At 34.9% G+C, this 60,948-nt stretch overlaps 5 protein-coding genes across 14 annotated transcripts; 3 read left to right on the top strand and 2 right to left on the bottom strand.

Moving 5' to 3' along the window:
* The first annotated feature begins 240 nt into the window (after positions 1 to 240).
* On the top strand, positions 241 to 3,465 carry LOC132299008 (rop guanine nucleotide exchange factor 3-like). The gene is made up of 7 exons (XM_059795428.1): positions 241 to 775; positions 873 to 989; positions 1,384 to 1,538; positions 1,780 to 1,854; positions 1,947 to 2,243; positions 2,436 to 2,780; positions 2,939 to 3,465. Exons 1-7 carry the CDS (start codon positions 334 to 336, stop codon positions 3,059 to 3,061), a joined length of 1,554 nt encoding a protein of 517 aa, XP_059651411.1. The 5' UTR covers positions 241 to 333; the 3' UTR covers positions 3,062 to 3,465.
* A 1,693-nt stretch (positions 3,466 to 5,158) lies between these two features.
* LOC132299006 (uncharacterized) lies at positions 5,159 to 13,947 on the top strand. Of its 5 annotated transcripts, none has more exons than XM_059795424.1 (8): positions 5,160 to 5,678; positions 6,876 to 6,974; positions 7,195 to 7,356; positions 7,465 to 7,525; positions 8,010 to 8,134; positions 9,687 to 9,808; positions 9,970 to 10,021; positions 13,606 to 13,947. In XM_059795424.1, exons 1-6 carry the CDS (start codon positions 5,313 to 5,315, stop codon positions 9,771 to 9,773), a joined length of 900 nt encoding a protein of 299 aa, XP_059651407.1. In that variant the 5' UTR covers positions 5,160 to 5,312; the 3' UTR covers positions 9,774 to 9,808; positions 9,970 to 10,021; positions 13,606 to 13,947. The 5 variants fall into 5 exon arrangements, with proteins under 5 accessions (XP_059651409.1, XP_059651410.1, XP_059651407.1 ...); XM_059795425.1 differs by having other exon boundaries at positions 9,929 to 10,021; XM_059795423.1 differs by having other exon boundaries at positions 9,687 to 9,895.
* A 1,225-nt stretch (positions 13,948 to 15,172) lies between these two features.
* LOC132299005 (mediator of RNA polymerase II transcription subunit 12) lies at positions 15,173 to 32,715 on the bottom strand. 2 transcript variants are annotated; one of them, XM_059795421.1, is made up of 14 exons: positions 32,327 to 32,715; positions 30,799 to 30,891; positions 30,464 to 30,658; positions 29,106 to 29,165; positions 28,759 to 28,864; positions 27,670 to 27,738; positions 27,452 to 27,505; positions 27,123 to 27,230; positions 24,611 to 24,760; positions 24,165 to 24,512; positions 21,522 to 23,938; positions 17,739 to 20,255; positions 17,039 to 17,372; positions 15,173 to 16,177 (listed from the first exon to the last, which is right to left on the bottom strand). In XM_059795421.1, the coding sequence occupies exons 3-14, from the start codon at positions 30,589 to 30,591 to the stop codon at positions 15,722 to 15,724; spliced, it is 6,747 nt and encodes a 2,248-aa protein (XP_059651404.1). In that variant the 5' UTR covers positions 30,592 to 30,658; positions 30,799 to 30,891; positions 32,327 to 32,715; the 3' UTR covers positions 15,173 to 15,721. The 2 variants fall into 2 exon arrangements, with proteins under 2 accessions (XP_059651404.1, XP_059651405.1); XM_059795422.1 differs by lacking the exon at positions 30,799 to 30,891.
* Positions 32,716 to 45,814: 13,099 nt separating this feature from the next.
* On the top strand, positions 45,815 to 51,976 carry LOC132299004 (uncharacterized). 3 transcript variants are annotated; one of them, XM_059795419.1, is made up of 5 exons: positions 45,833 to 45,940; positions 46,693 to 46,717; positions 50,174 to 50,250; positions 51,284 to 51,360; positions 51,437 to 51,976. In XM_059795419.1, the coding sequence occupies exons 3-5, from the start codon at positions 50,179 to 50,181 to the stop codon at positions 51,699 to 51,701; spliced, it is 414 nt and encodes a 137-aa protein (XP_059651402.1). In that variant the 5' UTR covers positions 45,833 to 45,940; positions 46,693 to 46,717; positions 50,174 to 50,178; the 3' UTR covers positions 51,702 to 51,976. The 3 variants fall into 3 exon arrangements, with proteins under 3 accessions (XP_059651401.1, XP_059651402.1, XP_059651403.1); XM_059795418.1 differs by lacking the exon at positions 46,693 to 46,717 and having other exon boundaries at positions 45,815 to 45,940; XM_059795420.1 differs by lacking the exons at positions 45,833 to 45,940; positions 46,693 to 46,717 and adding an exon at positions 45,998 to 46,137.
* A 1,289-nt stretch (positions 51,977 to 53,265) lies between these two features.
* LOC132299003 (uncharacterized) lies at positions 53,266 to 60,307 on the bottom strand. Of its 3 annotated transcripts, XM_059795415.1 has the most exons (8): positions 59,744 to 60,307; positions 58,987 to 59,044; positions 57,843 to 58,068; positions 57,338 to 57,408; positions 55,496 to 57,125; positions 55,199 to 55,350; positions 54,665 to 54,848; positions 53,266 to 54,559 (listed from the first exon to the last, which is right to left on the bottom strand). In XM_059795415.1, exons 3-8 carry the CDS (start codon positions 57,991 to 57,993, stop codon positions 53,913 to 53,915), a joined length of 2,835 nt encoding a protein of 944 aa, XP_059651398.1. In that variant the 5' UTR covers positions 57,994 to 58,068; positions 58,987 to 59,044; positions 59,744 to 60,307; the 3' UTR covers positions 53,266 to 53,912. The 3 variants fall into 3 exon arrangements, with proteins under 3 accessions (XP_059651398.1, XP_059651399.1, XP_059651400.1); XM_059795416.1 differs by lacking the exon at positions 58,987 to 59,044; XM_059795417.1 differs by lacking the exons at positions 57,843 to 58,068; positions 58,987 to 59,044; positions 59,744 to 60,307 and adding an exon at positions 57,493 to 57,577.
* Between the last annotated feature and the right edge of the window lie 641 nt (positions 60,308 to 60,948).

Raw genomic sequence — 60,948 nt, 5'->3', positions numbered from 1 at the left:
AAAGGTTTGTGAAGAAAAAAAAGATTAGTAGGAGGGAACTGTTTCAAACGGTCCTGATGCCTTCAAACCGCTCAAATTAAAGGTAACATGAAGAATATTTTTTTACCGTTGCTTTTTCTTAAAAAGAAACCGTTGGCCTTAAATTTTCAAATTTCTGTTTTGCTCACCTATCTAATTTTATCTTCCAAAGATTGCTTTATAGTGATACTTTGCTGCAAAAATTCAGTGAATTATTCAAAATTCAGATATAATAGACCTCTTTTGCTTTTTGTGATACTGATATATCATGCTTTTTTTCATATATGAATCTTACAATTGAAGCTGAATTTGACTATGAATTGCCATGAATTCCCCCCAATTTTGTTTGTGAAATCATTTTTGAAATCTTGTGTAACATTTCATGATTTATGCAGATTTGAGCATATGAACCTAAACAGTGCTCAGATGGAAAATGTATCAAATGCAGATGAGAATGATGATGTGGGTTATCATCCTTCACCTTCTTCAGTGGATCAAAATGATCAATCATCTACAGAAACTCCCGGGTGTTCGACGCTGAGCGGCGATTCTTTCACATACTGCAGAACTTATTCAGAGACCTCTGGCTTCTCAGAGCCCACTGATGATCAGAACAGCTGTTCTGACACAGCCTCTCCTTCGTGTTGGCCGGTCCCGAAATCTCCCCATCAGTCTGTTCTCTCAAGGTTTGGAATGAGGAACATGCACAAGCTTGAAGGGGACAAGAAGCCTGATGATCAAGAGGCACTAGATATAGGTGAGTCATATGGTTTCTGATTTCTATATGTAAAGATGAGCTACAAAATCAATATGGGGTACAGATTTGCTAAAGTGGTGTGTGAAAATTTTGGCAGAGCTTGAAATGATGAAGGAAAGATTTTCAAAGCTTTTGTTGGGTGAAGACATGTCTGGAAGTGGGAAAGGTGTATGCACAGCAGTTACAATCTCTAATTCCATAACCAATCTCTATGGTATGTTTTTCAAACAGATTACCAAACTTGAACTGTGTGTGTTTTCTCCCTATTTCTATGCCATTGCTCATGACATAAGTTGTTTCATGCAGCTTCTTGAAGCGTGTGTGTGTGTGTGTTTCCCTATTTCTATGCCATTGCTCATGATATAAGTTGTTTTATGCAGCTTCTTAAAGTGTGGGTGTGTGTGTTTCTCTATTTCTATGCCATTGCTTCATGATAAAAGTTTTTTTCTGCAGCTTCTTGAAGTGTGTGTGTGTGTGTGTGTGTGTGTGTGTTTTCCCCATTTCTATGGCATTGCTCATGATATATGTTGCTTTATGCAGCTTCTTGAAGCGTGTGTGTGTGTCCCTATTTCTATGCCATTGCTCATGATATATGTTGCTTTATGCAGCTTCTGTGTTTGGCCAACACCTGAGGTTAGAACCTCTTCATCCTGAGAAGAAGTTAATGTGGAAGAGAGAAATGAATTGTCTCCTATCTGTGTGTGATTACATTGTTGAATTCTTCCCAGCCTCACAAAATTTAAAAGATGGGACAGCTCTTGAGGTAAAATCTTCTTTCAACTATTGATGAGTTTCATATTTCATATTTGAATTCGTGTCCTCACACCAATCCTTGCAAGCCTGTTTAGGTCAGGGTTCGAGGTCTGGTAACTTACTTGACGAAAAATTTGTGTCCTCACACTTATCAGCTCAAGTTTTAATTTGAAATGTTTGCTTATGTTCACACTTATCAGCTCAAGTTTTAATTTGAAATGTTTGCTTATGTTGACACCATTGGTTTTCAGGTGATGACAAGCAGGCCCAGATCAGATATTTATATGAACCTTCCGGCATTGAGAAAGCTTGACGCAATGCTCCTTGTAAGATAATTTATCTATCCCAACGCTAACCATTTTTTTTTCTTGTCCAGAACCAAAGGGTTGCTAAGAAAGGCCTGAATTATCTTTGACAGGAAATATTAGAGACCTTTCAGGACACAGAGTTTTGGTATGTGGAGCAGGGAAGCATGTCAGGTAATTCAACACGATCTGGCTCATTTAGGCGGATTCCTCAGCCCCAGCGTAAAGAGGAGAAATGGTGGTTGCCTGATCCGCGTGTTCCTCCTGCCGGCCTCTCTGAGAAGTCAAGGAAGCACTTGCGCCACAAACGTGACCTCGCCAATCAAATTCACAAAGCAGCAATGGCCATCAATAGTAGCATTCTTTCTGAGATGGAAATCCCAGACTCATACATGGCATCACTTCCTAAGGTTTGTTCTTTATGCTGATCCTACAGTTTCAATTATCTGAAAATAGTTCTAAGAAATTCTGAAAACAGAAACTATTAGGGAATGCAATATAATTAGGAACTTTTTTTATCTCAGTTTTTAGAAAACTAAACCACACATGGTCATGATTTTAGAACTTTTGATTAAAGGGGATAAAACATTTTTGTGTTTCAGTGTGGAAAAGCAAGTGTAGGCGATTCAATTTATCGCTACATGTGTAGCGCGGACAAGTTTTCCCCTGATTATCTGATGGACTGCCTCAATATAAGTTCTGAGCATGAAGCACTCGAACTTGCAGACCGGGTTGAAGCTTCAATGTATATATGGAGACGTAAAGCGTGCATTAGCCATTCGAAACCATCATGGAGCATGGTAAAGGATCTCATGGCTGAAACTGACAGGAGTGACAAAAATCACTTCTTAGCAGAGAGAGCTGAGAGTTTGTTGTTCTGCTTGAAGCAGAGGTACCCTGAACTTTCACAGACAAGCTTGGACATTTGCAAGATCCAATACAATAAGGTAAAAACAAAATATGTAGTTGATCTACATTCTATTCTATATATCATTGTCAAATTTTGAAACTCAGTAAACCGTATCTATGTGTGAATTATACACGAAAAGGACTAATCGTGGATCGTTTATGGAAAGAAACTCAATGAAATTTTACTTTTTTGCAGGACTTGGGGCAAGCAATCCTAGAGAGCTACTCAAGAGTGCTGGAAGGTTTGGCATTCAACACTGTTGCTTGGATTGAAGACGTTCTATATGTAGATAGATCCACAAGAAGTCAAGTAGTTTAGAAACCACAAAAAAATTCAAGTTCTTTTATGTATGTCTCTATTTATATAGAACAGAAGCCAAATTGAAGAGCCTAAGAAATAGGTTTATTTCTGTGCATCTGAAGCCTATCCAATGTAATTTAAGAAGCATCTAACCTAGTATTCCAGTTCTTGATACTCTAGTTTCAGCCTTCACATCTTTATGAGCATCTCATTTTTGCACTACATAAATTCAACCATTGAGAAGCAAAGTATATATGAAGATGTGTACTAAACAAGACACAAACAGCACTTTTCTTTTTTCATAGAATGTGTATAAGTAGGTGTTGGACATTCAGTCGAAATTTCAACATAGATTCCATGTTTGTTTAGACAGAAAATTTTTCCAGGGAAATATATGTATCAATCTTTTTGGGAAGAAAGTAGAAATAACATCTGAAGTCTGACTATTTCCCAAGTGTTGTTACACAATGACCAAACTTCATTTATTTTGCAATCATGTACAAGTCAAGACTCAACAGCATAGCCGCTAATGGTCTAATAAAATACACTACAATACTCAAGAACAAACTTGGGTTACAAAATAAAATAAAATAAAAACTAGGGTTACAGAAAATAGCTCAATTTAAAGAAGAAATTAACACAACCATGTTGTTTATGTCACTATACATCAGTCAATGAACCACTTTTAAGCTTCAAAGGTGTAATTGGTTTGTTTGTTGAAGAAGAGAAGTTGAATGCTTCAATCACTGATTTGCACTTGGTGTTGTTCCCTTTGTTTTCCTCCAAACACTTCTTCAAAGCTTCATCAACAGATGAGTCTGTCTTTTCTGTGTTGCCAACAGCACCATCTATCTCTCCCTTCTTATCATCATCCATTGTCTACCCGCCCTAATTTTCTCTCAAACCTGCAAGAGTGTGTCTATATATATACACATACATATATATATATATATATAGAGAGAGAGAGAGAGAGATGCAGTTGACTGTGAAGTCGTGTAGGAAGTGTCCGGCTACCACCAGGGAAGTTTCAATGAATCCGACGTCTTATTTTTGTCCCCTTTGGGGTTGAAAAGGACAATCCCAAATTTTTTATTTTTTTATTACATATATTTTCTTTTATCCCAAGTTTGTTTTTACATTCATTACAAAAGGTGGAATAATATGTGTAATGTGTATGTGTGTCCTCTGCACCTTCTATGGACTAGTATAATTTTTGGTCAGTTTCATGAACTGTCCCTGGTCAGGGGACTCGTATTAAAAGTCTTCTTTAAAATATGAACTTTAATGTAGAGAGCACAGTTATAGAGGTCAATAAAAAGTTTTTGATTTTGTTGGTAAGACTTAGCTTACACTTGATTGTGCACAAAAGTATATTGCAAAGCATTCTTAGCAAAACCTAATAATTTGGGGAGACCTTTCACAATTTACACCAAGTGTATCACCACAAAATAATATATTGTACATAAATCCTCTTTAAAAATATATATAACACTACAAAATATCTTTTTATTGATGTTAGGTGCAGTATAAGAAATTTATTTACCTTAGATTAAACGAATTAGTCAAATTTTTATATATTTTTTCTTTTTCTTTTTCTTTTGACATCATTTGAGCAAAATAAATTATGGAGTATCATTTTGACTATAATTTTATTTTACAATATATCACTTTAATATTTACTGTTGTACATGAAAAAAAAAATAATTGATCTAGGGAGAAAAGAGAAAAAAATGAAAAAAGTAGTGTTAATTTGTATGGTTGATTTATGAGGAAATAAATGAAATTTTAATTTTAAAACTTTAATCAAAACCATTTCAATAAATTTATCACTATATTCTTTCACATTGAGAAGACGCAAATATAAAGATTGTGTCATCTAATTTTTATTTTAAAAAAAAAAAAAGTTATAGCAGCAAAATATTAAATTTTTATATAAATAACACAAAAATAATTACAGAAACCCTCCCACCATTGGATAAGTTTAAATTAAAATTACAAATTACGAAGACTTAACATTATGAATTCTTACATATTTAAATTAAATATACAATTTTTTTTTTTTTTTTTTTTTTTAAGATGTTAGTATTAACGAGACTACTTCATTGAATAAGTTTATTTCATTCGGCATCTGAATTGGGTTTATTACACATTGAACCGAGTCTTAAACCTCCACCCCACGACAAAAACCAGCCCTTCCACAATCCGATCCATAGAAAAAGGTCTGCAATTCGTCAATTCAATCGGAAAATCAGATACCCAGTTGCATTAGATGGCGGAAGACGATTTATCGGGGTCAGAGAGCCACGAAAGTGACTCGGATTGGAGTTCAGAAAAGCTTGAAACAGCAGGAAAGGGAGGAAGACAAGGCATGTCAGAGTACGAGAAACAGAGGATGAAGAGAATTGAAGAGGATAGAGCGAGAATGGAGGCCATGGGTTTGCCTAAAATAGCTTCTTCGTTGATAGGTTCGGTTCAGAATAAGAAGAAGAAGAAGAGCGACCGAAAGGGTAAAAGGAAAATGGTTGAGGAGGACGATGAAGAGTATAAGCCGCCCGAGGAAGAACGGGGACATAGTTCCTCTAGTGATGATGATGATAATGAGAAACTTGTGGGTTCTGGGTCTCCAATTGGAAAGGTAGTTTCTCTCTCTAGGCCTCCCTCCCCCTCACTCTCTCTTTCTCCTGTTTTTGTCTGTAAAATTACATGAAAGCTTTCTATTTTTCCTAGTTGTATTATTTTGGCATTTCTGTGTGTCTCTGTGTGAGAAATGTATGTCTATGCCAATATGAAAGCTTTCTATTTTTCCTAGTTGCTTGAATAACTTAACTTTTCTCCTTTATACGTACAATGTAAAGTTTTTGTTGGGATCAATATGAACATGAATCCTTAGAATATACTATGGTTTGATTGAGGATATTTTCAGAGAGAGCCTAATAAATATAGGGTTAAAGCAACCAATCCATAGTAGTTGGAAAAAAAAAAAAAAACAAACAAACAAACAAACAAATATTGATTTTGTTGAGTTGAATAGCTTCGCCAGTCGCCACTGTCTGTATTTTTCTTCCTTCTTCATTATTTACCAGTTCAACAACGTTTTCTTCCCCTTTTCTACACTAGAATTTTTTGAAATATCCCAGTACGTATGACTTATCCCTTTTTAGTGTACCTTACTTCCATTTGTAGTTGGTAGTATCTTGCTAACTTATCTTGATGGGGCTACTCCTAAAATGTTTTAATTATTATCTTTCCATTTTCATGAGCAATAATTTGATGTTACATCAAATAAATCGGAAGAGTTGAGGAACCTTGCAAAATTTCTATTTCTATAAAATAAAATCTTATTGTTTGAGCAACTTTAAAATTCAAATATTTATAATTTTCTGATTACTGTGCAATAATCACCAATGTTGGATGGTTATTATGACCCTTTCAGTTTGTTTTAAAAGCAGTACTATAGTATGTCTTGCCATTGGAAGTTATTTTATTTAACCCTCTTGTTTGAGAAGACAATCTGCATTACTCAAGTTTCAAACCTAGACAAGCTCCTATGTCTCTATTTCTATAGGGAGAAAGTAAACCCTTATAAAAGATATGCAATCTAAATGCAGGATATATTTGTATGTCAGCCCTTAAGGAATCTTATCATTCACTTTGTTTAATTTGGAGTTTATCTGCCAGGTTTTTCCAATGTGTCCTTGTGCACATTGCTATTGTCTCATGCATTTGCTTATCTAGTTATCTTATGCTCTTATGTATGGAAAATGATACAAATTATCTTAAAATGACATGTTTTGATGTGTGAATTCTCTTATCAATTGTTCTTGTTGACCAGGTAAAGAAAAAGACATCAAATCCTAAGCAGAAGGTTTCCATTCAAAAGCTCTCAAGCAATCCTGATTTTATTGATGACAATGATGATGACTTGATGAAGGTACTTAGTAGGCTCTTGAACAATAGCCTCTTTTTCTTCTTCTTCTTTCTTTTTCATTTTGCTTTTTATTTATCCTCTTTCGAATGTTTCTTTCTTTTTCTTTTGGCTGTTTTGGTTGAATAAGTGAGCTAAAAATGAATTATGAACTGACCATTGTTGCTTTTGTGTTCTAAATGATTGTCAAGAAGAAATTTGCTGATTTGGCAGCATATTTATGCAGGCAATTGCTCTTTCGCTAAACGATTGCACAGGATTTTTATATGTGGGACATAGTGGGCCTTCTAAAAGCTCTGAGGCACATGTAATAGATGGTATGCATAGTGAAACAAAGGGAAATGCCAACATTCAGGAAGATACAGGAAAGAGGAAGAGGAAAAAATCGGTTTGCTTTGGGCTTGGCTTAGTGTTTTCTTTTATAATGAGATGGTTTTCTTGCTTTTGTTTGCCTAACGCTTATTTGGCTTATTGGTGGTCTCCTTCTGCACTGCAGATAGCCAGTCGGGTGCAAATGACTGAGGATGAACTGGTTGTACACTTCTTTCAGTTTGATGGTAATCTCACGTTAATGGTATCTATATGCAATATAATTTTTAATCTTCTTCCAAGAGCCCCTTGGAGTCTCTCTCTTTTCACCTAGGTGCATAGACAGAGAATAAGTTCCTCCATGTGAAGTTTTAATTTTTTAACCAAAAAGGTGCACGGTCCAGAAAATATTGTCTTTACCCACATGTTTGTGCACCTGTTATTTTCAAGACTAGCTCTGTTCTTTGTTTCCTTTCATTATAATTTATAAATTTTGAACAACTCTCAGTGATACTCAACTTCAACTCCATAGACATACACTTGACACTTTTGGAAAGAGTTGAACCGTTCCGATAAAAGTGGTAATAAGAGCTAAAAACCACCCAAGAAATTTGAGGATTGATTAAATGAGAAATCTTTTTTCAACTCTGTAAATGTCACTGCAATCTATTTAGCTGTACTACTTCAGTTTCCATATTTAAGTGAGTGATGAGGTGAAATGTTGCTTCACAGAAGCAGGGAAAGGAAGCATAACAATGAGAGATTTACGGCGAGTAGCAGCTGCTCATGATTTTACATGGACGGACAAGGAGATGGCTGATATGATCTATTGCTTTGACAATGATGGAGATGGGAAGGTCATTACTTGCTCTTCTTCATTTTAATTTATATCAATATATATTGTTGGATGAATATTCAAAAAAAAAACAAAAAAACAAAGAAAGAAAGAATGAAAAATACCTACCAAACAAAAAATATTTTAAATTTTTGAAAAGTAAATGCAATGTAAAAAGGAGGATGAAGGATGAACTTGCAATGCAAATCAATCACTCTCTCTGAAATCATGAACTGGTTCTGTGCTTTTCTGAAATTTTTTTTTTTTTGGGTGAAATTGCAAATGGCCTTCTGATCTCTTTTGCCATCGGTAAATAGTTAGCTGATGGTACCCAAAATTAAAGAGTTTGAAATTTTTTTAAGCAATGGTAAAATGACGCCTTAGAATTTCTAACAAATGTTAGTTCATTATCAAAACTGGAAAAACTTAGGAAAAAGTAATGACTCTAATCAGAAATTCTTCTTGGCTTCATTATTCTTTCCATATCCTCTACTTTTTGGCTGTGGCTATACTGTCTGGAATCTATAGAAATAATGATGCACAATAGTTGGCACGGGTTTCGTGAGATGACAATATGATATATTGTTTGAAATATGCAGTCTTTGCCTCTTTCTCCTTCCCTCCTCTCTCTTTATTTTCATTTTCTTCCCTCTCTCTCTCTCTCTTTATATGTGTGTGTGTGTGTGTGTGTGTGTGTGTGTCTATAGGTATATTATATATACATATCTTTTCTCTCATTTGAGAAACATGAAGTCAAAGTTTTTTGTGCCTGTCACTCTTTTCTCTTGTGTTCTCTCTTTTCTTCACTGTTTTCTTTCGTGAACAAGAGGCTTAGAAGATTTGTTTTGCAGTTTCCACCCTCTTATCTCCAATCTTCTTTCTGCTATCTAATTTCCCTTCCCTCCATTTCTTTCGCATCATATCAACCTTTTGAAGTAAAAGAGAATTAGCACTTATCAAAAAAAAAAAAAGTAAAAGAGAATTAGCATCCTTCAGTACCCACTACCAGTTTGAAAAAATTCTTGTGAAAGCCATGTTACATCAGATAACCTTAAAACCTTGATTCAATTTAATGACATGAGTTAATGTAAATTGGAAAATATCTTTTTGCATCAGATGGCTTTTGATGCAGACAAATCAATAAAGTTAGAGTGTATCTGAAACTAATCTGAAACTAATCAAGTTTCAATTTTATATGTCAATGCATTAACTTTTGACGCATGTTCAACACCAACCCCATGTTTTTTGAAGTAAAAACAACTCTACTCCCTACGCTTTACAAGAAAGTATATGCTTCCTAAACATGTTTTATTTTGTCATATGGCCCAGTTGCTTACTGCCTGTAACAAGCATAATTGAAGGCCAAAATAATTATCAAATTCAGGGTTACAGTCTGTTTGGGAATCCCAAGAATCTCATGAGTGATTTAGGGAGTCTCTGCATAAGAGCGTTCCTTTTAGGGTTTCTACTTAGTGCAAATAATGTGAAGGTTGATTTTGTACCCAGTCAGCCACTCCTAGTACCATCCTGATGAAGGGGACAACGCTTGGTGATGGCCTTCTTTTCCTTTGCAGCTAAGCCTTGATGATTTTCGGAAGATTGTTGGTCGATGCAACATGATCCAGGCTTCTGACAATGCAGCTGTGGGTTCAAAATCATGAGGGATCAATCAGGTGCTATGTTTCCAGCCTTCCAGGTATTGTGGAAGATGAGGATCTTGGGCATTTGAAGAACTTCCTTTGCCTTCATTTTTGAATTGTGGTTTGACTATTGTTGGTCATTGGTAAGTAACGAATGTTGCTTGTTACTCCTGCAGTTGAAAGTTTCATTTTGGCTCATACAATGCTCTTATTGCAGTGCATTGGAAATTATCAGGAAACAGTTGGCATCAGGACTGGGTGGGGCGCTGGTGCGTATAATTTTATTTTTTTGGTTTATTGTGTAATTAATGGTCTTATTTTAGCAAAATAGAAAAGAAAGGGATATCTATTATCCTTGACCTTGAATCTCTTTCATAACTTCCATGTGCTTCCAAGAGTTTAAGTTGGAACGATAAAAAAAATACTAAATAATTTGAATAACTGAACCAGTATATTGGATTGAGGGATTTTTTTTTATTTTATAATAATTATTATTATTATTTTGATAAGTGGATATAGAGATATTTAAGATGCAAGTGAGGATGCCACCCCTACTTACAGCTTCACTAAATATCTACTTCCTCGATTCAACCATTCCAATAATTAGAATGAAATATCTAGAATTCTTATAACAAATATATGTGTTTGTATTAAAAAATATTTAGGATTTTTGTGTAATTCTAGAAAGTTTAACGCTTCTTTCACCAGAATTTTATAAGGTTCAACACTTCTTTACATTGGTTGGAGCATCCACTCTAATACATAAATCTAGTCGTGACTTAAAACCAATATAAAATTAAACCATTCGCAATAACTGTAGTAGAACTGTACCACCAACTAATAATAATATTCCATAAAATAAGTCCACAATAAACCCTATATGAACTAATAAAATCCTAGTCCATCAGTGGTATCCTTGCTACAATAGTCACTCATGCTAGAAAATAAACAAAAAATAAATTCAATAAAAAAGCTCCATTTTGTCACGGGCCACGTTATGAGTACCTGTAAGATAAATAAGGGGTGAGTTCACTAGCTCAATAAGTTCAAAGATCACCAAATTGATTTTACGTTATGTTCTCATATATAAAAGCAACTTACAATAATTAATATGACATTAATTATTTTAAACCTGTTTGCAATGATAATCAATTATTTCTCATTAATTAACATTTCCAGCCTCATATTATAATTATTCTCTGATTAATTAGCATATTCATTCTGATATAGTAATTAGTACCTCATTAAGTAAAATATTTAGGTCCAATCTCCCACTAGTGCAATTACTTTTTAGATCTTGATCAGTTTATTAGTTTACCATCTTGATTTACTTTTATTATTTTTTCATATGTTGAACATGTTCTTTTGCTCAAATTTCTAAGTAGTTCATCCTTCCGATTAAAATTTATTAGGTTTTACTTTATTAACCATCATGAGCCACGGGCTCAACAAATGATAGTTACTCAATCTCAATCTAATGTATAAGCCATAGCACAACTCATCACCAATTAACATAAACCACGAGTTTAATATCATGCGCTCCCATACTCCAATCAATGTAAGCTACGGGCATAGGATCATGCACTCCCAGACTCCAATCAACTTAAGCCACAAGTATGAGATCATGCACTCTCACAATTAAAACAACGTGTGTGTGGTCCCAGATTATTGAATACACACGTTGGGTTCTTAGTCGTGGACCACTTCTACATTATTGGGCATGCTTTGTCCTATTCCTGGATGGCCCCTTCAACCAATCAACAATATCCAGAAACCATAATTATTAAATGTTATTTTAGCGTATAAAAAATTAAGGTTTAACCAACTAATGTAAGTTTTCAATCTTAAGACTCATTTTTGTTCCATATCAATTTTTATGTTTTCAATATAACGCTAATTTTATTAACTAAATTATATTTTAATAAGTGTATTTATTGTATTATATTATATTTTTGTCTAAGTTGCAATTTATTGTCTTGAATGGGTTTTGAGCCTTCCAATTTATTACACATTTCCCAAATCAGTTGACACAGATCCATTTAATAATGTTCAGATCAACGTAATGAGTCTCATGACCATTCAAATTCATGTGCATAATTGCAGGAGAATATCATAGCTAAAAACCACTATTAACATCTAATCTTAGCATAGTTGTTTAAGGTGCATGGTACAATAAGGTGCCAAGGTCTCTTGGAGCCTAGGCGCAAGGCTTAGCAATTGTAGATATTGTGATAATGAATGGTATAATAATTTTTTAATGTGAAATATTAAATTCATAGCAATTATAAAACACAAAAGTGCATTGTACAGTTGGGGAAAAAATGTCTAACAGCAATGCAGTGCATCTGTGTTTGATGATTAACACGTGTGTGAGATTGGAATACACAGCAAGCGTACACAAGGCATGACATCACAGAGGGTCTATCTGGGTCTGTTTGGCTACATGCATATCGTTTTTTAATTAAAATCCTATATCAGCATGCATTAAATAACCTAATTTACTATTCAAGGTGTCAAGCAGAAACTCCAATCTTATTGAGTCAAATCTTTGTGAATATTATCCGGTTTGGATGTCATATCTAAAGGGGACTTGGACTATGCGACAATTCCCCATGAGCTATGAAAATGTTTTCATTCTGTTTTGAATGAAGGGCATGTTGAGTTTCAGAAATAAGAGAAGAAAGGATTTCCTTCAGTATGGTGACTAAAATAATAGAAATGCACTCCTAAACTGTGTTATAGCAAGCTTTATTTGTAAAATCCATTGGACGCATCAACTCTCGTGTTTTTTTCAGGGAGAAGGCTGGATAGACTTGATTTAACTTCATTTCCAGTAATAGGGGGAATGAGATTTTATCAATTATGCTATCCCTCGCTTCGAGTTAATTGCATTGGCTGTTATTTGAAAATCATTATTTCTTTTCCTATCAGCATATATATATATATATAATGCCACAACAAAATGAACCGTTTCCGTTCCCATAAAATAGTTCTTCCTGCTATTTTGATGTGGCCTGCATTAATAGCTGACTACTGAAGCACTTTCTAAGTTTTTTAACCATTTTTTCTAAATCCGCTTCTTTCCCACACTCGGAGACATTCTTTTCCTATCAGCATAATAGCTGACTATTAATGCATTGGCTGTTATTTGAAAATCATTATTTCTTTTCCTATCAGCATATATATATATATATAATGCCACAACAAAATGAACCGTTTCCGTTCCCATAAAATAGTTCTTCCTGCTATTTTGATGTGGCCTGCATTAATAGCTGACTATTGAAGCACTTTCTAAGTTTTTTAACCATTTTTTCTAAATCCGCTTCTTTCCCACACTCGGAGACATTCTTTTCCTATCAGCATATATATATATATATAATGCCACAACAAAATGAACCGTTTCCGTTCCCATAAAATAGTTCTTCCTGCTATTTTGATGTGGCCTGCATTAATAGCTGACTATTGAAGCACTTTCTAAGTTTTTTAACCATTTTTTCTAAATCCGCTTCTTTCCCACACTCGGAGACATTCATTTTTTAACCATTTTTTCTATATGCTGATAGGAAAAGAATGTCTCCGAGTGTGGGAAAGAAGCGGATTTAGAAAAAATGGTTAAAAAACTTAGAAAGTGCTTCAATAGTCAGCTATTAATGCAGGCCACATCAAAATAGCAGGAAGAACTATTTTATGGGAACGGAAACGGTTCATTTTGTTGTGGCATTTGAATTTACCAAATATGTGAATGCTTTTAGATTAAGCAATAGATATATATATATATATATAATTAATAGGAACGTAGAAAGAAATTGAAATGCTTATAATGCCATACTAATATGTTTAAATTCTGATGCAGGTTTGTTCTCTCTGCTGAACTCCTGTACGAAATTAACAAGCTTTCAGGGATGATGCTTTCCAGAAGCGAGAAGGCACTGAGTCGAACATTGCAACTCAGTGTAATAGGCTTGTGTCTGTTGGAAATTTTGTCACTTCTTTTGTGCGATACCTTTAAGTTATGGTTGTTTGGTGTATTATTATTAGATAATGGATATGAACTACAGTATGTTTTTTGAAAATATAATTTATTAACCTTAGCTTGTAGCACTTGCTTGATGGCTTTGTTTTTGTCTATTTTGTTACCAAGGAATGTAAATATATGTAAGAGTCAATTGGGGAGAGGATTCTTCCATTTTTCGGATGATGATACTAAGGCTGCGTTTGGATTGATGGAAAATAAAAGAAAGGGAGGGATAATGATTTTCATGTTTGGTTTGCTAATAATTAGAGAAAATAAATGATCCAGAGAGATTTGGTTTCAAAATCCAAGATTTAACATTGTAATGAAGAAAATTTACACTTTGTTTTGAACCAAGTTCCTTTAGAATTTGAAATTGAAAATGGAAATTGGATTGTAATTAAATAAAATACTATTTTAATGTTTGGAAGAAACTGGAATTTGTTAAAAGGAATTTGAAGTAAAATAAACTTTGTACCAGTTTGGGATAAATATCATCAAATCCTATGTGAATTGTCTAGCCGAATAATTTTTTATTGGCTATTTATACCAAATATAACTAGCAATTCACTGCAACTATTCAGTGCAAAAATAATTTTCCTTTAAAATCCCATCATTCTAAATAAGTAAAATTCTTTTTAAATTCCAATTCCCATGAAATCCCAAGGTTCCAATTCTTTTCAAGAGACATTTGCCTTCTTCTTTTTTACCTTGGGATTTTTATAACAATGAACAAAGAACACATAGAATATGTTAGATAGAGCGAGAGTGAAAGGTACCTCTTCAACAAAGACCACCAGACACAAAAAAAAAATCATTAAAAGAAAGATCAGTTACCAGACAAAAAACTATTAATAAAAGAAAAAGCAGCAATTCTATGAGAACTAGATTACAATTTACCAGTGAATCATAAAAGCAAATGAGCATCTTAGAACCTCAACTTTACAGTCTATCATGGGAAAAACCACACTGTATCTAAACTAGGTACAACTAAATCTGGGAAAAAAAATGAATAAGAACACAAATTTGAAGAACAAACACAACCCAAAATAAAAAAAAAGTCCCTCGAATATTGGATGGCTTTTCAACCGTGATGGAGACTCCATATTCAAACATCCCTCATATGATGCATTTTTTATGTATGTTTTCAAGTGTATGTCTAAAATACAATGCCACAACATATGTAATTATTATGTGACCAAGGGACAGGTCAGCTTTCCAGACAGATAGAAAGATAGATAGATATTAAGCATCATCAATAGTTGCAGTTGCTAAACATAATGATGTTAACATATGTCTAAATGCATCCACCATCGTGCATTTAAAAAGCTTACTCATAAATCTCAGCCAATCAAAAATATTAATGAGTCCAAAAACAGATAACCACCACCACAGTTACGCACGAGAATTGATGAACAAACAGCTACAAGATCATTCTTTAGAAATTTTACTCATCTCAATTTGGAAGATAATAAGATTAAACAAGATGTTGATGAGTAGTAGTATTAAACAGCTACAGATCATTCTTGAGATACTTTAATTCACCTGAACTGGTGAGATATTAAAATGTAACAAGATATTGATGAGAGGGCATGAAACAACAGCTACAGATCAATCTTGAGATACTGATATTTTTAGTCAGTTCAAAAAAAGCAAAACAATTTATCTCTATATGTACAACAAACCCCTCCTAACCTCGCCTTCTAAGCGCACGGTCCAGAAACACAGGAGTGATATGAAGGTTAGTAGTCAAAAAGGCTCCGAGACCTGTATGGTTGGGCTGATGGAGACCATCTTCATCGTTCTTTTGCAACCACCTCAGCCCTCCCCCCAAAGAATGTTTCCCACCTCCCCCTTTTCTTCTCTCCTTGACAGCAGGCTCCCTTTTGCCAAGCACCACCGACGCATGCGGGGAGGGGGAGGATTCTGGACCAAACCAAGAATAAATTCAATTTAATCAGCTGTCGTCATCCACAGCTCCAATGTATACCAGATCTGTCCGTCTCACCCTTACACACCCCTTAAGCCAACTGGATGCCCTTAGATTAGCATGGTCACCGCCGCTAATCACAGCAGTGTTACTTGATGAAGGAACTGATCCTGCTCCATCCTCCAAGAGAGTCCATGGGTCAATCTCCATATCAAGATCCTGATGTTTTGGCAATGTCTTCGTCTTCCCTGCAACACTATTGGCATTTCGCACCAAAGAAGCTGGATTTCTCTGGGATGGGTTTGAATTTCCCGGGTTCAATCCGGAAATTGAGATACTTGATTGAAGGGAAGCAAGGGCAGCAGGTGAGACAGATGGCGGCTGGCAAGAGATGGACCACCGGACAGAAGGGAAAAGAATTGGCATTGCAGATTGGATACGCCACCGGATAGCGTCCGGCAATTGCATGTGATCCAATTCATTCTGCATCCATTAGGAACAAATAAGACATGCTGAATTGGAAAACAAAACACCAAATACAAAAAAGGCTTCTTGTGTACTAAAGCTATGTTCCATAAAATGTGTACACCACCTGAGCAAAGTTTATTAGCCATTTTATTTAACTAAAAAAGCATATCAATGTGACCCAATAATTACATTCTTAGGGAATAAATTATCGATCAGGTAGTAAACTTTCCAGGCTTCGCATAAATGTTAGCTCATCCGTTTGTATTAAATGTAAGACTATAGTAACGTATACTTGTCCCACGTAGGAAGATGTTAGGTGAACAGCCCACAAAGTGCAACAGAGGCTGAACAACTGGGCCTAGGCCTTCACTGGTGTTCCATCGACCCATCCACATGTACCGTTTAAATGCTTATTGTGGCATGGCAACATTCACTTAGTCAAGTTTCTCTCCACTGTTAAGAGTTCAAATATAGATATATTATTTACGTTTTGGTGATCATAATTACTTCCCAAATGAGCAAGAAAACTCATTATTTGAGCATAAAAAATATGCAAATTACTCAATTTACAGGGCATATCCCCCATTTTGGTTTTTCTTCCGCACATTTAGATTTGCTTTCACATTTCTTTCTCACACAAGCTTCCAAAAATAACAGGTTGGATTATCATCTATAATTAGAATTGGGAACTTTTGACATAATATGTAGTTAATAAACCATTTATCAAAGCCACTTTCTTCCAGGAACAATATATAAGATATTAACGGGAGGAAGTTTAGTGGCCTTCCTCTATTTGATTTTTCCTTAATTCTGGATAATCCATCAAAAGTCCAAAACAAAGACTAATCATTGGATAATAATTGATAAAGATCAAACCTGCAAACTCTCTGCTACCTCACGATCAAACATAGGAAAGTCCTTCGTACATTCAGTGGTCAACTTGGAGCTAGGCTTTGACTTCAGCCAACTTGGCCGGTAGCAGCTCAGCAACCCGTGCAGCACCAGCAGTAAGCGATCAAAGAGACTTTCACCAGATAAATCTACCAAAGCAGCAGCAGAAGCTTCGGTTGATGACTCCACCTCCCTCTTTAACAAAGAACTCATCGTCAGACAAAAGGACTGGTCTGCATCCTCATGCACTACCCTACTTCCAAGGAGACGGAGAATTACAGAGGCAAATAAGTGCCTCATGTTACGGCTTGATGGTTCCCTGACAAGTCAAATAAAGATGAAAGCATATCAGGGATGTTCAACTGATTAGGCAATTTCTCTTGAGATAGGCCGGTTCAAAGCATTACTATTCTTCTATAGGGTGAGGAAAATGAAGCAGTAGTTGTCCTACAATTAGTGAAATTTTTGCTAACATCAACTACAGCAACTCCCAAGTTATTAATGGGGGAAAAGAGGTGCAAGAAGAACAAGATACAAAGATGAGTTCTTCAGAAACAAATTGTGATAAAAAGGATTAGTTATTCCAACAAAGATACTTTCAGGCAAAAGCTAAAGCAAGTACAACATACAAGCCACTAACAATATAGCAGTAACAGAAGTTTGAAAATAAGATTATCATTGTCACCTATCTGCACAGATGACGGGAAGCAATCTCATAAGAAACTGCAATCGCAATGACATGGAAGCTCGCAATGCTGCAGGGGAAGCTGGAACAATATCAACCACACCTGTTGGTCGTCTAGCTAATCCAGGACTGCCACCTCTAATACCTTTACGGTTATTGCCTTTATTTCCAGTACCTTCAATACCAGAAGTAACTGCTCCAGCCTGCTTACTTGCACCACGAGTAACTGCATTCATTTGCTGCTCAATATTATTCATCTGCTTGATCAAATCACTTGCAAAGGTATTACGAGAGTCATCCGAGCTTTGATCTATGCAAGGGAGAACTAATTCAATAAGAGCCCTCTCAGTTACATGCTGCTGACTGACATTGAAGCCTTCGACATCCAGCACTTGGGTGGATCCCCTTCCATGATTTTTTATGTCAGTACCATCTTCAACTACTTCTCCTTCTTCAAGAGAGGTGGCCTCAAACTTGCACTTGTCCACTTTGTTTGTCAAAAGATCAAAATTAGAACAACACCAGCCCCATGGTTTCCGAAACTGGGCCTTAGTTGACAGGCCCTTACTCTCAGCAATGTTAATAAGCCGTTGCCTGATGGATTTCCGACCAAAAAGAACATCCTGGCCTCCGAGGAACCATTTAGCTTGCAACAACATTGAATCCTCAAGTGGCCTCCCAAAAAGATGCACGACCTCTGCAAAGAGGGGAGCAGCATCAGGTCTGACCAGTAATCTTGTGAGAATGATTTCAATAAAGTTGTTCTCGTTCTCAGAAGCAGCGGCTTTATCAAGATTTGGGGAGAGAGAGCATACAGCATCTGCTAAGGAGGTATCATGGGCCTCTAATTTTTCGATGAGGGCTTGCTCGTTTAGGAGAAGCCTGAGCTCGATCCATTGCCAATGAAATTTTGCAGGTTGCAGGGTATCTAGAACATGTACAAGCTTATCCAGAAGCTTTGTCTCATTGTCTGCATAACGAACCATTGACTCGCCCTGCCCAGAGACCCGATTCCCATCATCCTGTGCAAACAGTGAGAGTGGCATTTTACAATCAATGATGGCATTTAGAAAAAGCCTTGCACGGAGGGGAACAAAGGCCATGGCTTTCAAATGCATGTCTGGAGCACTCAATTCTAGCATGGTAGCAAACTCAGAGTCATTGGCATCTGCAACTACAATATCATAAAAACCACGAGTGTCTCTCAAACACACATCACGAAAAGGCAGGTGCTTTATGGCATCACCTATGGCCAATGTTAAGGACTGATACAGTTGGTTGATATCTTCACGAGTTACAGTGTTAGTGTTGAGAATGAATCGTCTCCATATGACAAATGCAAATATGGAATAGGCAGGTGGAAGGACCAAGCAGAGAGGGAGCGTTCGCTGCATTCTTGATAATGCTACTATAGAAGCTTCTCCCAGAAGCTCCACAATAAATCCATCAGAAATAGTTCTGCAGTTCCCAACAAGCACCCTAAACCATATAACAGAAACCTCAACCAAGTTATCTACCTTAAAACCCCCAACTGATCGTGCATTCCCATTTGAATTGGATCTTGAACTCCTCATAAACTGAATTACATCTATCCCTTCCTTTAATCTGAAAACAGTTACCATTCTCTCCAGGCTAGCAACTCCATGAAGAACAGCCCCAACAACAAGAGCAGAAACAGCGGCTGTAGTCTTAGCATTGGAATCATGGGTTTCAGGTGACAGTTGAAACTGAGTACGAGGGGCCTTTACAGGAGCAACAATTTGAGCAAGGGCAGAAGAAGCTTCCGTGGCAAGAGCTATCTCAAAGACACGGCTTTGACGCTCTCCAAGTGCTTCTTTAAGTAGGCATAGGCAAGTTATATGAATGCGTAAAATGCGCCGAGCATAATCCAATGGGACAGTGCTGGACGGTTTTGCTATAAACAACCCAACGCTGTTAACAATTGCAGAAACAGCCGAGGACACCAAAGAGGGGTCCCCTTCTTGGGCAGCACCGCCTGTTTGCCTAATGCAGTCCATTAGTCCCATAATTATTTGTTGAGCTATTTGATACCCATCATCCCATTTCTCCAATGCAGGACCTTTTACTGTACCAGGCACAAAAAGCTTTCTCTCCTTTCCAGAAAAAATTTGAAAAGCTTCTTCAACATGTCTTTGCACTAAATCTCTCATGTTCAAACCCACTCTAGATACTCGGGCACCGCTTATCTTTTGACGTAAAAAATCATCAAGATCTTCAACTCCTGCTGGAACTCCTAGTGGAACCCCAAACTCTCCGTCCAGTGATCTTCTAGATTCAAGTTCAGAAAAAAGCCTTTTATCACATGTTGTCTTGAAGTTCTTCTCCCAATCAACAACACTAGCCACATTGCTAAAATTTTTCAACAGATACCGAGCATACACAAAAGCTGCTGAACCTGAAACTCTCCCATTAGAGGCCATTATGGTGGCAGCACGTTGCATTGCGGCTGACAAGGTTTCGGGAATAAGATCAGCCGCAACAAGAATATTTTCATACCTGAACCAAACAACTAAGTTAGCCAAATATAATAAGCTAAGATCACAACTGCTTCACCAAAGGTTGCCACGGGAATCTACACAGATGTAATCCTCGCCATAGCAAAAGATTAAATACACTAAAGAAAAAATAAGGGTGATACAAATTGTACAAACTGAAGAATAAGTGTCTCCTCATCAAAATATTACAATAAACTAAAGCAAAAAGACAATGGATCTCATGAAAGGTGAATGTTAGAAAGGAAAAACAACACAAGTGTTCTGGTAATGGGAGAAACTAAATTGAAAATACTTCTAAGAAACTTGGGTTATTTCAGATCCAGCTGTAAAAATATAGCACAGAGGTGACGAACAGTTCAATCTTGCAACCATTGTCATTCCAGTTCCTCAAACGTCTGGCAACGGGCTTAAGTTTTGAGCATTTAATTCTTCCATAATAAGGATTGGTGCATATAGACATCATTTCTGGAATTTAAACTTATAGTCTAAATGTCAGAAATTCTGAAACATTTACCTTCACGGATAACAGAGAACTAATTAGAATACATTTAAGCCAAATGAGATTTGGATGCAACAAATTTTCCAAGTACTTGCCTTAATAAATAGCCAAGTTTGAAAATGCTACAAAAATTTATTCAGGAAATAAACTGGAAGCTCCATGAGCTCAAAACCTTTATATAGGGTGGCACAGAGATCTATCCAAATAAAATAACAGAACTAAACCAATCAAAACAATATACTCAAGCAACTCTGCTTGCTGCCACTACTCGCAAACTTCAAAAGGGAAACCACAAGTCACAGCAATCTAAACAGAGGCACCAGAGTTTAACTAAATATGTTTCATATTAAAATCCTCACTAAAGTATGGAGGTGAATGAACAAATAAATAAATAAATTATTTGTCCCTTGAATTATAAATTTATTTGTTTGGTTGGTTAAAGGAGGGGGAATGGATATACCAGAGACATTCAAAAAAACAGACACAAAAGGTACAGAGTTCAGTACTAATTAATTTTCAAGATGTGCCATGAAATTCCAAAACCAATAAATGAAGTCAACGTAAATCTAGTGAAATAATTTAAATACATGGAAATTAAGAGGTGCAGAATTTTATCATAATTAAAACTGAATATTAAATCCAAATGAAAAGGTGGCACTCTGTCAGACACTAAAAGACAAGCAAACACACCAGAATAAGCACCAACAGACTCGATGAACAAAAACACCAAACAGAAACTATTAATATAGATAGAAATCAAGAGTGCACCTCCGAATAGACGACAAAAGAAATGACTCCCCGACTTCGCACACTTGGCTTCCCACATTTCTTTGCAGCATAAGCATGGTCCTCCCACTATTGACTGTAGAATTGGGGCTACTTAAAATCTTAGGCAACAACCAAAGGAGAAATCTGACAGCTGTAACTAAATCATCAGAAACATCCATCAAATACAGTAAAGCAGATAACTCATCTTCACCAAGCTTCCACCGTACAGAGCTCTTGTCAGAGACAGCAGGAAAAGGCCTACTATACTGGCCGACCTTGGTAGCAGTCTTTTCATTTTCTTCAACCAGTTGCCTGACTACAGATATCAACCAGACTGTGATGACCCTCTTTTCTACAAACCGGAGCTTCTTTAAAATTCTCCCAATCGAAACAATATCTCCACAGTGGTTTGTCCTGATACCATCCACTGTTTTAGCTTCCCCTTCAAAACCTGTTCTGTGGTGAGGGCAGCTTATCCTACTATCACAGACATGGCTAGTTGATGCTCCCTGGCTACCTTCAATCCTAGCAGCCGCTAACTGAGCAAGACTTTGAGTTTTACGCACAATCTTTTGCCTCCCCCTAGAGACCTGCTTGGATGGCTTAAGAGGTGGATCAGCTTTAAAAGACTCTGAGGATTTAGGCCCCTTCCTCACCCACCAGCTTTCTTCATCATCTGATAGATTAGGTGAATATCCTTGAAGGTATGAGCTCTTCTCCTCACTTAATTTTTGTCTCTTCACCCTATTACATTCTTCACACCCAGGTGATCCTTCTCCCAGATCTGTCTTGTTGCTAGTTGACATAACAGGCCTCTTCATACTCCCTTGAGACTCATCAAGTCCAGAATCAGATGGCGTAGAAAAAGAGCTTGGGAGCTGCAATAATTCTGAAATAGCAGCCTTTAGCTCTTCGAGGTCAGCACCTCTGTAGATAGTTTTACCAGACAATGAAGCGGATGCTGACGGAAGAGTTTTCCACTGGTCAACAGACGCAGAGGAAGCACCTTCCCATATGGAGGTTGGATGATGCTTTTGTTCCTTTGATGAACTATTAGCACTGTTTGGTCTTTTCTGATGATCATGAAACCCTCGAAGCACTAGACGACGTTCATTTGAATAGACATGAATTACCTCTGAAAGTATTGCCACTTCAGTGATTCGTGCTTCTTCCAGAGCATCGCGAACATATGGCCCAGGCAACTGCTTCAAGATTTTACAGTGTCGCTTCCATCTGTCAAGGTCTGCCAGAGGTCCATTCCTATCTATGATTCCACCAACAATCAGCTGCCGCACGTATGCCTGAGGGTAAAAAATGCCAGATCGTGTGAGTTCAGTAATAAGTAGTTGAAGACGTTTGAAACCTTCTCCATTTTGAGCTTCATGTTGATCTATCCAACACACTACTATATCGTGTAAAGGGCCTGGGCTTTGAAACAGATCTGACAAATCTTTATTTTTTCCATCCACACTCTTCAAATTATTTTTTAACACATAATCATTTCCCATAGAAGTCCAGCCAAAGTAATTATTCATCTGACCAGGACCATTTATAAAGTTATTGACACTGCGAACACTCTTGTTCTTGCATGGGAGTGAACTTTGCATGTCTCTTTTAGTCAGCTTTAAAAGCCGAATCGCAATGTATATTTGAGAAAAATCTTTTCTGCCAGTGAATTTTAGGCCGTGAGGGAGGGCAGTCCGAAAATCCCTGAAATCACACGTCGCCCACTCACAGAGGAAAAATACAGAACAAACAAATGACAAGGTCACTGTCCCGATCCACTTCATTGATGATCTTAAGCAAGGGTTGACTTCAGCTGTCCAACCTTCATCAACACAATCACAAAGATCATCAAAGAGAAATCTATATGCCATTCTCACATCACCCTGTATAAGAGCCTTGTCCAACTCCTGTACAGCTTTAGCCATATTGCGACCTGGATTACCAGGTCTCGCAGCCATCGCAAGATTATCCGCACGTTTCTGGATTGACGAAACAGCATGACCAATGGACAAGGACTGATATTGAGCTTCAAGCCCTTTATCTCTAAACAAAGTACCAACTTCCACCAAACCGTTTTTCATTTTTACAGCATCCTCGTCTGCTTTAGATATAAAACTTCCATCATTTACCACGTGAGATACCACACAGGGTGGCAGAGGAAAACAATCCAACGCAACAAAAGTATCAGGCACAGCCAATATCAAATACCGAAGCATCTCAACAAGAGCTGAGGTAGTGTATGCTCTCCGGGAATTATCTACAAGATCAGAACCACCTGGAGAGGGTTCCTGGATGAAGCGAACAGCTATTGCCACAATAGCGCGCACATAGGTCTGAGACAAGACCACAGCTTCTATGACGCAATATATAATAGGCAACAGCAACTGCAAAGTCCCAATTGATCCTTTTTCCTGAAAAAGCATAAATTTGACATCCAAACCCCAAGTATTAACAGCAAATGAACTTGAATAGAAACAACTACTACTCAATAGTTCAGCTGCAAGCACATCATATGGGAAAAGGCTGTCATGAGGACGCAAACTCACCTAATGAGAGCACCCTCATGGTAGACTTACTCCATAATACATGACTTCTCTCCAAATAAATGGGTTCAAGGAATGACTTAAATAGAAATACCTGTAGTTGACTGAGAACCCAATCGATAATGACAGAAGGAAGCATCAGCCCCTCTGCATGGTGCCATTGTAAAATCCGCACCACATACAACCATTTAAAATGAAGAGAAGGCTCCTCATTATCAAGGAGTGCTGATGCTGTATCGCTCTTGTGCTGTATCGACCCAGCATAAACCATTTGCTGTGATCGATCCCTGATATGTACATTAGAATGAGGAGTAGTTTTTGATACAAATTCATCCAGGAGGTACTGCAAGTAATCAATAACATCTTTTGTCCACTGCTCTGAGCGGGAAAAGTGAGTTTTGTCTGGTGCCCCTGAAGATAAATTAGTGGAGCCAGGCCGAACCTGCAACATAAATTTATATTTGCTACCTTCCAATATAAAAAATAGCCAAGTTGAAAGAGATAATCCAAAATCCATACCGGTGATCAGAAAATTCATACCTGATTGAGATAAGTTACTTTGATAAACCAAGTTGCCCTTAGTAACGGAACATTATTCCTGATAAGAACTTCAAAAAGGGATTTCCTCCTGTAGCCATGAGGAACGTGATCCGCCAAATAACGTAACCGTTTATGAGGTTGGGATAAACCCTGGAATGAGAAAATTTACAGTCTATCAAGTCATCAAGCTCCAATTTTTTTCTTTTGACATTTTAGAGTTGGTTAACACTTTATTGCAGCAAGATACATCCAAACACGAGCATAAAAGGTCAGGTAGTTGCAACTGATAGATCAATAAAACAATATGACATGTAGTGTAATGGTTGTCACATTTCCCCCTTTTTCATTCTTTTAGTTTGTTTTGAGGGGGTACCTTAAATTTATAATAATTGTAACAAAGTGAACAAAAGATAATTTTTAACAGACTTATCAAACAAACCAAAAAAAAAGATAATTTTTATCAGGTTGAGGAGAGCCAAGGAGGGATAACCGAGCTTGTTTTGTTCAATGTCCAAATAGAATCCATTCAGATCATTTTTCCCACTTTTTTTTACCAAATAAAAATGAAGAAGAAAAACACAGAGCTCATATCAGCCAAACAAGCATATAAAGGAAACCTAACCTGACAATAAGCAGGAATTAGGAAGAAGAGAAGAAAAAAGTTGGCTGGGTCAGGCCAAAAATTTCCACCATTAACATTCAAAACCCTGATAAACTAAAATGAGCTAGAAAGCAAACCCGACAAGCACAAAATGGAAAGAGTAACATCAAATGTAGACTCCACAATATAACAGCACCTTATTTCTTTTCTGCACTTAAATCGAATTGCACTAGCAACGAAAATATATTAATGAGGAAATTAAAATTTATCAAATAAAATTAACTGCAAAATGCAATGATCTAAAGTTGTATCACATGTGACAATAAAGAATAAAAACAAATACCAAGAAAAAATATCCAGAAAAGAGAAATCAAGTAAATATTTTAAATTATCTAATTTTAACTTCACACAATATATATTAATCCGAATATAGTTCACATCAAAAAAGGGTTTTCAGAAGATAAAAATTCCAAAGGAAGTTAATATTTCATGTCAGATACAGGCTTTCTATGTTGTGATTCCGGCTACAAGTTCTTGTTATTGCTCCAAAGATGATCTTCCATTGAGTGGGGTTGTGACGGTCCATTTTGGGTAGTCACAATCAAATGGCTTATTCAAGTGACTGGGCAGTGGCAATATTTACACTAGAGAAAATGTGATCTTTAGATTGCCACTATAATGGCTCGGGCTCCCATTGAAATTGGAGAAGACAGCTGACCTCCAAGGCTCCAAGAGACCAGCACTCAGTTCAACCCTGTGTCTGTCCACAGATCTTTTGTTTGGACTGGATACTTTTTGACTGAAGACTTGTCCTCCAGAGCATCTGCCCTCATTTTTGCTTAACCAACTTACGTCATCTCTTGTTTGGTATGTATGCTAAGCCTTTCATTGGCCTAACCCAAGAGTGATTTTTTTGTTATTATTTGACCTATTCAGGTCTCCTTCTGGAAGAGATGCATTGTAATCTTAGTTTTGTAGTATGCTCCACTTGGAGCTCATTTTTAGTTATTCATATTTTACTAATGAGATTTCTTATAATTGGCAAGAGTTGCTAATAAATTAACTCTATCGTCTCTGCTTAACAGAAAGTAAGGCCACTTAAGCCATCACCCAATGTTTGTTCATGTTAACCGAGGAGCAGGAGGCTGGTTACAGAAAGCAACTGCCCTCTGCATTCTCACACTTGGCAGCCAGAAAATTCATCATTTTACCCTACAATTATAAAAAATAATTCTTAAAAAATCTCACTTTTGCCAGGTTTGGTTAAGAAAATAATGGACAAGAGACGGTGATTATGACAGCATTAATATATCACAACAATACAAGCACTATAACCTCAAGCATCTTCGATTCGGGCCTATTCAAAGAGAATTTACACTTCTTCAATTCAAGGAACAGAAACTTTGACAGGACAAAGATGAACCTGCAATTTTCTATCCTTCTTTTCTATCCACTTCTTTTTTAAAATGAAACTGAAAAATATGATTATGTTATCATATTCTTCTTTTAATTAGGAAAGAGATAGTGTGTTAAGCCTTATTTTTTTATCCTTTTAATTACTCTACGTGTATTCGTCAAAAGGCCAATATCTAGTCCTAGTCTCCCGTTAGCTGAGAGTACCAAGAGGTTGGATTGAGTACACACCCCACATACCCAAATAAATAAAAAAGTAAATAAAAGAGTTGGGTACAAACATGACTTCTAACTAATATTATCTGCTTTTATTTGTGAGAGTAAAATTTCATTACCTACTTTATTAAAAAAAAAATATTCTTATCGATATGTCAATTAGATGCACCTTATTCCTGAGAATTATGCCTAGTGATGCATATAACAATAATATTGAAATCATGCAGAGTATAATATATAAAATACGTGACATGAACATTTATTTAGAAGTAGAAGGCTGACCTCAATCCATTTCCTCCGAAAGTCTTCCCCACATGGCCTTTGCTCAGGAAAGACTCCAGGCTTTGTTAATAGTGGACCAGATAGCGGCACTCCATAAACTTGACCTGCCTGTTACATCAACAATATATTTCATTTCAATTTCGATCAAGAAATTAGAAAATTTTAGAATAATATGGATGTGTAAAAGGAAGAACACATAGTTCAACATAAGAACATAGAACATAAGAACATAAAGGCACTGAAAAGCAGGAGAAATGGTTCAAATTACAATTGATCCATAAAAGTTTCCACCAATATCAACTCTAATTGGAAAAAGGGAAATGCATCACCTTGCGCTTTTGAGCACGAGATTCATTGATGGCCCGGTGACGTTTCCTGATTGCCTGAAAAAATAAAATAAGAGAGAGACATCATTTACTTAAACAACAGTAGCTTACATGAGAAAGCAACTAAGACTCAAATGAAGCTAAACTTGGCAGCAAAAGAAGTTAACAACAATAAGAGAGAACCAATTAGCCACCCTAGCTTCATTTTTTGAGAGACTTACCTCTTTGCACTTTCCGATAACAGGCTTGGTAAAAATTTGAACCTGGGATAGCGAGATCTCCCTAGTTTCCTGAAAAATTCAGCAAGTAAAATCTAGTAAGATTATAACTGACATAGGACACAGATTGATATAAAAATGTGTGTACGCATTAAAGATGAATATAGAATACAGTTACTTGGATATGTCAAATTCAGATAGCCCAGCAACTCCAATATAAAATTATAAATTACTAGTACTACCGAGATTCAAAACTAAGGAATTGTCTGATAATACCCTTATCAAATCTTGAAATTTTCAGTGATTTCTTTCTCTGTTGAGTGTGTTTGATAATGTATAATTAATTAAATCTTAAAAGTGAATTCACTTAAAATGGGGTCTAACATTTAGCTAGAGACTTGAACACTTGAGACTTGACTTGGCCCATACCACTTATCACTGAACAAACTTGGTGGACAAGTGGGTACTTAAATTAAAAATTACGGGTCGATATGCATAACACCTAGCATCCATTGTTTACAGCTAGGACTGCTGGTGAATCTAATCCCAGGAAGAAAAATTAATTTATTGTTAAATATGGTTACATAAATTTAAATCTTCAATTGATCAAACGGCCAGAATAAAAAACTGGAGAAAAATAATTAGAAGCCACTTCCGAGTCAACCATCACATGCAATGGTTCCATGGTTCTTGCCCCCCTTCATTCAAGAATAACCCTTAACAGATCAGATTGCATTGCGGCCTCGTAGAGATACCACCTCTTTGCAAAGCTGAAAAGATCCTACATTCAATCCCAAAGCATAAGAAACCAAGGGATTTCTCGAAAGAATAAAGAAGAGAGTGGTGGATTTGTGCGCACCATCCCAAAAAAGAAGTTAGATACTTTCATATCAGGTCATTTTGTTTCTTTCTTGCTTTTAAAAGCCATTACCCAGTGTTAGTCCTCCCCCTCCTACCAGTGCAAGGTGCTACGTGGGGTGCAAAAGATACACATCTAAGTAGGTGTTATTTGCACAAAGTGCTTGCACTCATCCTCGAACCGCATTCTCACGGCTGGCAGCCTAAAAAAATGCTTGGTTTCAAAAAGCATACCTCAAGTCCCTCAACAGTTTCCCTGTATCCAGATTGCACATATTCCCTGGTAAGAGTCTCTTCAGGGCAATTTGGACTCTGTGGGTGAAAGTCAGGTGGCCCAAGTCTGAGAAACGAAAAGTGAAAAATTCCAAAGTGAGATGATGATATAAAATTTAGAAGCCTGATAGCAGAAAATAGAAACTTCTGAAACCTTTCTAATCCATTATTCTAGAAAGCAAACTAAATAAGAGTAGAAAAACTGAATTCCATATATCTTCAATAGCCTTATTATGACCATTCTCTACAAAAGGACTAGCATTTCACTCACTTTCTTAAAATTGAGTTATTGAAAATGCAGAAATTACCTGGAATTCAAAGGTTCTTTTTCACACCTCAACTTATAAGGAGTCAGCTGTGATGCCCTCCTGCATTACAATTTATGTGAACTGAGACCAATCAATTTAGCTTAAATTTTTGAAATAATTAAATATTCAAAAATATAAACATTAAGCTAAATAAAATTAAACTAAAATCTACTATAAGCAAATTTAGGATCTCAAAAATAAGGAATAGAGTGCATGTAATGATGCTGGAGGAGAAAATAGCTCTCGATAAAAGATCACTGGACCTTAATATTCAATGACAGGCATCACCCGACGAACAAAAGACCGCAGAGAACTGTATAAAATCACAGAATATAAAATTTTAAAAAGGATAAAAGATCTAGCCTGCCATCACTTCAAGAAGCTTCCTTAAAAGTGGCATTTATCTTGCCTTAATCCCTGGAGCATAATTAGATCACAGCATGAATTTGATGCAGGACAAGAGAAGTCTAAGTGTCTAACCACCTCTCTTGTTGATATTACAGTGTCCCAATCTAACCCTTGATCCTCATACCACACTTGGCCCAACTCTATGTAATACCTTGACCTCAAGTAGCAAGTGGTCATCTCAAAACTGACCTAACTCTTGCAGCCGCGGCAGCCTCGAGTTCCACCTAAACTATCTCACCTGAAACTTCTATCACAATACGTGTAATACCTCTTTTCCACTAATCAGCAAGAACCCACAACCTATAACTAAATAATGATGCAAAAATCCTATTTTCAAGTGATTTGATATAAAGCAATATTAGGCACCATGTAAAGGAGTAGAAAATTTATTAATGAAAGATAAAATACAGTTTGTACGTGAATTGTCTTCAAAATCCTATCACCATTAATGGGGGGAGGAAGGAAAGAAAGAATAAATAGCAGAGCCAATTTTCATATAGGAGACTTCCAAAAGTCAAATGAAATAAATAGTATTAAAATGGATGCATCTTCCAATATAAGTAAAGCCGTACAGATCAAGAAAATTCATATCCTCTCATTGACCATTATAACACATTATCAAAACACGTATACCTAGATGTTGGCTGTCAGTAAGGGGTAGGCTCAAGGAAACCATTTTTCGAGGGGGGGGGGGGGGGGGGGGGGGGAGGCCATGGTAAGATTATCACTGGCACTAAATTATAATTTAGAATACAACAACTTAAGAGTTCACGTCTACATGTGCTGATATATATTATGGAACCTATAGAAACAAGGCAATACATCATGACATAAGGAAACAAAATAATGTGTCTACATAAGTGTAGAGATGTCTGTCTGGAAACCATGCTGAGAGAGGAGGAGAGAGAATTTGAAAGTGCATGAATAACTGTTTGGAGGAACATGTTTACCGTTGATTGAGGGAGAAGTTAGATGGCAGTGAAGACGAATCAGCTCGTGATGTATCCCTAGCTGACGCACCACCAATTGCACTGTTATTAACTGCACTAGTGCAGCTTGTAGAATGATACCTTTGCATTTCTCCAAATTATCACCTGCATACTGCCTCCAACATCGAACTGCTACAAGATGCTATACAAGTCAAACTGCATTAAATTTGCCAAAATGTTACAAGAAAACATGATAAATCAAAGTTAAATCATGATGACAGCCACTGTTTAGTTAACCAGCTGAATAGCAATTTAAAAAAATTTACTTGTCACAAGGATTAGAGTTAATTTATGACCTCAAATATAGGATTCATTTGTCAATGCCGCTAGTATCTTATCTCGTTACCATGAGATGGGGGTGTTGTAGCTCCTAATCATCTTATACCGACCTACCACACAACGTGCAGGAAGTCGTGAGGAAATCAGTATATAAGGCAAGCAGATGAACAAAGAGCAGATTACATAAATGGAATGTGCTATTAAGTAACCTAAAATTAGCACCGTTCTAATCAATGGGAAAATTATCTTAAATCTAAAAAAAATAAAAATAAAAAAAAATAAAAATAAAAATAAAAAAAAATAACTATGTAACAGGATTTTGGGTGAAAATAGGATTTTGGACCTATGAGGAACAAAGCCATATAGTTTCAGTTTGTAGGTTGAAAATACATAGCATTTAAATATATATATTATGGATAATTGTCGAATCCTAACAGAACATAAGCCACTAGATGGATGTTCCTAATATATAAGTTTTAAACATACTTGCTAAAGTAAAAAGTGATCCATAACAAAAATGGAACATAACCTCATAGTTGAGAACCACCTACATAAGAACTTACATAGATATGTAAGGAAGCAAAACCTTTAACCTTAACCATAAGCATAATTCAGTAGTCCAGTTTTCCTAAAAATATGCATGTTAAACAAAAATTTTGATCCCTCTAAGAAGCATGACCAAGTATTGGAGCTGAATTTAATTGAAATTACGATCAAATTAAATTACACTAACAATAATTACTCGCCTTCTGAAAGAAGTATGGCCCAAAATTTTCAGTTGCTAGTACATATAATAATGTAAACCTTTACATCAAAGCTCGACCCAAAGGAGGTAAGCAGTACTGTTAATTAACTGAATCAACAGAACCCACAACACATATTTGATAGTCAAAGATTTTTCCCTTCAAATCAAGCCACCAAGGTAGCTGAAATCATTTTAACAAAAATTCAAACAAATGTATAAAGATAAATATTTAAAGTATCTGGTCTTTAGTTGTTAGCTTATCACTCCAATCCATCATAAAGTTTCAATATAATACATTGCATAGCATATCTAATGCAGTACTCAACATATAAATAACATCTTAATCCAGCAGGAAGCATAACCTAAGATGTCTCATTTGCAATACATATGCACACATTTACGTAATCCTAAATCTGGAAACAATGACTATATGAAGCACAGCTCGATGATCAAATCATTGTGATCCCAACAAGAAGTGTCCAAAAGTAAACCTTTCCCATTTGCAGCAAAACCTCCCAGGAAAATAAAATCAGTTGAACACCAACTTGGACCTCATCACCAGTCACAAAGCATATACAAAACAAGATTGAAAAAAAAAAAACAGCAACAAAAAACAACAACAAAAAGTAGACGATTAGCAAGTCCAAACCAATACAATTAACCAACTAAATCAAGTCAGAGTTCAATTTTTGCTGAATCCCACTAACACTACAACACACATACGCACAATAAATAGCTGGTTCTCAAGCAAGTGGGACAATTTCAAACCATATCGAATTCGCAAGTGAAATCGAGCATACCTTTGATATCAAAAAAACCTAACCAAAATTGAATCGGTTGAAACAATGAGTTCTAATTCTGCGTTCCGTTAGAGTACGCGAGTTCAGAGGGGTTCAAGATGAGGTTATTCGAGCAGAAAGAAAAACTAGGGTTTTGGGGAAAATTATAAAAAAAGGTGCGAAATTTGACGAAAATTGGAAAGAGGGTGAGATTTGAATAAAAATGTCGTACCTGGGAGGAATTAGGGATTTAACTTACCGAATCGTATACATACATGGATATAGATATAGAGAGAGAAATAGATGTTAGAGAGAGAAAGAAGGGGGCGAGGGCTCTCGGGGGCTTTGACTCTTCAGCTTTTGCTGATGATGACGATGATGCCTGTATTGTATTCCTTCCGGTGCTAGAAAAAGGGAATGGACCAACAATATGTGTATTTATACCATTATTATATATTTGTGGTTCTTCTGTGTCTATTTCCAATTTTGACCGTGCATGTTGTATTAAATGAGCGAGGACTAGCCTAAGTAAAAGTGTAACTTCACTAGAGCACAAAAATACAAGTTCAACAAACAAATCCAAACCTACTTCGGGAAAAAACCAACCTAAACCAACTTGAACCAACATCCATATTTGGGTTGTTTTGTGGAGTACATTGTTTGAAATTTCTAAACTCAACCCGAACTTTGGATTTTTTCAAGAAGCCACCACAATTTTAGGTTAGTTTTAGATTACACAATCCTAATCTAATTTACTTTGTTGTTATTAAATTATTTTGTGAGTTCGAACCTAACTTGGTTCAACCTCAAAAGTAAAATTAGGTTAGGATTTTGATTGAAATTTGAACTAAACATTTCAACATACAAAGTAAATATACAAACAAGAAATACGGATATAATAGTACAACAATTTAAAATATATATATATATATATATGTATATGTATATATTAATACGATATAATACGTCAAAAAATATATATTATTATTATATATGTAAAATTAATAATCATGCATTTTTATTAGGCCATTAAAAGTGTTTTTAGTTCCTCATTTAATGTGTGACCTAGGGAACTCATAGCCCCTTTGATGCTTATTCCTTATTGCCTAATAAAGAAAATTGAAATGGTGGTAAGTGGTAACATGAGGGGTCCAACACTTCCACGGGTTGGTGGAGACATCGTAGCTCCATGACATGATTCTTTATTTATTTTTTTTTTTTTTGGAAAAAATGGTTATATTATCTTTGGGAGTTACACTTATTCATTGTTGATGCTTGTGTTATGAAAATTTTCAATTGAATTCATAGGTAAAGTGCAAGAAACCCTTCTATCATGTAAAGAAATGTGTAAGAATCACCCCCACTTTTAAAAAAGTGCATATAAATCCTTGTATTTTGAATTTTTGTATAAATTGCCCTTGGTCAATAAATTCGACCAATTTTTTTATAAAACCCCAAAATACCCTTAAGGAAATTTTAGATATTTCTTTTTTTAAATATATTAAAAGGTTAAAAATAATAATAATTATTATTATTATTATAATATATAAATTAATTAATTAATTTGGGTTTTTATAAAAATTTAAAAATGCCCTTATTATTATTACCTTTTTTTAAATTAAAAAAAAAAAAAAAAAAAAAGGTTTCTTAATTTTTTTTATTTTTAAATTTGTCTTAAGAGCATTTTAAGTATTTTAGTCTTCAAATTAAAAAATTGTCCTTATTTGCTCAATTTAAAGAAATGTAGGTGTTTTTTTGAACATCAAGGGGTGTACACACCCCACTTCACCCTTGATTTATTTATGTATCCATACGAATAAATTTACGTACATTTTTTAATAATTAATTGATTCGTGTGCCTAGTTACGTCACTGTTTTTTTATTATATTTTGAATGAAAATCAAGTCACATATTTATCGCCAATTTTTCACTACAAAATGTATCCATCCACAATCTTATATTATAACATATATATATACACACACACATTATAATAACAGTGCACATGTAATACACGCGATAAGAAATGAATTTATCATTTTAATTGAAATTCTTAATACAAATTAATAATTTTGAATTTTAACCCAAAAAAATAAATAGATTTTAGTGATAAAAATAGAAGAGTTTTTTCTATTATTATTTTAGAGGATAAGATGAATTTGTGTTAGAGAAGAAGTGCGAAAGAGCGAGGATGAAAGAAAATAAATATATATTTTTTTTTTGGGGGGGGGGGGAGTAAATAGGGTTTATGTTGTTTAAGAGTTTGTAAAATAATAATTGATTTTATATTTGTTTAGGAGTTTATGGATTAATTGTTTAACTTATATAAAATTTGTTTATTAGTAGTTGATTGACTAAGGTCCTATTTATTACTACCAATTCCTAAAATGTAAAGTAAAAAGTAAAATTTATATTTATTAATATAATTTTACTTTCTTACTTTTAGAAAGTACTTTCACATTTAATGAAGGAAGAAAAAAGTGAGGTTTTGTTACTTTCTCTACTTTTTACACTGTACACAGAAAATACTTTTTATTTCTATTACTGTAGCATTCACTCATCATCTTCGTATTATCCAGTCTCACCCGACCATCACCTATCATCTACTCCCTCTCTATCATCATCTCATCCCACCCACCAGCGACGATGGAAGACACTACCCACCGACGACAACGGAAGACACCACCCACCAGACTTTCTATCAGTACTGCTCTATCTCTCTCTATTTGGACGTAGACAAGATGATGCTGAAGAATTTCAGACTACCGGAATCGGAGTTTCTCTCTTTCTCTAAACCATTATAACTTAGAGTTTTTCTCTTTATCTCAGCCACTGTAACTTAGACCTTTTGAATCGCAGTCCATTGTGTTTGCAATAATTTGTTGGGGCTTTGTTTGGGGTTGGGTTTTCTAGGTTTTTTGTTGGGTCTTCTCTCTCTCTAAAACATACTCACTCACATATCTCTCTTTATAATCACTATAATCAAACCCAGATTAAACCTTTTTTTATTAGAGAGGGAGACCCAATTTAAGCATCGGAGAGGGAGACCCAAATTCGCACACAGTATATAGAGAGAGATTGACACCTATATACAGATGTATATATATATAGAGAGATACAGATGTTTGATAGGTTTTTTGGTTTTCTTTTCTTCTTGTTGGTATGTTGTTTTGAAATGGCCAAAGTGCTACTCATTTCCCAAAATAGAGAGATAGAGTGTCCGTTTGAAAGGATAGTGTGTCAAGTCCTTTCACCTGCACACCTGTTATATTTGAGTTTCAATCCGAAGCTTCAAATCAATGGAGTGAAGGGAAGCTTTGGGAAGTTTTATCAAGTAGGTTTTCAGGAGCGACTGCTACTAAAGGGTAACTACTCAAGACGGATTTTGATGTCATTCCAAACCAGAGCACAGGGACATTCAGAGAGAATTACAAAGAATGAGATGGATTTTGGTGTGCAATTTTTGCAAAATCAAAATCATAATTACTAAACTTAATTTCTAATTTTTTACTTTCAAAATATTGAAAGCATAAATTATTATTGAACGTGATTCTATTTTGTATTTCAACTTCAGAAATGAAAATTATGATTTTACTTTCGAAGAAAGTAAAAATAAGAAAATGAAAGCATTAGTAAACGGGCCTTAAGGAATTAGGAGTCTATCAATAATTATTTGAGTGATGAATTATGAATCTATTAGTATTAATTGAGTAAGGAATTAATATTTTGAAAAAAAAAAAAAAAAGTTTATCAATTGAAATATCGATTCAGATTAATAATTTAGCATTGCCTGGCATATATATATATATATATATATATATATATATATATATATATATATTATTAAAATTACAAAGAATTTTAGTACATTATTGTATTTCAGTACATTAAAGTGTTTCAGTACATTTTTTTTTTATAATTAATGAATAATAATTTTCTTATATTTCAAGGTATGAAATATATAGCTTTGTCTATTAGTGATTCTTTTTTGTGCTATTTCATGTCTAATATATTTTATCATTCACTTATTTTTTTGATTTATTTTTCATGAAATTTAAAGATGAACCAAGTGATTAATCCAAATGAATAGCTTTAATTTGTTTTTGGATTTGGGGTAATTAATTTATGTTGCTTTCAAGGTATGAAATATATAACTTTGTTTATTAATGATTATTTTTGTGCTGTTTTATGTCTGATAGAGAAAAATAAACCTAACCTACCTTGACCTAACGATAGAGGCAACGCCACCAGACCTTTTCGATTTTCGAACGATGATATTTCCATTGGATAAGAATGATAATATTTCATTATCAAGGATAATGAAAGATTACGTAGTTCAACAGGGTAAGGATAACCTTGGCACAATTTGAGGAAGTCAAAAGGGTTAAATCATATTCCCGACAAATCTGGCAACAAACGAATCTCCTCTGATCCTGTGAATGAACTGAGGGAGAACGACTATAAGAATGAGTTCCTACCAGTTAATAAAGGTACGACAAAAAACGATTAAAATCCCTGCCTTTCTTTTAGACCTCCGGTGACTGACTTGAACGTCGAAGAGCTCTTGGCAGGCACCACACCGGTGCCGTCAAGATTCATCGATCTTCTACTCTCTTATTTGCAGGAAAACGGTGTCGTATCTGACCGTGTAGATTACTCCCCCAACAGTTGGCACCGTCTGTAGGAACAACGATTCCCTTAAATCAATAAATTACTCGGTTGGGTATATGGACTTGCGATTCGGTATGGTAACTGGAAAAGAAACATCGTTGTAGGGATCCAGTCAAAGAAAATGGTCGAGTGAACACCCAGACGTCTCGAATGACTAGGAACGGCTTGCAGCGTTAAAACTACAGGTCCAAACTCTGAATCAGGGTATGAACCAGTTGATCCAGCAAATTGCAGAGATCCTACAACATCTTATCCCAGCGGGACCACTACCTCAACAGGAATTATCCGACCCATATCCTCCCAATCTGAATGATGGGGAAGAACACGAGGAGGATTGAGAAAACGATCATCCTCACAAGTTTGAGACAGAACAAAGCCAAGTCAAAAACCGACACAGAGAACCTCATTCCCCGCCTTCGCGAAATCCCTAGGCTTAAACAGGCACAGCTTTCTGTGTTAAGGAAAAGACAGAGAAAGTAACCTATTTCGACCTACAGATCGAGGATCTCAAGGCGAAAATGGAAGATGTAATACAGGTTATGAAAGGGAAAGGTCCTGCCGCCATAAATGACTTGGTGCAGAGAACCAATTTGCCGTTTAACCTCGCCGTTATGAAATACCCCCTGCCTAGCAAGTTCATGATGCCCTCGTTCGAAAGCTTCGATGGGACCAAAGATCCCCTCGATCACATGGAGACTTTTCAAGCTCTTATGCATTTACACGTCGCGCCAGATGAAATCATGTGCTGAGCTTTTCCCATTACACTTAAGGGATCGGCAAGAGTTTGGTTCAACAAGTTGAAGTCAGAAACCATCAAGACCTTCGAAGAACTGAGTAAGCAATTTGTAAGCCACTTCATTGCAGGTCAGAGGCATAGGAAGCCGGCCACCTACCTGCTTACCGTGAAGTAACAAAAGGGATAATCAATCCGGGAATACATTACCCGATTTAACACAGAGATGTTGCAGGTAGAAGAGGTGGACGACAAGGTAGCTTTGACCGCTTTCATTAGAGGACTTCAAACCTCCAGATTATTCTTCTCCTTATCAAAATAACCTCCTACCAGCATGGCAGAGTTATTGATCAGAACGCAAAAGCACATAAACGCTGAAGATGCCATGAATGCACAGAAAAGAAAAGAAGGAGAGGACAAGAAGAGGTTAACCCCTCTCGCCAGGGATGAAAAGGATACCAACTATAAGAGATTATTCTTCAGCCAAAACGATAGGATATATCGTGAGAAGGACTCAGATAAGTATACTGACTAACAATTGTCTCATGGCTGGAATTAGCTTTATTAAGTCATTCAAAATAAAGACCGGGGGCATCTCGGTTCATCATTTTAAATGGAGGGTAGCTCCCTCACGTGTTATTTTGTTTTCCAATAAAGTCACCATTACCAATGAGATGGATGACCCTCAGTTTTTACGCAATAAAATACTACGTTTCTGGTTACCTACCTATGTGGTAATATTAAGCTCATAGTACTATACTTCCCTTGTTAAAGGGTGAGCTGGGTAAAGCTCGTATTAATCTACTTCTCTTATTAAAGAGAAAAGCTAAGTGAAATTCGTATTAATCTACTTCCCTTATTAAAGGGATGAGAAGCCGACTACACCTCATTAAAGGTTTTTTCATTAAAAGGACCAAGGGCCAACAACACATTATTCCCTCGTTAAAAGGGCAAGAATCCGACTACTCCCTCTACACAGAATGGTGAGATAATTAAAGCTTCCTTCATTTACTAAAGAGACGAAACGACTCGTATTAAAAGGGTCACCCTCCTTCAGACTACACATCTTTCCCTCATAAAGGAACGAAGGGTCAACTTCATCTTCTTCCCTCGGTAAAGAGACGAGGAGTTAACTACTCCCTTATTAAAAGGTGAGTTCACAACGCTCGAGCAAATCTACTTCCTTTATTAAAAGGGGCAAGAAAGTAATCATCAAACATGCTTAGCTTAGTAAGACTTGGCATTCCCGACACTTGATAAAAATCTAATTCCCTTACTAAAGGGACTAGTTGGGTGAAACTCGTAAAACCTAATTCCCCTACTAAAGGGACGAGTTAAGTGAAGCTCGTAAAATTTAATTCTCTTACTAAAGGGATGAGCTGAATGAAGCTCGTTCCCTTATTAAAGGATTGACAAGCTGAGTGAAGTTCGTAAAATTTATTCCCTTGCCAAAGGGATGGGCTGACTGAGACCCACAAAGTTTACAACTAGTATATTGGATTTTCAAAAGAAAAATCCAGTTTTATATCACTAAGAGTCATTGACCATGGGTTTGAATCCATGCCCTTCCAAAACAAAACCTTGATTTGGTATCAGTATTAATTCCATTATTGGGAATAGTACCCACGGGAACAGTACCTAAGGGAACATTAACCACAGGAAGAGTACACAAGAGAACAGTACCCACGGGAATAGTACCCAAGGAAAGATTACCCAACGGAACATTACCCATTGGTGCAGTACCTGTGGCACTCTTCCCAAGGGAACACTGCCAAGGGCAAAAAAAAAAATTTACTGTTCAAGTGAACAGTACACGTGGCACTATTCCCAATGGAATGGTGCCAAGGGCAAAAAAAAAAAAAAAATTATTACTGTTTAAGTGAACAGTACCCACGGCACTGCTCTCGAGGGAACAGTACCCGCAACACTGTTTCCTCAAGGGCAAAAAAAAAAAATCACATTCCTAAAGCTAGACGAGCAAGTTTGGGAATGGGGGGCAACTGATAGGGAAAAATAAACTTAACCTTCCTTGACCTAACAATAGAGACAACTAAGTGTTGACCAGCCGCCAGACCTCTTCGATTTTCGAACGATAATATTTCCATTGGATAAAAATAATAATATTTCATTATCAAGGATAATGAAAAATAACGTAGTTCAACAGGATAATGATAACCTTGACACAATTTGAGGAAGTCAAAAGGGTTAAATCATATCCCTGTCAAATCTAGTAACAAACGGATCTCCTCTGATCTCGCACAAGCGGATCTCCTCTGATCTCGTAAATGAACCGAGGGAGAGCGACTATAAGAATAAGATCATACCAGTCAATAAATGTACGACAAAAAACGATTATTAAATTTTCGTATTTCTTTTAGACCTCCGGTGACTGACTTGATCATCAGAGAGCTCTTGGCAGGCACCACATCGGTGCCGTCAAGATTCATCAATCTTCTACTTTCTTCTTTGTAGGAAAACGGTGTCGTATCGGACCGTGTTGATTTATCTCCCAACAATGTCAAATATGTTTTATTGTTGACTAATATTTCTAATTTGATTTTTATGAAATTTAAAGATGAACCAGATAATTAGAATTAAAAAGTAAGCAGATCCCATATTGTGTTGAAGGTATGGAATATATAGCTTTGTCTATTAATTGTGTGCATGTTCTATTGTTCCCATAATTCATACTAATGCATAAAATAGATCTTGGAATTTTATCTAATGTCTTTGAACTTTTTTTAATTAATGGCTTTACTAAATGTAGTTGAACTATTAGTACGTATTATATATAGAGTACTGAAATTACTTTCATGTCTATTTCATTGAGGAAATTTTTTTTTTTCATTCAAGGTATGGAATATATAGCTTTATCTATTAATTGTGTGCGTATTCTATTATTCCCATAATTCATACTAATACATAAAACATATATTGGGTTTTCTCTAATGTCTTTGATTTTTTTTTAATTAATTTCTTTTATAATTTTTTTTAGCCTGACCATAATGAAAGAACTACAAAGAGAAATCCGAATGAATGGTTTTGATTTATTTTTGGATTTGGGATGTTGCCTTCGATGCATGGAGATGTTGATTACGAGATAAAAAAGTAAACAGATCTGATTTTGCTTTCAAGATATAGAGTATATAGCCTTGTCTATTAATTGTTCTTTTTGTGCCTATTATATTATTCTCATAATTCATATCAATACATAAAATAGATCTTGAGTTTTACAAAATGTCTTTGAACTAATAGTACATATTGCATATAGAGTATTGAAATTACTTTCATGTCTATTCATCCAGGAAATTTTTATTTTTTAGTTGTTTTAGTTAATACGGGACTATTTTACTTTTAATTTCTTATTTTGTTTTTCTGTTTCGTTTTAGGGTTTTAAAAGTCAAAGAGTATATTTTGCATTAGGGTATAAGCCTTTTATGATTTTTTCCTATTTTTTCCCCTTAGATAAAACCATGGGTAGGGATGGCAATTTGACCCGCTTCGCCCGTTTTTGGCTGTTTTGGGAGACCGTTTAGCTTATTTAGGTGGGAATGGTTTGATGTAATAAAAATTGGTGCGGGGGCGGGGCAATATTAAAGTACCTTTGTTTCATTAGTATATATATTAAATACCTTATATAACAATATTAAAGTAACAAATGAATTTGATTAAAAGGAAAGTTGCAATGGTGAAGAACTGAAGATGAAGGGAAAAAAAAAAGAAGAGCAAATCTATTTCAATAATAAATAAATTATGATCTTAAATGAGGTGGGGTAGGTACCCGCGGGGATAAAAATATTAAACTGTTTCGGGAATGGGGTGAAAAATCTCCCAATTATTACGATTTTGGGCGGGAAACATAATTTTTAAACGGTTGCGGAGGCGGGGAGGTACACCCGCACCCGCCCTCGTTGTGATCCCTAGCCATGGGTATGGTAATTACAATATGAATTTACGATGTACTTAAATGTATTGGTAATTACGGTCTTGAAGAATTGACTCTTAGATTGGTTAATAAACTATCCTAAAAAATAATTTTAATAATAGTAAAAATACTTCTGGTATGTTAAAAGGCAACCATTGATATGACCGATAACAAAGATAAGGAAAAGGGTCATGGGTTGATTATTTGGTAATATTTTTCTTTTTTCCTAATCATATGACATTATGTTGTAACGGGCGACTTTTTTTTTTTTTTTTTTTTCCATTATTATTTTTTAAATTAAAATATTATCAATTTAATCTAAAAATACATATTTATCTATATATAAGTGACAAAAAGTTGTTTAAAACATTGCTCCACCAATATATTAAATATATAAGTGGTTGAACTTATCAAATAATTTATTTTATTTGTTGAACAAAGATAAAAACAACATATACCTCCATGTGTGTTCACACACACATAAATTTGTTTAAAATATTTTAATTAAGTTATAAATTCAATAATTTATTTGATAATACCTAATACTATAGTTGTACGAAATATTGAAATTCAATAAAAGAAAATCTAATTATATAAGGAAATATATGATATTAAAAAATTAAAATACTCACATGCAATAAAAAAAATATAATTAGATAAGGAAATATATAAAACTAAAAAACTCATTTATTTAATTTAATAAAAAATATAATTAGAGAAGAAAATACCAATAACAATAATAACATAGTAGTATGAAATATGAATGGAATTCGACTTAGAGAAAAAAATATAATATTGAAAATTTTATTTAATAATATAGTAGTAGGACATGATACTACTAATAATAATATAATTGTATGAAATCAAATTAGATAAGAAAATATATAATATTAAAGAATTAAAAAACTGAAATTCAATAAAATAAAATCTAATTAAGGAAAAATGCATAAACTGAACTTCCATATTTCATGGTTCTAGTAAATTCCCAAGAAGCATAAAACCCTTCATACCGAATATGTTGAGAGTGAGGATTAAAACGACAACAACGATGATTCGTTGAAAATTATATACATCGGCAAGCGACAAGATGGTTTATAAATGGAACAATTTACATAAAGCTAAATGATTTCACAAAAGGAACCAATTTATCAAATCTAGAGCAGATCTGTTTATTTTCAAGAACGGAAGTTTTTAGTTTCTTGATTTTTGCTTGTTTGGGACGAAATATAGAGAAAACATGAAGGTGAAGGAATTACCATTCATTTTTTGTAGACGTAAGTGGGGTTTTTTTCCAGAATATATGTCAAGCAGAAGAGGACATTTTCGGCATAAAGAGTGTCCTCTTCTACTAGGGTTATATTTGTCTAAAAAAAAATTAGGGACAAATAGGAAATCGATTAAAAGGAGTTTATGGAGTGTTTGGTCTATAGTTCAATCTTATCCCAAAGTTAAGTATTTGGTGTTTGGTATAGATTTGCTTTATTAATGTCCCAAAAGAACTCCTTTGGCAATTGAACAAAATGATGTATTTTTAGTTATTAAATTATTCTATTGACATGAAGGTATTACAATTATTTTAAGTTTTAAAGATATTTGCATCAAATTAATAATATAGTGGAATTTTAAACTAAAAAAAAACATTTTTTTTTTCTCTATATCAATAGGACAAGATTTTTTTTTTGCGCACTTTACCCATATATATTTGGATGCTTTAAGTTCTTGCTATTCACCTTTGTGTGACTTTGCAACTTCTCTTTCGTAAAGGTATATCTGTCTCTCTCTCCATTTCACATGGTATCAGATCGACATTAAATCACAAATATTAATTACCATTTCATTGATGAGGAAATTAGCACCTCATTGATAAAATAATTTCCTTAGTAGACAAGTGGGGCAACTTTTATCGTGTTTCACCATACAGGAGCTGTTTTTTCCTTCCAAATGTTAGTAGACCATGCATTAAAATAAATGTGGTTTTTGTTCAGTGAAATAAATTGACATGAAAACAGTGCTTTTTTGGCAAATGGTTGACCACTTGCGTGCTAAATGGGATTGTTTATTTATTTATTTTTTCGCAAACGATCAATATGTTACAAACTAATGTACTATGGTTGTAAATGTTATGTCCTATACAAGTCCGTAAAGAGTTTTTCACCACTGAATTTATTTTTTATTGGATAAATTAAAATCATGTTATCTAAAATATGGCTTTATAAAAATGTGTTTTATTTGTTGTTTTGAAAATTACAATGACCTCTCATAAGTTTAAAAAAGTTAATTATGTTATGTTTGGTAAGAAGGAAAGAAGAGGGGTGGAAGGAAAATAAGAAGGAAGGAACAAATTTCATTCGTTCAATAGAAATGATATAAGGAAATAAATGATAATAGGAAAGATAAGTCATCCTTTTCTTTTACAAATTTTCATCCGTCCAAAGCGGAAGATAGGAGAGAAGACAAGTGAACTTATTATAGAAATTTTAAATTATTAGATCACCTTTTATAAATTCCATAAAGAAAGTATTGATGGGTTTAATGGTAAAAACGACTTAAAAAATTATATCTTTTGATTTAATTTCTCATATTCGTAGTCATCCCTTTTTCTCTCGCTTCCATTTAATTTTTTTCCTTTCTACCGAACCGAGCATAAATGTTAGAAATGTTTACTTTAGCAGAACTATATATATATATATATATTATGGAATAACATAACTTATCGGTCCTTATACTCCCAAATTTACTACACTTTAAAACTAAAATAAGGTAAAAACTATTGAAGGCAAAAAAAAAAAAATTAAAGTACTCGTTCAATAAAATAAAATGTTTGGTAAGGACTGCGAATGTTTCCAGGGTCCGCTCAATCACTAGGGATGCATTTAGTAACGAAAAACGTTTCTTATTTTCTGTTTTCAACCTCTAAAAAGGCAAAACGAAAACAAAAATCGCATTAAATAAAATATTTTTGTTTTTCTATAATAGAAAATGTTTTCAATTTTTGTGAAAAAAAGAAAAAACATCAAAATAATGTTTCTTATGTTTCGACACTGTAGCACATAAACGTTTTCACTAATGTTACTGCATAGGCACTATTCATTTCAAATAAAATTCATATTATTTGTGTTATATACTAAGTTGCATATTAAATGTCAATAAAAATATATATTTTTAACATAAAATAAATAAAATATTGTATATTATTTTCTATTTGATAAAAATATATTTTAATATATAACATATTAAATAATAATGTCAATTATTTTTTGTGACAAAATAATTTTTTATATAGAATATAATGTTATTAAATTATTAAGCAGTAGATATTTTATATTATTATATATCATATCTATATTATATTATATGTAAATTTTAAATTATAATTAATTTACAATATTACAACACAATATATATTTTATTACATATGAGATATATTATTTAATATTTTTTATTCATAATAAATTATCAAATGTTAAATATATTATATATCACATAATAAATGTATACATCATGCATACACATGTATTTATATACATAATCGGTGGGAATGTTTTTGTTTTAGTGTATCTAATTTTGCACTCATGATGTATTGGGTACTTATGATGTATTGGGTACTTTTAAGATTTATAATTTTAAATTAGATTTTATAGATTTATGACTTTTTGATATTAATGGAAGCAAGTGTCGTGCCTGAGTGGTTAGGTTGCTCCCTATGTCCGAGAGTTCATGTTTAAGCCATCTACTCTATCCTCTATTCAATAACTACTAAAATTCTTGCCATAAAAAAAATAAAATAAAAAATTTAAAAAATATTATGTACATTTTGTAACAAATATGTTGTATTATTAAATACGGTTATTATTTTATGTTTTCAAATTTGTGACAACAACAAGTGTTAATAAACATCATTTATATTTTTTACTTTCACTTAAGAAAGCAAAATTATGTTTCAACTTTCTTAAAACTGTAAAAATAGAAAACGAAAACATTACTAAACGCACCCTAGGCAGGCTACGATTTCTATGTTCATGTAAAGAGAGTGTATTAAATCTCCGGGAATATGGTACTCCTGGATAGTGGGAACTAATGCAGGCCGGCCTGGCCCAAGGCGACCTCAGATTTTAGAGGCCTCAAATTTTGAGGCCCATGGGGATGAAAAAAAAAATAATAATAAAAAAAAATAAAAAAATAAAAAATTTAAGTTAGGGCAAGAGTCTTGGTCGGCTTGGGCCTCAAACGTCGACACAATCTGCGTCGACACTCTGCAGGACGCAGCCTCCGCTATCGCTTCAGGATCAGGTGACAGCGTGACAACGTATGTTCATCCTTCCTCTCTCTTCTCTCTCCTTTTGCATGAATCGATTTTTTTTTTTTTTTTTTTTTTCCCTCTCCCTAAGTCCACTCCAGTCTCGCAACAGCAGCAACCGTACCCCTTTTCCTCGTAATTTTTTGCATTTTCACATTCAATCCTACGAAAATTAAGGATCCCTTGAAGTGGGTTGAGGTCCTGAGGTAATAATTAACTTTTTCGATCTCTAAATTATGCTCATACTTAAAAGTGCCAAATTAAGGGTTTTTTTTTTTTTTTTTTGTTTTTTTAAATTTATTTTTATATGAAGATACATACCACCATTATTGATTTTATTTGAAGTTGGTTCAGCTAGAATTTCAGTTAATAATACTGTCAATGGCTCAAAGCACTTGCCAGTTGCCATCAGAATGTACAAACACATGGAAATCAAGAGCAGGCTTTAACAAAACAAAAGTTAATGGTTTTTTCTATTAATTTGCAGAGGTTTTCTGTAGCAATGATCAATCAATCACTGCTACTAAAGTTAATTCCTCCTGAAATCAAGAAAGGACTAATTGGCTCCCAAAAACAACACACAAAAACACACACAGAGCTCCAGTGAAAACTCCAACCAGAGATCATTCAACCAAACTGCTTGATTTTAGATTTTTTTATATTATATTTATTGTATGATCGGCAATGCCCAGTTATTATTGTTTCCGTTTAATTCTCCATCCGTTTTATGTTAATTGTGATCTTCTTTCACATGCTAGCAGGACACTCTTCTTAGGATCTCGTGAGGTTATTTGCCTTGAACATTTACTTTGATATAAAGTTGAATTTTGATTTTTGTGACGAAGTTGTGTTGAATATTTTATTTTAATTTCTTTTGTGTGTTTTCAACATTAATATCTTTTATGTTCTTATTATCTCATATTAATGAAAATTCTGCATTCTTATAATTTTTGTGCCTGTGAAAATTTTGCACTCTTTAATTGATAGATTTATTGTTATTAGTTACATGTCTTATGCACACTGTATAGGCGCACAATTATTTATTGGTGGTGATAGATTTATAGTTATTAGTTAGTTGTCTTTTACAAACTGTACAGGTGCACAATTATTTATTGGTGGTGATAAAAATTTATAGTTATTAGTTAGTTGTCTTAAGCACACTGCACAAACGCACAATTATTTATTGGTGGTGATAGATTTATAGTCATTAGTTAGTTGTCTTATGCACACTGTACAGGCGCACAATTATTTGTTGGTGGTGATAAAATTTATAGTTATTAGTTAGTTGTCTTATGCACAATGCACAGACACACAATTATATTAGCTATAGAATTTGAAAACATCGTGTGAAAATTCCGCACCCTTATAATTTTTTTTGCTCGTGTGAAACTTAAGGGCTTCACATTTGAAAGTTTGCCTAGGGCCTCTCAAAATATTTGAAATCTTAGGCCGGCCCTACATGAATGTGGTGATGGGCTCCACCACATTCAATGGCTGGGATGATCCCGGAGTATTTAATACTTTCTCCACGCAGAGAATGTTGAAAAAAAAGGCCCCATTTTTTTTACTTATCAAAAAAAAAAAAAAAAAAAAAAAAATGGCCCCATTTTTTTTGAACTATATATATATATATACTGGAAAATAATAAAAAAATGCCCCTTGTAGAGAAGGATTAGTAGAAAAACTCCTAATAAATATAATTACTTACAATGTTATTTAATTTAATTGATTTTTCTTTTCAGTGATAAAAATAGATTGAATTCATTGTATATATTCTGTCTTTTATATAATTTAATTGAACTAAAAAAAGTCAATATTTTATATACTTCTATTTAAATTATCTCTCTTTTTTTCACATCCTTTTTATTTTTTTAAAAAATTCTTCTAACTTGCTTTTATATATTTTATTCTTAATATATTTTTTACTCATTTATTGTTTAATTGGTATAAGAACTCAAAAATAAAAAAAATGTATAGAATTAATTAATATTATTTATGTTTATGTACTAAAATAAAAATATACTTTTAAGAATTTTCGCATTAGGCCTCAATATATATTAAAGAAAAATGATTTTTTTGATGACATATTATTAAGGCTTCAAATGAACCGAGCTATTCATTCATGAACAGTTCGGGTTCGATTCAGACTTGTTCGTTAAGTAAATAAGTCAAGCTCGAGCTCATTTTTCAAACTCGTTTAATAAACGAGCCGAGCTTGAACATTGCTAAGCTCGGCTCATGAGCAGTTCATTTAAATAAAAATTAACATATTTAAACTATTTTATATAAGAACTTATAATTTAGCCCAAGTTTATTTATATTTTTATTGGCCCAATTAGTGTATTAGTATTTGGAAACCAATCTTACAAATAAAATCATTTAGTTAAATGATCCATTTGGCTCAATTCATGATTTTATCTTAGCCTTGGATCAATTTTATAAAGGTTACTAAAAAAAACCTAACAGTAGCCCGCCGCAAGAAGCAAGCAACGAGAAATTGCCCTCTGCGCTAATCCTTCCACTCCCACCATTCTTTGACTACACCGGCGACTCTCGCCGTTCTCTGACTGCACCGGCGACATCCATGTTAGCTCTCCACCCCTCTCTCTCCCTCAATCTCAAGCTTAATATTCAACTTATCAAAAAAAATAAAAAATAAAAAATAATAAAAAATGGCTTGGTTTATTATAGTATATAAATATGTGTGTGTATATATATTGACAAGCCCGAGCGGAGCTGAGTTCAAGCTCGTCAAAAAATTGTTGAGTCGAGCTCAAGCTTGGACCAACCAAGCTTGTCCGAATCCTAGCCGAGCCTTGAGCACCTCTCTAGACTATCCGAGCCCGATAGGTTAAGGGCTTTCGGTCGACGTAGATAGGTTGGGGGCTTTTGGTTGACGTCTGGTCCTTAGGCGTTGACCGATATCTGTAATTTTTTTGGGCTAGATTAATGTGTGACATCAATTATTCAGCATTATGTGAATACCTTCTTTTGATAGTGAAGGTGGCGAGTGTTTTTTTTTTTTTTTTTTCATGTATATAGGACTCAGTCGACATGAAGTGGCTACACGTCGACTGGTTCGAGGTTTTCGGTCGACGTCTGGTCGTTAGGCGTCGACCAGTATCTCCAATTTTTTGAGCTAGATTTATGTGTGACATTAGTTATTCGGTACTATGTGAATACCTTGTTTTGAGGGTGAAGGTGGTGGTGGGGAGTAAGTTACTTTGTGTAATTACCGCATCCATACGCGATCTCAATAGCACTTAAACAAATAAGGACGTGGCCAAATATAGGCCAATTAATGTGCAACGCATGGGACAGCAGGCCAAAGTAGCTTCGGAGGAGGATTCGCGCCCGATGTTGGTTAGGGTTTGTGAGAAGATGTCACACAACTTAAATTGCAAACTTGGCTATCCACGTATGTAGTCGGTTCTATTTCGGTTCTTTTTTGTTGGGCTAAATCGCAGCACATGACTGCAAACAGACCCTAAAACCATCCCTATGCCACCAAATCACTTTCTGCCTCTCCCAAAACCGAAACACTCGATTCCTCCATTGACCACCGCAAACTCATCCGCCGGCGAGAATAGAAGCTCCTCCACCATTGTCACTCTCCTCCAGGTTTTTGCTTTCGCTCTAACTCAATCTCTCTCTCTATATATACACACAATTACACACACATCTCACTCTACTTTCTCTCTCATGCACAATTTCTACATCTTCTGCCTCAGTCTTTGCCTCCATCGCTCCCATCTCGTCATCCGCCTTGCTGGTAACCTGTAGGCGTTGAAACTTTCTTCCCTGAGGAAATCCTTTCCTGACTCCATAATTCGACGGAACTGAAGCGCTTTTTTAACGGTTATTGAGAAGAGTAAGCCTAAGATGGTTGGGGAGTTAGTATTGAAATAAGCTGCGAATTACCCAACTCTGGAAGAGAACAAATTCTCATTTTTCTGTGCTTGTGAGGTCCTCTGTTTCTAACAGTTTGTCTTCCATGGTTGAGTCTATGAGGACTTCTTGAAGCGAAGATTTGTTCATGGTCTTCCATAAAATAATATTCAAAACCCTAACCCTAGGCTGTCTTATCCTCATTCACTCTCTCTCAATATTTGAAGATTTTTTTTTTAATTAATTAATTAATTATTTATTTATTTATTTTTGTTACTTATGGTTTTTGTGATTTTAAAATTTTATTTGCATTTGTCAATGAGATTGTACAATTTTGTGTTTTTATCAATGTAGTTGCAATGAGCAAGGAGAATTCAACCCAAAAGGCTGCACTTCCAAAATTGGTGAAGTTAGATAAGGCGTTTAAGCTAGTGAGTATTTAATTTTTCCCTGGCTAATGTCTTGTTGGGGTAATCTTGAGTGGTAAATGTGTTGCATTTCTTGTAACTGATGATAATTTTTCTGAAATTTATTAAAGGGCGTTAGTAATATCATATAGTAACTCATTTAGGGATCTTACTCTCAGTTGCTTATTAAATTTAAGCTAAAATAGTTTACTTGGGATTTTGAGGAAACCATGCTGTCTAAATACTGGATGGTCCACTTTAATGTTTTGTTGTTTCAGAGATTCTATGTGAACATAGGTGAATAAAGGCGTTTCTCATGCAAATGTGTAGAATTTTATGGCATGATGTCTTGCATATCTGATCTACAACTGTAGTTGTAGATTTTCCTTCTATTAAGAGCATTTTATTATTATTTTTCTTCATTTTTTTTATAAGTATTATTATTCTTTATATTCATGGAGCACAATGATCCGGATTTCGGTCTACCCCCATTGAAAGGAGCGTATATCTTCAGTGTTGGCAATGTCGTGTTTGGCATGCCAAGGGTCTAGGCCGTGTTTCTGGTTCAGGTGATTATGTGTCTATACTATTTTATGTCAGGTGCTCTGCCATTGTTTGTAATAAATGGCTAAGCTTATGGTGCTAAGATCGTGTGTGCTTGGTTTATTTTATCAATAACTTTCTGCTTAGTTTCTACTAGGGAAGAAAGAAAGTGAATGGAAAATTTTCATTTTATCATATTTTTATTTTAAGAATGAAAATTTTTGTCTAGGGAAAAGTATGGGTCTTAATTTGGTCCAAGTTGGTTTCTTTAGCCAAATCACCAAAGAAAACTTTATTTTAATGAATTTATGATTGGTTATTTATGATTTTCTTGTCATGTCATTGAACTACATTGCTCATAGTTTTTCATATTTGCATAAAATTGTTACGTTTTGCTATTTCTATTGGGAGGTGCAACAGATACCTTGACTGCACTGTTGTAAGCTCGCATCTTTCCTGTGGTAATTATGTTTTAAAGATCTCATTTGCTCAACTATATGCTGCTTGTGTACAGGCCGAACAATGGGTTAATAATATGACCAAATCCACAGATGAATCAGCTGAAGTAGAATTAGAGGGTCGACCTGCTAGGTCAGTAAGTCTATTCTTTTGTTGCTTTAATTATAATTATAGGCAGTTTGTTTAATTTCTTCATGCATTTCTATAGGCTGGGACTAGGTTCAACAGTACCACGCCAGTCCAAAATTGGGCATTCAAATGACCCCGTTGAAAGGAAATTGCTGGCTAAATTGAATATTGGAAGAATAAATGCGTCCAAAAAGACTCTGGAATCTACCCCATCTGCAAGAGATGGATGTGGTGATAGTGATGATGACGAGGATGACTTGGATAGCAGAACCAATGCATTTGCCAAGAAGAGGCCGGTGCCTTTGACCTCATCTTTACAGGTAAAGAAGAAGAAGAAGAAGTAACCGTTCCTTGCCAAAATGAAAGCTTTTAAGTGCTTTTATTACTTTTTTGACACAGGTTGATGAATTTCATTTATTTCATTAAATCTTCATATTGTCCCTTAGTTTCCTTGTACCCATTTTGGGAAGTGGCTATTACCTACAACACCTCCCTTCGGACACAGGTACTGTAATGTTATTGTACATTGTTAAAATGGAAAATGTATATTAGGGCTCTTTCCTTTTGCTCTATACAACTAATTTATATGTTTGTGAGCTCAATGAGCTTTTTAGCTTTATAGTTTCTGAATTTTTTCTTTGGCTTTATACGGCGAGTTTGTATCTATTGATTACTGCCCTAAGCACTTTAAAAAAAAAAAAAAAACCTTGCAACTTTGTGGACAATTTTAAGTGATATACCATATTCTTTGGAGCTCAATTTATTTTTATGAGATCAATAGCAGGGCATGAAAATTGCGGTGTTCTTTTCTGCTGATGCCTTGATGTGTGTTGGGTAATAATTGCTTGAGTGAAGTCTCTCAAAATGCTTTCTTGTATGAACTTACATTTTGGATTGACAAAATGCATTTATGAACTTACATTGTGGATTGACAAAATGCTTTCTTGTGCAACAGTGTTTTTTGTCAAACATGGTCTTGATGTTCTACTGATGGCTTGAGCCATTTTATGTAGTTTCTGGCAGCTTGATTGTATTTTTAATGCAATGTTAGTGCTTTTCATATTGAACTTTGAAATTGGTTTTTTTCCCCTCTTTTGAAAAGGACCTATTGCCAATGTTGGACTTTATTGCAAGAACTATAGCAGCAACCATAGCATCCTATTCGTGGTAGTTTCTTATATCATTCCTCGTTTTCTAACAGAGAGCTGAAACGCTTGCTGGGGCCTTTTAAATCTGTAAAACAATGGTTTAGATTTACAACAGCATTTCTGAAATTGTCAACTGAATAAAAACCCGGGAGCATTTTCGCGAGAACGAAATGGCCAACAGATAGACCTGTTGCTAAAAAATCTGAGTGTATAACATGATAATATGTTATACTCTAGGTTAAGATTGTTTTTGTTTTAGTACATACAGACCTGTTGCTAAAAAATCCAGTGTATAACATGGTAATATGTTATACTCTAGGTTAAGATTGTTTTTGTTTTAGTACATAGGGGAAAACTCTGTTTTTCTCGTTAAAGGGTCAGTTTAATTTGTCCAAAAAAAAAAAATCAATTTAATTCAATTCAACCTTGGATATCATTCTAACAAATTATGGTTTGGAACATAATTTAGAATTCAGAAGATAATCAGATGAGTAAGCTACTAAGAAGTAGACAATGAAAGAAGTTGAAAAGCAAATGGTGGGAAGCCAAATAGATGTTTTGGACAAAAGGATTAAAGGATTCTGATAAATATTTAAGTTCCAAAAAAATTTGGAGCTTTTTGGTTGCCTTGATCAAAACCAAAAAGAATGTAGCCAAAATAGGAAATAAAAATATGATCCAGTTATCTTTCACATGCAAAATAGGAAACTTTTGAGGCTTAATAACAGCATAGAACATGCACTCTAAAAGAATTGGAAAATCCAAAACACAACAAACAAAGCCTGTCCAATGTGTATAACAATTTTTTTTGTTTTGTTTCAGTCCTTTTACATTTACAACTGACTAGTCACAACTCACAGATGCTCACAAAGTTGTAATTACAACAGTAGGTACTATGTGAAAACAAAACCAGAAAACAGAAGTAAGAATAAATGAAATCAAACCAAAAGAAAAAAAAAAAAAAAACCTTATTAGAACTAGATACAACACATTAAACACACCAAACCTGTATTCTACAATGATCGGAACACCTCCAATTTCACCGTGTTAAGCCACCAGCTGAGAACTGTCAGCTCAACATGTTTTGTATCTTCAAAAGGAGCACTTGCATGGGAACTAAATGATTCCGATTTCTTCCTATATAGTGAGGATCCTTTATTTATTGGCTTCGACTAAGGAGAGATCCTAATTTTCTGTTAATGAACTGGAAACCCTAACTACCGTATTGATATGGTTTCAGTAGCAACTGCTGTAAATGTTGTGTGAAATTGTCCATAGAAAGCTCCAAGAGAGAGAGAGCGCGCTAAACTAACTTGGAAGATGATGCAGCCAGCATATTCTCCTGGTATACAAGAAATGACTCAAGGCAGGCCACTTCTTGGGGAAAATGAATGAAGTTGGCAGGCTTTACGAACACATGGTACTCTCGTTTTCCTTCAACTCAGTGGGAAGTTCAGAAAAATCACATTTTGGACTTTCATCTACAAAGGTTAATAACACGTCTTTTATCAAATCTTCAAAAATGGCTTCCGCTACCTCAATACCAATACTTTCAGAATCAAATCGAAGGTCCATCCATGTTCCGGTTCTTGCCATGTCTTTTCTAACAATTTGGTCCAAAGTACGTGGTGGCGGCGGTAGGAGAAGATGCCATTCAACTCCTTTCCATACCTCAAGGATGATATTCTTCCCTTTTGGGATTGGCTGAATGTGCCGCTTTACAAATGATGCCCCAGGGAAGTAACCAAAGTAGTACTCACAAACCTCCTTAAGAACTTCATCAGTACAATCAAAGAGGAGCTCCTGGTCATGCCGAGATCGGTTGGAAAACAATTCTACTTCATCAAACAATGATGGGTCAAGAAGATGGTTTGAAGATAGCCATCTCGAGAGAAATTCATCCCAGTTCAAGCCAGAACCAAGCAGCACTGCCTCTACATAATCAAATTCAGATTCCTCATCCTCCATGCATGTTCTTACACATATTCCTTGATCTGTAGCTGGAAAGATCGGATCTTCGAAATGGATATCTAATGTTTGCATTGGTGCTACAACTGTAGATTTTTAAATGGCTTAACTTTAGCACAGAAGAAAATGTGATGTACAATAAAAAAAATATTGGATGTGAGGTCAATTTTACTCTTGGTATGAGAGCCTACCAGGTAAGGATTTGATGCTTGCAGGGCTGATCTCATCTTCTGTGAATAATGGCTCAAGCACAGATACGGGACTTGGCCGCTCTGGTCTTTCAATGGCACTTTCTAGATCTTCAACTTCCTTGGCAACCAAAAGGCTTGATGGACGATATGGAGAATACAGTGATTCATCCTCATCAAGTGAATCCTGGAAAAGGAACAGGAGAAAAGCTGTGATAGAATGCACTAGAACAAGATGGAAAAAACCAACAAAACACAAAGCACAGGGAAATTCATAAAATGCCTCTAAATATTTTAAGGAGTTTTAAGTTTTTCTAGTACATCTCAATCCAAGTAACTTATCGTCAAATATGTTCATACAAAATATGTTTTCTCCTGATCCCTCTTCGATAGAAATGTCACTTTCTTAGTTTTAAAGGAGGGCTCACTATTTCAATATATATATATATACCCATAAGTTAATTTGAGCACTTAATTAAAGTCATATTACTAATTATTTGTGCCATACAAAAACACCAGTGAGCAAAAAAAATTTACCAATTTCAAGCACTGGGACGATTCCTCTTCTTCACAAACTGCATTGCCCTTCTGGTCATCATCAGTAATTGATGAGCTTTCTTCTAAAACATCCAGAACTTTGCTCACTTTCTGAAATTCAGTATCAGTTGATTTTAAAATATCAACATCACCTACACAAGTTTTATGAACAGAGATTTAATACAATGCTTCTCACAATAAGTTAAAGAATGTAAAACTATAGCCAAAAAAAAAAAAAGAGAGAAAAAAGAAAAAAATAAAAAGAAAAGATATAATGAAAGAAAGGAGAAACAATACCTCTAGAGCTCATTTCATCTCTCGTAGAAGACAGGGTTTCTACCACTGCGTTAGCATCTTTAAGCTCATCTGAGATTTCCAGATTTGAGTCGAGGGCTTGTACAATGTCATCGGGGATGTCACCAATAATGCATGATTCGCTCTCTAAGTTTTGCCATGATGGACCTTGATGATTAACATGGCTTTCTTGTATGAGTCTCCAGGTGTTCTCATTGACCATTTGAAGATTGTTGCAAGAAGACAATCTCATCTGTGCAGTTGCAAAACCTTGCTCCTTGTCCTGTCCAGGACTGCAAATCGGAGAAAAGTTGAACTCATTAAGAGAGAGAATCCTACCTAGTGTTTCCGGTAACTGTCTGTTCGAGAATTCCTCAACTTCATCCCCATTGCTCAGCATCTCCAAGAGATGTTTTTTGGCCTCGATGTAAATATTAGACACCTTTTGCTCTGGATAACCTATGGTTTGATTTCCAATACTTTTCTCTGCGTCCTTTGGACTGTCATTCTTGTCTCTCTTCTTGATCCCAATGGAAGGTCTGGCCATTCTTTCGTTATAAAAATGGTTTCTATTTGGAGAACCCCATCCACCATTTTCTCTACCAGCCTCTTTGTCACTCTTTCCAGATTTTTGACTCTTGGTAAGAAATCTATTCGTAACACCATCTGTAGAGATCCCATGCCGCTCCTTTCCCATAGCATGCTTTAACTTTCTTTTAATTTCAGTAAAAGAAAATTGGGAAGCAATTCTCTCATTTTGCCCTTTATTCCCCAAGCTGCAATGAGATTGCGATGACGTGCCAAGTTTGCTATCTGTTTCAGGATTTTGCATGGCTTTTGGTCCAGGCTTCAAAATGATAATTCTGTTTGAAGGTTGACAATTCTCATTCCCATTCAATTCATTTCTTTCCTCAGACTTGCTCCTTCTCCTGAAGAAGGTGTGCTTCTTACGGTTGGAAAGCTCAGATGGTCTTGAGTTGCTTAGCTCCCAGTTTACCAAGTTGGTTCCCACCACGGAATTGGGATTTTTGTCTTTATCCAACTGAGAATCTTCAACACGCTTCACCAACATTGAGTTTCGATCCTTTATAAGTTTCAAAAGCAGTTCCTTATTTGAACTCATTGTCTGAAGCGCATCCATGAATTCTTTGGAGGGGTGGAGTTTCCCGTCTTCTGGGAGATGATTCTCGCAAGCAAACTTCTGATTTACAAACACCTTAATTGCCTCACTTAACTTTTCTTCGAAAACAGAATATGTCTGGTTTGACTGCATGTCAAGATCATCATGCCAGTCATGCTTCACAAAACTGGTGTGTTTCTGATGGATCTGGTGGCAGATCTCTTCCAGTATTACTTCCAGATCAAGATCATTTGAGGTTTTTCGCTCTGAAATTTGATGACAAGAGTTTTCAGTAGTATTCAATTCACATACATGCATATCACAAGACCTCTTGCTAGTTCTGTTCATTCTCCAACGGTTCTTTTTCACATGTCCACATTCTGAATTAGATTCTTTTGGTTCCACTTCAGCAACACTGATCTGTTCTTTCATGTCTTGTTCACTCAACATCTCTTCTTCCATGAGTTTCTTTACACTAGTCTTATCAGCAGCAGCTGCTGTTGTTTCACCAACCTGAAACATTTTCAAGTTAATTAAGGTAAAATATATAAATGTTACAGTTCACCCTTTATTATATGGCCTAAAGTTCATAAATGTAGTTGAGCATCCCCTTCTCACCCCACATGTCCAAAAGGAACGAAAAAAAAAAAAAAAACCACAAAAGGAAAGCAAGCAGTATTATTATTCTAGTTTTCATGAGTAAAATATAAATTGTCAATACATACCATGCTTCCTCCACAGTTCTCATCGGAATTTGTCAGCATATTCATTTTGGACATAAGATATCCGGCACCAGCTACAAGGGGAAAAAATTAACAAATTACATAATGTGGAAAATGGAGTTTGCGGAGAACTAGAAAGAATTGTGCTATGAGCTAACGTGGTATAATGAATGCCTTTGGTGTTGCATATTTTCAGAGAAACTCATTTTTTCCCCCATGAATGGTCTAAATAGTTTTTAAAAAGGGAGACAAGCTTGTTCTTTGATGGTCTATTGCTTTGAGGAAAACATGGACATTTTCTTAATAACTTGTGAAACAAACTGTCCTCGATTTCCATGTTCTGCACCAATGAAAACTCAGAATGAAAAATATAATTCAAAATTTAAAATATTCAACAGGAACACACTATCTGAAACACATTTCCACAAGACCTCCACTTAATCTTTCAAATATATAATTATAAAAAAAATAAAATAAACTTTTTTCTTGATATTAAACAAATTCTTACCGACAGCTTGTTTGTTCCCACGCCTTCGATCTAAAAGCAGTTTGCGAGTTGATCTACCATGCTGAAAGTCAAAGATATTAATCAAACCCCATATGCACCCTGGCCGATCTTTTTCATGTCGTACTGGGCGTCTTTGTGATCTTTTTGCCATAATGAATGGGTGATTCTATGACCTTTAGAATGCTAAGTTCACATAGATTTCCTTACTGATACAGCCACATCAAGCCTGAGAAATGAGAAAATAGAGATACAATGACGTTAAGCAGGTAAGTTGCACTGCCTAAATACCCACCAAACTACCAAAAAAGCAAAATATAAGAAATTTCAGACAAGAAAGTCCAGGAAATTCAGTTACACACTTTATACTTTCTAAAATAACAATGCAGAATTATATGAACTTTGCCCCCGGTATTTTAAAAAATGAAAATTTTCAAGATATATTATCCATGAGAGAAGCAAGTAGAAGCGTTTAGACTGCGACTTCATCCAATGAGAAGAATTATGCAAAAGTATAATAGTCAAGATCCAAAAGGAGTAAATTAGAATACAAAAAAGAAAAATCAAAAGAATGTTGCTGCATTGGATCTTTTTAAACCCGCCCCACCCCCCCCCCAAAAAAAAAAAAAAAATTGCTGAAAAATAATAGAATATACATTTAATATAACAAATGAGAACCACAGATACATCATACACTTGGGACTTCTACATTTCTATTAGTATCCTGAAGAGAATTTTACTGATTGTTTACAAAAATCTATTTGGTTGTTTCATGAACCTGTGATCATACTACATTGTGAAATAAAACCAACAAAGATCTGAATACAAGTGTTTTTTTTAAGACCAGTGCGGTTGGAAAATTATGTTCCTTGTCGAATTGATAGTCACTTTGACGGTGAGAAATTAAATGCCAAGCTGGTTGATGTGAATAATTGACTTGTCCTACTACAACATGTGGGCTTCCAAAAATTAAGGAAAGAAAAAGAGAGAAGATGTGTCAAAGAAATTAACAACAATAAAATTACTTAGTTCTCTTTTTCAAATAATTGATTGCACTTTCAAAAAAAAATATAAAAATAAAAATAATAATAATAATAAAATTGATTGCAATAATAAGAAATATATGATAGGAGGCAGGAGAAAGTACCTGACACTCAGATGGCTTAACAATAGGCCACTAATAATAGATATGCAGCCAGATATAACTGTTAAAGAAGATCAACAAATAGCAATTTCAATCTTCAAAATTTCAAACAGAGTAAAGCTCTAAAGCTTTATTTGACTGGCAATGAATCAAAGATTTGCTTTTTCTCTTTTCATCCACAAGCCTTCACCATAGTCTTGGTAATGGTAGTCGGATCTTCCTTTAGGCCAAAGAGACCAATTATGACAAATATATCAACTCAAAAACTTCCTAGACTCTCAATTATTCACCAAGGATGTGTTAATCCCCATCCCATTAACCACTACTTCAACCCAAAAACCTCACTCCTTTCACCCCAACTTAGTAAATTCTACTGCAATCCAACCAACAAGCTGCGAATTCGGGTTTTCGAAAACTGATTCAAGGATTCTCCTTCAATGTCAAATCTCCCAACTCTTGAAATCACCAAATATACACTGATGATTTTCCAATAGCCCAATCTTCAACTATTTAAACAAAATTCATTCTTTTGGAAAATACCCAAATCAATTTATATGCTTATGCTTCATGTGTACAGAGAAGTAAATGGTTTAAACACCAAATGAGGATGTAAAGCCTAGAATTTTAAGCCTTTTGAGCCCATTCCGAGCATATCGCAGAGATAAGATCTTGAGCAAATTCTAATCATTCCAGCACACAAGCACCAAAAGAAAAAGAGAGAATCTCATAAAAAAAAAAATGAAACTTTGTAGCTTTGTACCTTTGTGGGTATCTTCACCGACCAAAAAGAGAGAGACCCAGATGGCTCAAACACCAACCCACATAATAAAATGTGGAATTAGTTGTGGGGCAGCCATTAAAGACTCAAGAAGGTGGAAGAACAGAGGAGAGAGAAGAGAGAGGTAGTGAAGAAGAATAAGAAGAAGGAAAAGAGAGGTTGGAAAGTGAAAGTGAGAGTGGAATCAGTAGCTTTGTGATGTTGGGTACTAGAGATTGAAGAATACGTGAAAGTTGGGTAAAGGATTGTTGGGCCCATTATTATTACGTTGAGAGCTTTTTTCCATTGAAGAAAAGTCTCCATTTTTCTCCGCTGCAGCAGTTCCATGTTCAACCATCATCAGTGTCACCACCCCCACACCTGTCTCCTCCTCTTTTTCTCTCTCTCTAGATGGCACTTTGTGACTTGGTCAGGAAAAAAAACCCCATTGTTTTCTCTCTCTAGATGGCACTTTGTGGTTTGGTTAGAATTAGAAACGTATGAGCATTGTTAACTCATTTGCATTTTGTGATACAGAGAGCGAGAGAGAGAGAGAGAGAGAGAGAGAGAGTTGAGAAATGACTCTCATCGACTATTGCGAAGATACGAAACGACAAACAGGATAGTGTAGGGATTGGTATTCTTAACTTATTTGCATTTTGGTTCCGTTTTGCTTTGTTAATTTAGCGAAGAAAAACAAGGACTTATTTTCAACTTAAATAATAATAATAATAAATTATAAGGTAAGTGAAGCAAATAAAATAAAAATAGATTTTATGCAAGCATTTGGTTAGAGTGAAAAAAATTACAAGTAGAAGAATATGGTTTGAATGTTTTATGATTTGAAGAATATAAAATTTTAACTTACCAAAATATATATATATATATATATATATATATATATATATAAATATAAATTAACAAGAACACTTTATTTTTTATTATTATTATTATTATTTTTTACTATCCAATCGATGAAAAAGTTGAATTTTTTCATTTTATTTCTTGTGCTTTTCCTATTTTTTCTTCTGACCAAATGAAGCCCAAGTCATGGACCCATGGTAAAAGAGAAAAAAAAGAGAAACATATATTATATTGCATTTTATATAAGTGAATGAAAAAATTATCATTTTATAAAATTTTGTCAACAAATTTGTCATCATATATAAAAAAAATAAAAAAAAACCGCTAGAATGTGTTATTGAGCA

Source organism: Cornus florida, unplaced genomic scaffold (genome assembly GCF_030987335.1).
Source record: "Cornus florida cultivar Cherokee Brave unplaced genomic scaffold, ASM3098733v1 CherokeeBrave_3.0.0_Hap2_Chr03, whole genome shotgun sequence".
Lineage (NCBI taxonomy): Eukaryota > Viridiplantae > Streptophyta > Magnoliopsida > Cornales > Cornaceae > Cornus > Cornus florida.
The sequence above is the reverse complement of the archived record's forward strand: the minus strand, read 5'-3'. Positions and strand labels throughout refer to the sequence as shown.

Excerpts from the sequence above, each read along its gene's own strand:
- LOC132299004 (XM_059795418.1), top strand. The coding sequence starts at position 50,179 with ATGAGCAAGGAGAATTCAACCCAAAAGGCTGCACTTCCAAAATTGGTG. Across the intron at positions 50,251-51,283 it reads TAGATAAGGCGTTTAAGCTA|GCCGAACAATGGGTTAATAA; the intron begins GTGAGTATTTAA and ends GCTTGTGTACAG. Across the intron at positions 51,361-51,436 it reads TTAGAGGGTCGACCTGCTAG|GCTGGGACTAGGTTCAACAG; the intron begins GTCAGTAAGTCT and ends GCATTTCTATAG.
- LOC132299003 (XM_059795415.1), bottom strand. The coding sequence starts at position 57,993 with ATGGCAAAAAGATCACAAAGACGCCCAGTACGACATGAAAAAGATCGG. Across the intron at positions 57,126-57,337 it reads AGAACTGTGGAGGAAGCATG|GTTGGTGAAACAACAGCAGC; the intron begins GTATGTATTGAC and ends AAAATGTTTCAG. Across the intron at positions 55,351-55,495 it reads AGATGAAATGAGCTCTAGAG|GTGATGTTGATATTTTAAAA; the intron begins GTATTGTTTCTC and ends AAACTTGTGTAG.
- LOC132299008 (XM_059795428.1), top strand. The coding sequence starts at position 334 with ATGAATTGCCATGAATTCCCCCCAATTTTGTTTGTGAAATCATTTTTG. Across the intron at positions 990-1,383 it reads TTCCATAACCAATCTCTATG|CTTCTGTGTTTGGCCAACAC; the intron begins GTATGTTTTTCA and ends TGCTTTATGCAG. Across the intron at positions 1,855-1,946 it reads AGCTTGACGCAATGCTCCTT|GAAATATTAGAGACCTTTCA; the intron begins GTAAGATAATTT and ends TATCTTTGACAG.
- LOC132299006 (XM_059795424.1), top strand. The coding sequence starts at position 5,313 with ATGGCGGAAGACGATTTATCGGGGTCAGAGAGCCACGAAAGTGACTCG. Across the intron at positions 7,357-7,464 it reads AGAGGAAGAGGAAAAAATCG|ATAGCCAGTCGGGTGCAAAT; the intron begins GTTTGCTTTGGG and ends TCTGCACTGCAG. Across the intron at positions 8,135-9,686 it reads ACAATGATGGAGATGGGAAG|CTAAGCCTTGATGATTTTCG; the intron begins GTCATTACTTGC and ends TTTCCTTTGCAG.
- LOC132299005 (XM_059795421.1), bottom strand. The coding sequence starts at position 30,591 with ATGCAAAGGTATCATTCTACAAGCTGCACTAGTGCAGTTAATAACAGT. Across the intron at positions 29,166-30,463 it reads AACTTCTCCCTCAATCAACG|GAGGGCATCACAGCTGACTC; the intron begins GTAAACATGTTC and ends ATTGTAATGCAG. Across the intron at positions 27,231-27,451 it reads CTCGTGCTCAAAAGCGCAAG|GCAGGTCAAGTTTATGGAGT; the intron begins GTGATGCATTTC and ends TTGATGTAACAG.